Source organism: Solanum pennellii, chromosome 11, assembly GCF_001406875.1.
Source record: "Solanum pennellii chromosome 11, SPENNV200".
NCBI lineage: Eukaryota > Viridiplantae > Streptophyta > Magnoliopsida > Solanales > Solanaceae > Solanum > Solanum pennellii.
In genome coordinates, this window is record NC_028647.1 from 2,846,301 (window position 1) to 2,917,997 (window position 71,697).

The window sequence follows — 71,697 nt, forward strand, 5'->3', positions numbered from 1 at the left end:
AAATTGGAGGATAAGAATTAGTTACATAAATTATTCTCCCTTAGTTATATTCACCAAGCACGGACACTTTCGTCCTATTAGATTATGGGAAAATCAATCCCGAATGTACAGGCTCCATTGTTGGAACTATCGAGATGTACAACAGGTGACCTTCATGCTGACAATTGCATAAGATTGTAACTTGATAGAGACATTACATCATCCAATCTATATTTTCATATAGCATAAGTAGATCTTTAGATTGGTAATAATAGACTCCCGGTAGTTGCAGAAATTATGCAGCATCTATTCCATGATTTGAGACATTTCCATGGACATTAGACTTTCTTGCTATTATATTTAAATTGATGATATCAAAAGCAAGGTCATGAGAACCAGAACCACACTATCTGAAAGCCTGCTGACAGATCATGTATAAAATTTTCATGTGTCAAGTCGCATAACAATTCTATCCGTCATCCATGCAAGAAGCCATCACCACAAAAATTTAGGTCACAAAGAAGAATTATAGTATCTTAAAAGAACTTGAGCAAAAAAGTTACCAGTTCCTAAAAAAATAAAGAGCATGAGCAAAAACCAATCTTCTGTTTCTGTTATCCTTATCCTAACAAAAGTTGAGATAGCTGATAATGAGAAACAACCAAAAATAAAGGTGTCCTAAACCTACCGACTGGTTGGTGGCCCATCGCTCATAGTAATGTGTATATCTTTCTAAAGAATTTTTGGCCATCTCTCTCCTCTTTTCAGATTCATCAAACTGGAAGAAAAACATCAAATAAATATTAGCTAACTTATGATTAAGGAACTGAATTAGCAGATAAATCTTGAAAATAGAGAATACTAATAGAGCAAAGATCTTACCACTCCATCTTGCTTTGCGGACTCGTAACGGTTGCACGCATAAAAGCCACCAGTTCTCTCACCGTGATCCGTCCAAGGGCCAAGGCAGAGCCTGTAAAGATATCTTCTTAGTTCACAAGAATCATAAAGAAACAAGATCTGGGAGACAGCTTCCCTACCTTCTTCAAAAAGGTAGGAGTAAGACTGTGTACCACCAGCCTCCCCAAACCAGACCCCACTTATGGGACTACACTAGATATGTTTTTTAAAAGCACGCAGGAGGGGGGGGGGGCAGAACAAACATTAGAAACAAGCAATTAGTTATGCTATATATCGTAGATAAAACACATCCAACGTCAGTGGGGGAGTCCTGCTGCTTGGTGTGTGCATGGTATGCAAAGCAAAATGTTAAAAATGGAAGCAGACTGACAGAAAAAATCCTCACACTAAAGCATATGCTAGGATGAGCAACTGAAAGAAATTCCATGGAAATAGCTGAAACACTTACCAGCAAAACTCAAATTTACAGGGTGGTGTGCATGTGATATGCATGCACCCCTGATTTTTCTCAATTGGCCGCTTGCATTTCGGACAAGGCTTAGAATTAGCTAATATCCTGCAATGTCACCACGGTCCACGATAATGATGTTTAGTTCCACGTATTGAAAGTTGAAACAGAATGCATATCCAGAAAATGCAGCTATAATATGGACACGGATTTTAGGCTTAGATGAAATACACAAATATAATGGTATAGAAAGTTAACTAGGTAGTCAGGATGCAGGAGGCCAAGCTGACACAAATGCATAGTCGAAAAATGATTGAACTTCAGTATGACACAGAAACAACCAACACAGAAAAAGCAAATTTGGAATCAAAACCTATGCAAAAGAAGAATAGAAACCTTTTCTTATAAGTTCTGAGCAGGAAAATGGCTGCATCATAGCCCTTTCAGGAATTTCAAGTTTTTTATGCTCCAACTTTACCTTTGTGCCTTTTGTTACCACGGTTGCTATTTTTTCCCAACATAAGGAAGACATGACTACAGCAAGTTCTATTTATTTATGAGTCAATTTCACCTCCGTCTCCAAGATGGTTAAAACCCATCTATGGTGCAACAATTTCACAAGAGAAAGTACTAACTAGAATAGCTCAATCCTAGAGTTATTTCATCTCTCTTCCGAGACTCATTTACCAAAGCCAGCTAAACCAAGTAATACAAAAGATAAGGAAAGGACAGGATGATAAAATCTGATACTACATACCAGTTCATGTTTTCAGACTCTGCACTATTCTTCAAAATCCACTTAGACACAGTTCCACAATCAACTGGGCGATGAGTTTCCTCGGTACACTGCAAATATGTAACTCATACAGATTACAGAAATGCAGAAACAGAACAACTATCATTATATAAAGTAGTTGAGTTCAAACATTGCAACTCACATTCCAGCAGAAACTATATGAGCACCCACAAGTAACATCATAGCTTCCACTACCAACAATATAGTCAACTGCATAATCACACCCTGGAGCAGGACACCATTTTGTCTAAAGCATGCCAGAACAACCATTAGGAACTTAATAGACACACAAGGCATATAGTAAAGATTCTTCAAAAAGACATAAAAAAAAGTAAAGTATCACTAGGGGCCCGGTAAGGGGGGAGCAATTACCTTTCTATTGTCCTCCACGAACGACCTGATAAAGTACCGATTATACTTCTTTTTGTCATCATCAGTGGCCAATTTGTTTATCATATCCAGACCGATAGCAGCACTACAAGATGGATCAGGACAGCGCAACATCAAGCATCCAGGACCATCAGTGATGGACGTGCTAATATACCCTGTACCAAACAGAGAGACAATGAGAAGTTCTATGGGATGCCTAAACGGGAATTGAGAAAAACTTAACCATACCACAACCAATTGGTAGATATTGGAACACCCCCTCCACCTTTGTCCTCTTAAATACCAAGTTTTTTTCCACGACAAGATTCAAACACATGACATGCACCTAATCCACACATCACATATTGCGGTCTTAACACTTATTTTTCTATGCTGACAAAATTAACCAGTAAATGCCTCATAGAATTAACAGTAATCTTTTCTCTTTAGCTTCCCATATTCATACATTGCGAAATCAACCTTCGGCACCTATATTTTTCTAAAATCAAGTAACAACCTATTTAAGCGAGAAAGTCCCTGTACGCAAGCGGTAAGAAAACCCAGATAAAAGTATCATCATCCATGTAAGACAGTGAATGAACTGTGGTAACAGAACCAACAACAGCAGAGTAGCCCTTAGGTATGCAAAACATTTTCAACCCCTACAAAGCTCTACTAATGACTCCCCCTCCCCTCCCCCCCCTCACCCCCCCACAAGTACCAAAATAAGAATCAAAGGAACCACATCCCAATAATAATACTCAAAACAGCTTATGGAACCTATAATAAAGTTCAGAAGAACAACCCTGAAATGGTTACAAAAAGTATAATCCTCCCATTAGTATTTTGTTATCTTCTTCTTCCCAACATCTTTTATTTGTCAACGAGCTGGATGAGCTCAGCAAACCTCAAGCATCGCAGCAAGACAAACCAGCAAACCATGTTTAAGACAGTATAGAGTAACTTAAAGATTTTCTCAAGCAATTCTGTCTAACGGAAGAAGGCTAGTTTCATTCATCTGGAGTGCCAGGTTATTCAAGGAGATGGAATGTTAGACACAAATGCCTTTCAAACATCCATTGAAGAAGCGACAACTTTATGAAGAAATTAACCTTGCCAGCATGTGAAACAAAAAGGATGACCACAAGCAGCCGCACTGATTTCCTTACGAGGATAAACATCAAAGCAGATCCCACAAGTAAGCTGCAAGAAAGGAAGTGCACATCTTCAATTCAAGGGAACAGTAGCGACCAGCCCTAAACCTCTAGCTTCAATCCAATCTAAAAGAGGGAAGTACTCTTCATATATGAATTTAAGTTACCTCTTCCCCATCAGGGAGTGGCACATGATTCTCTAACAAACCAACAATCCTGCGGACCTTTCCTTCATCTGCAAACCATTCATCATTCACTTTGCTGACACTCCTGTCAACCCGAAAACACTAGGATATTTAGCATATAATCCCTAAAAGCCTTAAAAGGCTTGTACATATGTGGTAAGTGAGAGCAATGTGCATCAGATTCAAGATCCCAGAAGTCAATGTTAACTGCCAGAATTGCAAGCATATTTTTATTTTTATAAGAGCAAATAAAATCATACTAAATGACTACAACGACATGCATAGACTACAATTCTATTGATACCACAAAATCAACTGAGGACTGAAAGAACTTCTAGTTCAATACCCATTGTGCATCATCTTCTAAGATCTATTATCATAACTACAAAGTAATGCTTATGAAAAGAATTTACCAGTTATAATGGCGAAGCAGGATGCCAGCAGCTACCCTTGGAATAGAGAGCACTGTAGATATCTTTGTAATACTTTCCTCTTGGCATTTGTGAATATCAGCTTCATTCAAGATGCTATAGTTTGACTACAGAAAAGGTAAATCGAAGTAAAAACGTGAGAACTTTCAGTAAGCAAGCATTTAATGAAGAAAATAGTACGATAAAGATCAAAACAACTGGAGAACAATGACTACAACATAGGATTCAATAGTTAATTCACTTCATCAAACATAAGATAATTATGCAAAATTTGGCTGTAACCAATGCACTAATACCTAGTATTCCAGTGTAATTATCACATTACAACTTTTTCCTTCCTTTTTTTTTTTGGAAAAGGTAACAGTTGTATTCATAAACAGCACCAAGATAGTGTTGGAGCTTCTGTAAAAGTGAGCAAAAAGAGCCAAAAATACAGCCCTCGTTGAATCTTAAAGGAACTCAATGAAATTTAATAAAGTTTCTACCTCATTGGTGTATTCCTTTTTCCACCAAAAGGAAATAACAAGATACAATGTAAGTTAATCCTCTAGACAGATTTTTGCTTCTCTTCAAAACATCTTGAATTACTTCCTTTCCAAGTCACCACCAGCTATTTGTTGCTTTGTCCAGCCACGCCTATACCAACAAAGCAAAAGATCCCGTGTATTCCCAGAACCATCTAATACCAGTAGAGTTGTAGCCGTCATAGCGGATAGTGGGTCTGGGTCGGGGTCAGTGATAGAAAAATACGAAAAAGGATGATTAATGGTTTATTTTTGGCTGCCTTATAAGTAACATCCACTACAGAAATGTAGCCCTCTTCTTCAGAGATTATCAATAGTGAGGCAAGCCTCCTTCGCCTCAATCCAAGAGAAACATATCACTTTATGTGAAGTTCTTGACTTCCAGTTATGTTTCCAAGGCCATGGCTTGAGATGTTATAAAGAGACTTCACCGAAAAATCTATTTACTACAGCCTTGCCATTATACAAATGGTGCAACCTTGAGAATTTTCCAAAGCTTTTTTTTTTTTTTTAAATAAAGTAGAGAATTTTCCAAAGCTAATGGAGTTCACACTCTTTTGGGCTTTGGCAATCCTGATCATTCATATTTCTCTTTAAGTTAACTATCGAAGTCCCATTAACTCTAGATTCAGCCACATTTACATTAGAAAACAACGAACATCAAACATATACAAATTTGGGAACTCGTCCTTGAAATGACCATGAAAGATCCATCCATCCATCCAGAAAACAGTTCTGCTTCCACTTCTAATACTTCTAAGTTGCTTGAACTCAGGCCGTAGATTTCTTATGCTTCTCCTCATTTACACCTTTAAGTTTCTAGACAGGTAGAGTACACCAGTATCCTTCGAGCATAGATTTAAATGAGATTACCCTACTCCACAAGCTTGTTCATACTTGTATTGTAGACGCCAACTGTTGCCTTGAAGAGATATCCTAGAGCTTATAAATTGTAAGCACACAGTTGCTCTACATTAATTGCGCTTCAGTTGAATAAGTCATACGCTTCACTGCATGCTTCTGACTTTGGTGAAGCGAGCCCTACTCGTCTTTCTCCACTTCTCGCGTTCTAATACACTGCTACATCAATACCTATTCTTCTACAGTCTTGCATCAAAGAAACACGGGTTTCAATTTGGTTTAGTAAGTGGTACTTCTTACAAGGCACGGCTTGCAAAGAAGTTCCACAACATTACTAAACCATTCCTTGGAGCACCAAAATTTAGCCACAAATGCTTTTTTTTAAGAAAAGGTCAGGATTCAGCTCAAAAATGTTTTTTCCTTCCACAATCCATATTACATTTAGGCTTCAGGCCACACTACACCTCTAATTAGATTTGAACTGGCACAAATATGACGCTTAAAGTTGCCTTATAAATTCCTGGGGCAGACTCATCATTATGTCTTATCAGTCTTAATAATATCCATATTAAAAGCACTCTCTTGTGATATGTCATTATTCCATATTAGATTTATCACATCCATCACATCCCTATTAGGAACATACACTTTGTTACCAAAGCAGGAGATGAGATATCTTAGTTTCTCAATGCAAAAAAATTCAAGAGCTATAATTAGAGAGGACATCTGCACCAGATTGCAAGGGGAATTGATTCCACATCAAGCACGAGACCTTCTAGTAATGGACTCTCAACTATCAATTTTTTATATAATTAATTAAAATGGATTCTCAACATAGATACAGGGTTTAAGAAAACGTTACCGGGTTCCCTGGAACCCCCACCTGATACAATGAATCTTCTGCTTCTATATGCACCCGATTTTCTTCCCGAGTTAGTATTCATAAATCGCTTCTTTTAAAAAAGGCATAACGTGAACCCATAACTCCAACTTAAAAGCAGAAACCCAGGAAAGAAAGCAAGTAGTAAGAGAACCCAAATGGCAATAGTTACGGCTCTCTGTCTTGAATAAACTACTCTCTCATTTCCATTTTACCTAAGCTGTTTGGACTCGGGTGCGGTTATCCGATGTGGACGCAAATCCAAGGATCGGATTCGGCAAAAGCTAGATTTTAAGATTTGGGGGTACGGATCCCGGTATGGATAGGGGTGCTGGGATTCGGCTAAACAATCCAAAATTATAAAATAGAGATATAACGATGTTCTAGATTTTGAAAGACGCCCAACTTCTTCTTTCACGCTCTCTGGTTCTTCCCCTAAAAAGGAAAAAGAAAGTCATTCAAGGCCTTCCACCAACTCTCCTTACAGATCGGTGCTACTATTTACCAAAAGTCAGAACACAAACGCTTGAATCCTTAGTTTCTCTCCATTTGGCTTGAAACAACAAATATTGACCAACAGGAAAAGCTAAAAAAGAGACAAAGGAACTATAATATTTAAGGCATGCCATTTCTCGTGTCCTAAATCTATTTTCTCTTCTATCAAAATCTCAATTTTCCCCAAAATTTGTCCACGAACTCTGGTAAAAGTATCCAATGTGGGTTGACTGAATCTCACATGTATCCCACACCCGCACCCAACTCGTGTCGACACGGGTGCGGCAGCAAAAATGAAGAGTCCGTGCAACTTAACATTTTACTTGTCGTGTTTACACGGCCTTTAAGAAAAACATTAACTAAAGAGATAACTTGACTAAATTATCCTTATTTATTCTTTGATATGGATTTAATAATGATCTCTTTTTTCACCACGTCAATCTTTTTACACATTTAAGTAAACGTAAAGATGAAAACTAATAGTAATAGATTATATCTCAATTCGCAAACACGACTACTGTTTTGAACCAGTAAGTTTTAGTAAGCACGACAACTAAAATGGACACGTGGCCAGACTGACAAAACTGTATTCATAAGGAAACCCCAGTTATTCTTATCCAAAAAAAAAAAGAAGGTTCTATTTTCCCCCCTTTCCTCTTCTACTATATATGGAAGAAAAAGGGGTTAATCCAACCAAATCATTCCTCACTTTCTTTCCGTGGAAATCAACTCTAACTTGAACACTAGATACTCCCCCTATTGTTACAAATCCAAGTTTCAAAAGCCAAAAGAAACTTTTTGGAAACAATAAAAAAATCGTTCTGGACACAGGTAACACAACAGCTTACACAGTTTAATGTCTGAGGAGGGTAGAGTGTTCCCAGACCTTTCCCCTACCTCAAGAGGTAGAGAACCAGTGTCCGGTACACCCACAACTCATCAAAACACAGGTAATCCAATAAACAAATCAATTTTGACAAAAACAATAACCAGCAGCTATAAACAACCATCAAATCAATACCTTTACTAGCAATGAACTATATCCAGTAATCAATCAAAACTCAAAAAACATAAACAGCTCCAAATTCAAAAAAAAGTTCCTAAATTTATTAAACAAAAAAAGCGAAAAAAAACTCAAAAATCTTCAACTGTACCTGAGAGCGATGATGTGCGATGACCGTATCAGAATCATCGGAGTCGTTATCGATGAAATCGTAATCCATGACGTCATCATCATCGGAATCATCATGAACATCGCCGCCGCTGTAGAAATCATCATCGAAGGACTCGCCGTCGTCGGTAGCATCCTGCATCATCAATTCATCCTCCGATGCCATTTCTCCCTTTTTCACACCCCACCCCCCTTCTTCTCTCTATCTATATATATATATATTGTGTATGTATAGGTTGAGGAAATGAAAGAGAATTTTTTTTGTTGAGAGGAAATGGAAAAAGAAAAGGGGAAAGTGGAAAATTGTGTAGTTTCTATAATAGCCTTTTTGTATTGGTAGTAAATTCTTTTCCCTTAGATTGAGGTTACATCAAAAATATATTTATATTTTTTTCCCAATTTTGACTTATGGTATGAGCTAAAAGATTAACAATGTTAATATATTGTTCTCAAATTCATTGAACATAACAAAAATGAGATAATGATATTCTATTATATTATATATATATTTTATTTTATTTTTGTCATGTTAAAATTGGAGTAAACTAGTATAATCGGACTGTGATTACGTAATTTATAGACTTATTTGTTATTGTTGTTTGGTTCTTTTGAACCTTAATCTTTAAGTAAAAAAAAAAGTTAAACGTGAAAGCAGTGTGTATAGCTGGTGTAGGTTTGAAAACTAGTTCAGAATGATATCAAGAAGTGCATGATGGATTGAGAGTAAAATCTTTTTTTGTCGGTAAGAGGAAGAGTCGTCTTCATCATATGGATCGACTCGTTTAGATGTGAGGGTGTGATCGATCACAAAAAGTCAGTAATGAATAATCTGTTTTTCTGTGAGCAGAAGAGAATCGTGTTAAATCCTGTCAAACTTATAAATTCAATATTGCATATCGTATAGTGGAATTTCAATTTTTAAAAATGAATATCATGATTGTATAGTGATTGTGTGAGACAATCAGTGATTGTGTGAGACTTTATCTATGTGAAATGTATTTATGGATGTCCGTTAAAACCTTAGCAGTGGACCTAGTTCGTCCCGAGAGACAAACAAACGCATTTTAAAGTTCAAAAGAGCCCCAGAGAGGATAAATCCTGATTTTGATGATTTTTGTGTGCATATTCTATGAACTTTTGTGATCTGAAATTCTCAAAATAAAATGACCGAATTTTCCATGGATGTTTGTTAAGACTTTAGCAATGGACCCAATTTGTCCCGAGGGAAAACAAACGCATTTTCAAGTTCAAACGATTCCCAAAGCACGTAAACTCAGATTTTATCGATTTTCGTGTGCTATAGTCCATGAATTTTTTGTGATTCGAATTCGCAAAAAAAATAGCCGATATTTTTCATGGACTCTGTTAAAACCTTAGCAATGGACTCATTTCGTCCCGATGGGCAAACATACACATTTTCAAGTTCAAACGAGCCCCAAAGCAGGTAAATTTTAGATTTTATCGATTTACGTGTGCGATATTCAATGAATTTTTTATGATCTGGAATTTCCAAAACAAAATGGCCTAAAACTTTCATGGACGTCCGTTAAGACCTGAGCAATGGACCCTGTTCGTTCCTAAGGGCAAACATGCGCATTTTCAAGTTCAAACGAGCTCCAATGAAGGACGTCTGTTAAGACCTTAGCATGTAATTTTTTGACAAAAACTTTTTGTGGGTGCTTGTGATGATTCCATAAATTATGTGTTATAGTTTGAAATGAGTAATTATAGGTATTAATAAGTTCAAACGAGGTATGGACCGTGAAATAAAAATTTTATATTCGCGAAACTAACAACTAAAGCCAAAATTATGAAGTTTCAAAGTTTCTCTTATTTATAATTACACTAATCTCCGTAAGATGGTGATAATGTTTTATTTGAAACGTTAAGTGATACGAAATTGATGGCATTTGAAAGAAAACTCATTAACCTACCATTTTCATATGTCATGATTCACCTAATTAATTACGTACTAAAAGATATGGTAGTATACATTGTTTCCTTCTAGGGAGGCATACATTGATTACATGTAGTTGTTTGACCAAAATTTTTTGTGGGTGTTTGTGATGATTCCATAAATTACGTGTGTTAGTTCGAATGGGCAATTATAAGTATTAATAAGTTCAAATGAGGTATATACAGTGAATAGAGTTTTTCTATACCTGAAACTAACATCTAAAGCCAAAATTATGAAAGTTAGAAGTTTTTCTTCTTTACAATTACACTAGTCTCGGTAAAATAGTCACAATGCTTTACTTTAAACATTAAATGATACAAAATTGGTGGCGTTTGAAAGAAAACTCATTTGACCTTTAATATTCATATGTCATGGCTCATCTAATTATTTACATACTAGAAGATAGTATACATTGTTTGCCTTCAAGAGAAACATAAATTGATTGTATGTAGTTTTTTGACAAAAATATTTTGAGGGTGTTTGTGATGATCTAATAAATTATGTGTGTTAGTTCGAATGAATAATTATTGGTATTAATAAGTTCAAATTAGCTAGGGACCGTGAAATATTGTTTTTCAATACCCGAAACTAATATCTAAAGCCAAAATTATCAACGTTCAAAGTTTCTCTTATTTAAGACTACACTAGTTTCTGATAAAATGATCATAATGTTTTTACTTTAAACATTAAATGATACATAATCGGTTGAATTTGAAATAAAACTCATTGACCTACAATTTTCATATGTTATAGCTCACTTAATCCTTTAATTATTGATGTATTAGGTCATATCTTTTAGTACGTAATGAATTAAGTGAGTCATAACATACGAAAATTGTATACATAATTCCTAGAATGTCTGCCCATACTAGTTTCTTTGCAAACATGGAGAAACTAGCGTTGGTGGGGGGAGGGGGTAAAAGGATAAATGTGTAAATAATTATTTTTGAACTGTTAATTAAGTTTTCATCTACATATCAAATATTATCGAAGTTTAATCATTTTAAAATACAAAAATTTGAACGTTTATATCTCTAAACTAAAATAAAATTTTTGAATACCTTAAAAATAAAGTATATGACAAAAGTTCAACTTTTGACGTTGTGTCTACATTTAGATTTTATCAATATACTATATTTAGATAGCGTTTATATATATATCTAAAATAAACCGAATAAGCACACGTTCAAAACACTTTAAAAAGAGGATAAAAGTTAAACGATAACGTCAGAATCAGATATCCGCACACTTTTATACGAAGAGAAAAAATGTAGATGGGCCATAAAATACTCCTTTGTGAATTTTAAAGCCCAGCCCACAAAAAATAGAGACCGTACGTTCCAAGCCCATCATTCTCTTTCATTTCTTCATACTTCATCACTGAATCTTACAAATCTCCAAAACAAACTGTGATTCGGAAGCTCTTCTTCATCTACAATTTTCCCTATGCGCTCGACGAATTGCTTGATATTCGGGATCGAACAAGTGTAGGAAGCATACATCATGGCTGCGATCGGAGCAATGCCGGAGATTGGTGGCTTCCGACAGAAAAGCCGAAGGTATTTGCTCTTTTTCATCCTCATTTCAGCTGAATTTTTTGTGAATTATCGGTGTTATACGTGTTCCGCCAAGAGATTTGAGGATTTTAGTGCCATTATTGATCTAGAGAGTTTAATTGAACTCATTGTTTTTGCCTGATCATGTACATGTAGTAGATTATACTCACTCTGAACTACATCCGGTGTGTGTTATTAGTTAGTTAGAGTTTACTGTGTAGCTAGAGCCTGCGATAATGAGAAGAGTTGCTCATGTTTCGTTTCTCTATTGGCTGGAATAGGTCATTTGTAACACTTATTCTGACAGTTCTTACGAGTTCACAATCGATTCTCATTGTTTGGTCGAAGAGAGCTGGGAAGTATGAGTACAGTGTAACCACTGCAAATTTTCTGGTTAGTGAAATGACACAAATTACAAGAGTTATTTTGCTGCTTTTTCAATGTTGTTTTGAGCTTATCGTCATAAGCAATGGCTCGATTGTCACTTTTTGTTGTGGAATTGAATTCAAAGTTCTATGTAATAGGTAGAGGCATTGAAATGCGCGTTATCGCTTGTGGCCTTGCTAAGAATCTGGAGAATGGATGGCGTTACTGATGATAACAGGTTTGTAACAATATTTTTGTTAAATTTCCTCCTCCAGGGTGTATGGAGCTGGAAATACTACTTTTTGACTTTTCTATTTGTATAATGAATCTACTTGAGCACTGCATGTATAAACTCCTGTGCTTGTCTAGGGATCTATTAGCACTACTAGAGAAAAATATAGAGAAATTCTGGTACTTTTTAAAAAGTTTATTTTGTGTAGTGTTTTCGTGAAATGAATTTAAATGGAGAAAATGGTTAGTGAGCTATCATATAGCTGACCCCTACTTGTTCGGGACCGTGGCACAATAGCTTTGTGACAATGTTGGTGTATGGGCCAACTTGCACACTTCTCGACTAATCACAAGCATCAGGTTAACTATGCAAACCATGACTTGAGGTTGATGGAAAGAAATACCTTACCATGACTTAAGATTGACGGAAAGAAATACCTTACCATGACTTAAGGTTGACGGAAAGAAATACCTTGTATGTTTTGTCTCCGCTAAGATTTGAACCCTGGTTTCCAAGGTTTGTACTCACTTTACCGACCACTAGGCTTGGTTGTATGGTAAAAATATATATTTTTATATATTAGCAAATTCAGTTGGATACCCTACCTTGTAAGATCTTAGGGTATTTGCACAAGTCTTATGGTTAACTTTGCCAGAGAATTTAGATCCAAATGCTTGGTTGTTACACATTCCATCTTACTGTTTGATTTTTCCTATGTGTAAGAAATAGCTTCGGTTTTATTAAATCATTTAATATGGACTTCACAATTTTTCTTCACTTTTGATCTGTCTATCAAATAATTACTAGTGAATGACATAATGAGTTACTTTTGGAAGATTTGCTTGGTGGATGACACTGCAAATTGTCAAACATTTATATTGAACTTGTCTCTTCAATAAGAGTTTGCATACTGAGGTTTGTTTTCAGTTATAAGTAGGCTAGTTTTTTTTTGTCTCCTGTCCTATTAATGTAGTGGGTTTTTTAGGTTGAGCACTACGTGGGATGAAGTTAAAGTGTATCCCATTCCTGCTGCACTTTACCTTGTCAAGAATCTACTTCAGGCAGGTTTATATTGCTTTTTGGTTATATCTTTCTTTGTTCCCCGGACTGTTGTTGATTGAATCGCATGGGTCTTTGCAGTATTACATTTTTGCGTATGTAGATGCTCCTGGATATCAGATACTGAAGAACTTGAATATTATCAGCACTGGCATATTGTATCAAATTATTCTCAAAAGGAAGTAAGTCCTTTCACTAACTAAGGATATGAAGTTGAACTTATGGTGCAAGTTTTGATAAACAGACATAAAAACGACAGACAACAGAAAAGCACTAGCATATTTTCTTGTTGCGAATACTCCATTTGGCCCCGTCTGTCTTCTTTTAACTGAAAAAGCTCCAACTTCATTGTACTCTAATGCTGCTTTAGATAGTTATGTGTGTGCCTATATATACATATGAGTTATTTCATATATATACTCCCTCTGTTTCACACTGAATTGGGGGTTTCTTTTTTTAACGTAAGGTTACTTTCATTAATAAAGTACCACGGAGGTACTACAAAATACACTCAAAGCACTACAAAATTGATGCTATAGTTTTATCTCTAATAGGTCCAAAAATCTAAGTAGTATGACAAGCTTCCAATCATGTCTTTGCTACACCAAAGATACAAGTCTTCTAAACATCTATTTATAACAAAAGAAATATGAAGTCTTTGGCCTTCAAAGCATCTCTTATTTCTTTGTAATCAGATGTCTCACATAATGAATAATGGAAAACGAGGAGTGGTTTCCCAGTTCTGCTTCAATCTCTTGTTTGATCTTTGATTCTGCCAGCATTCCAAGAAGCTTCCAGCATTCCAGTAGCAAGGTGTTATATGTGTTACTTTAGTGATCAAAGTGTGGAATGTAGTCCATTCGCTGTAAGGAAGTTGTCCACCTCTTGTTTTGTTTGTGTTCAGATACTTAAAAAAAGAAGATGTTGTTTGGCTGAGATTCTTATACAGTTTAGTTTTATGAAAGAGGGCGAGGAGGGAGAGTGGTTAAGAGGATGGTGATGCATTTTAGGAAGCATTTTTAGCTTTTCAGGCTTTGGGTCCTAAAATATATAGGAGGAAATCGAATGCTGGGAAGCAGCTGAACCTGCATGGTAAGATTAAAAGATACCATGTTGCAGAGGGGAAAAGAGATGAGCTGCAAGAGGGAGGAACCACAGCTAAATCCCAGATACTTGGACAGCCCATTGTGGGGAAAAATAGAAGTTTGACAACACCCCATGTAGGAGAGTAAAAAGTTTTCTATGCTTCCATGTATGGTGTATGTCTCTTTCCTTAAAGATGAGATCAGGGGTGCTATCTATCTCCTTAGTTTCACTTTGATTCGTCAAGGAATGAGCTATTAACACTTAAAACTCAGTAAAGCCTGTGCAAGTTTGCTCCGCCATATATCATGGAGGTTAGTTGATTGGCAGCCCCTGTAATATACAAGGAGCAGGGAGTATATCTATCTTTTCTGGAAACCTTGTACTGCAAGGTTGTCCTGCACTATTTTCTGATTCGGTGGATATGAACGGAAAAGCTTGATCTTTTTATGAAGTTTGAATTTTATTCTAGTGATAGGAGAAATCATGTTCAAGTGCACAAAAATAGAAAATCTTAAATTTTCTATGAAATGCATTGATCATCAAGAATATTGTATGGATGCCAAAAAATGTAAGAAAAGAAAAGAATAAGGTTCCACTAAAGGTAATCTTCAAGGAAAAGCTTTTCTTATCAAAAAGAAATTCTAATTGACAGATATGACTATAGGAAGCTAGTAACTTCAAGATAAATAATATAGTCAGGTTTGCTACGTTTATTTTGTCATCTTTCTGGATAGTATTATAAGAATGTGTTCCTACTTGTATACCTATTTTGATGTTCTATATTTTGTCACACTCAAAGCAACATTCACTTTCAGGTTAACTGAAATTCAGTGGGCTGCTTTCATTCTACTTTGTGCTGGGTGCACCACTGCACAGCTTAATCCTAGGTGAGGTTATAGCAGTTTCCGCATCTCATCTCTAGAACTGCTTATATAGATTAATATGTTGTTATATATTTTTGTGTTTTAGCCTGGATAGTAAAAGATGACAATCATGATTTTACTACTTATATTCTGTTGATTTTATATGAATAGAGAAATGAACAATGGATTTTTCTAATGGAATGATGCTTTCTGTACAGTTCTGATCATGTTCTTCAGGCTCCTTTACAAGGTTGGGTTATGGCTATTGTAAGTTGCAGATATTCGCAGTACTATATAACATTAAGGTTAAAACTATTGCTTCTAATGGTTTTATACCTCTTCGTTTGATTTCAGGTGATGGCCCTTTTAAGTGGTTTTGCAGGAGTTTACACAGAGGTACATCTTTTCAGATATGTTCTGTTAGATAAGTAGTCCAAAGATATGCACTTTAGATGATGACCTCAGAACTGCTTCTCACTGCATTTTGGTATACTAGAGTTGAGCCTGGTGATTTACGTGTTTAATTACCATCTCAGGCTTCATCAGCAACCGAAAAATGCTCGGCATAATGTTTAAGTAAACTAGACTCATATACCATGTGCATAAGTTTTCTTTTATCTTTGCAGGCTATAATTAAGAAGAGACCGTCAAGAAATATTAATGTTCAGAACTTCTGGTTGTATGTCTTTGGAATGATCTTCAATGCTTTTGCAATAATGACTCAAGATTTTGATGCAGTCATGAATGAGTAAGTTGATATCATTCCTTCTTTTCATTTTACAATGTAAATATTTGCATTGTGTACCTTTTGTAACAACTGATTGTTCTCGATCTAGTGGTTTAGTAACCGCTTCTGGAGTAAATATTAAAATAACCGATATTGGATGCCTCTTTTTCTCTAAAATAGAACACGTGTAATATGCTATGACCTCAGATATTTTGAGCTAGCTTAGTAAACTAATTGTACATTGGAATAGATAATCACTCCAATATCTTGTGATTGAAGTTTAGTTGTAGTTTAACTTATGGGAATATTATCTCAGGCATACCTTGGTTTTTCTCAGTACTATTTCCATTTCTAAAGGTTTTCTTTTGGAGCTTTCCTATCTGTCCATTATATTTTATCATGATTTTCAGTTCCAATCATTATTTTATGATGCCTTCATTCACAAATAAATATTAGGTTAAGCACATCACAGTTTCAGTGACCACAGAAAATATCTCTTCTTGAAAGGACATTACCTCGTAAGATTGGACTTCATGTTTTGTTATCTATGTAAAGTTTTACAATTTGACCTTGTCTTTTGCAGTGGGTTCTTCCATGGATATTCACTGATTACAGTTCTCATGATTCTCAACCACGCACTAAGGTTTGATTTCGTCTAAATCTTCATAGTGGTAGTTTATTTATACATTTCAAGATTATGGATACATTGTGCAATAATACAAGATCAGTGGGGAGTACTGCTTTTTTTGTGCTAGCTATTTTGTATTGGCTGTGTTCATTGACATAAACAACACTCTAGGGAAAAGACAGTTCCACTAGGTGCAAGCTGCCAGGCTGCATTTTTTCCTAAATTGTTTTTGTTGTATTTGCTCAACGTGCTGTTTTTTAAAATTTGTTATACAGTGTACAGTCACCCCTCATTGTGTTCATTTGCAAACCTAATTAACTATTCAACATGATTTGTCTATACACTAGAACTGGTTTAGATAGAGTAACTCTGGGTGTAAGTTTCATTTCTGCTGCATTATTTCTATTTTTCCTTTTGCCTGTTGTTTTTCTGTTTAGCATTCATTCATCCGTTTTAAATTAGATTGATTGCATCATCACTCATCACTGGCCTTTCAATTGTTACTGACCAAAACTTGTCTCTGCAGTGGTATTGCAGTATCAATGGTGATGAAGTATGCTGACAATATTGTTAAGGTAGGGTTGACTCTGGTTGTGCATCTGCTTTAGTTTGTTTTAATTAGGTTCATTAGTCTAGTGCCAATTATCCTATGTCTGAGATCACCGTAGAATATCTATGTTGTGAGCACAATGCCTGACATGCTTTATCTTTTCCTTGGCTATGTTGTTTTTCTAATTGAAGAGTAAAGCAATGAAGGTAAACTGGACTAGAGATTCCACCCAAGAAATGATGTATACTAAGCTGCTAACTTATTGCTCGAAATGTAATTATATTCCAAAATATTTGAGCTATCTGCTGAAAATTAGTACAATGGATAGGCGACTATTTTGGAGTGCTAAAACATTGATGGATCAGGCATGAAATTTAGCTACCATATAAAGAGCCTCTTAGATCCCTCTTATGAAGCTCTAGAATGCACTCATATCCACGTCCTTAGAGTATAGTAATGATTGTGGCGTAGTTGTCAATGAGATTTCCTCTTCCTTTTCTTTTGCTTTATGTTCGAGTGCTTTTGAGGAGATATAGTCCGGTAAAGAAGGGCCGGGAATTTTGTCTCTCGCTCACACAATCTGCCAATGAACTGAGTGCTGACAGGATACCATTTTAATATAGCTTGTATTTGTTTGCAGGTCTATTCAACTTCAGTCGCAATGCTACTGACTGCAGTTGTTTCTGTATTTCTGTTTGGATTTCACCTTTCCCTTGCCTTTTTCCTTGGTTCCACGTAAGTGCGAAAATTTGTTTTACCACTATGTTTTTTTCATCTTTGTTGAAAATTCCACAAATTCGACAAGGCATATAACTGAATATGAACATTATACTTCTTTGCAGCGTTGTTTCTGTAGCGATATATTTACACTCGACCAGCAAAGCCCGAAGATAACAACCACCTTCACCTTCTGAGCTCTCTTGTTGATACCCAATAGGCATCCTACTCCAAGCTCATTTCGATTTTCCGTCGTGCCTAAAGTGTTAACAGATAACTATTTATTCTACACACAGCTTAAAAGTTGGCCTTGGAGTGGAGTTGGCATTTGAATTTCGGACTGAAGAATACTTGTGATGATCTCCTCATTTCTGTCAATTCTGAATTCAAATAGCAGTGTTAATCGCCCCAGCAAAAGGTATTAGGTATGTGAATTAGATCATATATTATGTTATTATGTATATTATTACAAGCGGGAAGATTCAAATTCAAAGTAAAAAGTTGTGTTACCATTTAGCTCCTCTATTAAATGTAATTCAATGTAGTACATTGATATTGCTTTTAATCGTAATCATAAATTTCATAATGAAAGAATTTGATTAGTTATGATATGGAAAGTCATTCATCACTTTAATGTAGAAATCATATAGCTTTTAATCGTAATCATAAATATCATAATGGAAGAAGTTGAAAAGTTATGATATAAGAAGTCATTCATCACTTAATGTAGAAATCAATTTTAGAATTAAATTTTGAATTTGAAGGGTTATTTTTTAATGCTATTTAAGAATCAACTTATAAAGATGAGAAGATCACAATCGGAAATCGTGCGATTCAACATGAGAAGATAAGAGAGTTAGAAGTTGCAAGTGAGGATAACCGAATGTTTAAAATTGGTAATCAAGGAGAAAAAAATAGCTACGGAAAAAAAGAGAGTAAATTTTATACATATGTAGTATTAAACAATGAACAATTTCATGTTGATATGTTATCTCTAACAATAACAAAGTTTTCTTTTCAGAGCATTTCATTCTTGCTTTCTTTCTCCATTATAGAATTTTTTTTTCCATGAAGCATTTAAAATTGTGTGGGTGTTGGATTTAAAGTATAGATATCAATTTAAGGTATATGTAGAAATTTTTTAATTCTGCATTTAAATGAGAAACATTAATCATTTTTGTTATTCATTTTTGCACATACTAATATATCATATGTTTGGACCTAATAACTTAAAAATGTAATTCGTTATTTTAGTTACCAAACAAAATTTTGCAAGTTCATCAAATGTCTAATCAATTGACATACAATAAAGAAATTTAATTACATTGATTGTTCATCTATTTTAAATTATATAGTATCTTTTTTATAGCTTGCGATAGTAATTAAAATGTGATTTTTACAGTAATTCATACATTTCACAAGAATCACGTGCAAAACAATGTGTAGTCTTACTAAAAGTGGAAAGCTCCAAAGATGAAAAATTGAATCATCATTTTAGCCCTAGACTAAATTAAACATCTAATCAATTAAAAAGTATTATTTTTTAAATTTTAAGTTATTTATTAGAAAGGGAATGTAGAAGAACAAGAGCCGATTAGGATTTCTAGAATTTTAAATAAGTACATGTATTAAGGTTTTCCCATTTTTTCTAATTAATTAAATAATATTATTTTAATTATTTTTTGACTTGTAAGTTATTTACTAAAAAGGTAATGTGGAAGAACAAGAGTCAATTAAAATTTCTGAAATTTTAAATAAGTACATGAATCAAGGATTTCTCTCTTTTAATCTTAAATTAAAAAATAGTATGAAGAGTTGTAGCTAAATCAATATATACCACTACCAAATATAAATTTGTCATATTTGTTGCACTTTAATTCTTTAGTTCTTTTCTTCTAATTAAGGTTCCTTAGTTATAAATTTGAGTTATTTAATTGCATTCTACTTAATGGGAAGGATAATTTCATCTTTTACAAATTAATGTTAAAATATTTTATCTTCCTGAAATATATAACTATTAATTTAATTTCAATATTTTTATTCTATTCTTAAAACGAGAGAAACATTTTAAAGAAATTAATCATAAGGTAGTGTGCCTCTATGTTTGTTTTTGCTACTTTATTTTATCTTTTAAAACAAATATAAAATTTATACATCGAAATTATAATAAGGGGGTGACTAAATACAAGAGTTTCTTTTTATGAGTTAACTATACACTATAAACATTTATCATTTTACTTTCATATTTTTGTTGTAACTCAAACACAATTTAAAAGAAATTATGTGACTTTTAATAATTCATATTCATCGTTATGGGGTACAATTTTAAAATACAAATTTGAATTTCAATTTACCTCTACACTAAATTATAATATTATAATTATTTAATAAATCATTAAATAATAAAACATGTATCATATTACAAGTGGAAAGACCTTAAATGAAAAGTTACATTATAATCAATCATATATCATACTTTTACATTTTTTCACCATTTTTATAAATATTTATTGCCTTAATGACTTAATAAAATGCCTATACCATAAATGTCTAAATAAATTTCACTAGCAATATCTCTAAGAGAAAAGACCAAATAACCACGTAATACCACATAATACTAATTCTGTAATTCAATTGGTTTGCATTTAAACAAAATGAGGAGTTTTTTTTTCTTTTGCATTATCTTTTCAGGTAGACAAACGTGTAAATTATTATAAGTAGACAAATAAATCTCAAATCTAATATAAAATTTGTACAAAATGTTCTATAAAAAAAATACTTTAAAAAAATATTGTATTCTTTTACATCATATAGAAACATGTATGCATGTTTAATAACCATTATATAAATAGTATCAAAACCACTTTAAGTTATATTTTAACTTTATAAATATTAAATCCATTTTGAATGTAAGGGTAAGGAGATTAAAATATAATATTAATATTCATTATGTTTAGAAACTTGTTTTTTTAGATATACTTTAATATCTATTTTTATCATCTAACATATCAATTGAAGTTGTATATAAAATTTTGACATCAAACTAATAGAAATATACATGTAATGCACGTAACCAAAACTAATGATACTATACGGTGCAACAAGTCTTCGAGGCAGCAAAATACTTCACTTAGTATCATAATATATTTGACGCGGTGCATGATTTCATGAACATTTTTTTGCTCTTACAAATGTAATTACTAGTAGTATTATTGTAATAGCAATTTGAGCAATATGTGCTTCTGTGATGTACGTTGATTTTTAACACTTGCATTAGTATCAATTATGAAGTTTTGCATTTTCTTGTCGAAGATTTATCAGAAACACTCCTTATTTTTAAGGTTAGGATAAGATACGTTTACATATTATTATTATTATTATTATTATTGAAATATACATTGAGTACGTTATTATTATTATTGAAGCTAGTTGTTATCATGCCATTTGCGACTATTAGATCAGTAATTCAGAATAAAGCACAATGTGATAGGATTACTAATTTCAACAAGTCAAAAGAGAAACTAATCATTTATTCAATGTGCAAGTATACTTTTCATCTGTACAATGTATACGACAGAAAAAGAAAATTAAAAAAATTCACACTTCTATTCAGAATTCTTCACTCACCCTCCACCATTTTTACGAGACTATTTCCACAGCTCGAATATATGATTTGATCACATGCAATTTCTGTAAGAGACTATTTTCATAGCTCGACTCAATGATCTATCTGCTCACTCAATATTTCTGCAAGAGATGCTTCCGCAACTCAAATATATGATTTGGTCACATTCCATTTCCGTGAAACACTATTTTCATAGCTTGACCCCATGATCTGATCACATGTCATTTCTGCAAAAAATTGTTTTCATAGCTTGAATTCATGATCGTGTCACATGATACCAACTTTATTCATAGCTTGAATTCATGATCGTATCACATGATACCAACTTTACGAGTAGGACCAAAAAAGTAAAAGAAATCCCAGACCCCCCCACCCCCACCCCCCATCCAAGCAATTAAAAAGCAAAGAAAAGAAGAAAAGCATACTAATGAAAAACTGTATGCTCTGTTTATACAAGTTTTAGCAATGAAGATCATCTTTAACAAAACCAGACAATCTCCACCCCCTTTCTTCACAAAAATCTATACACACCTTAAAAAATCTTAGAAAAAGTCAAAAGTCAAAAAAACACGCGAAATCTTGAATTCATAAACTTAAAATACTGAATCCGTCTCTGTTCTTCTCACGGAGACGTTGAAGATCCAAAACTATTCCCTCTACAATACCTTAACTCCAATGAAATCTGTCTTTCAAGTCTTAGCTGATTATAAAAATTAGCAATAAACATTTCAGCCCTTTTATCAATATCATCCTCTGATGATGGATAACTCATAGTTCTTTGAAGTCCTTTAGATGAACCATTTTTAGCCAAATCTTGATCATCATTTTCATCATTACATATTACATTTAATCCAGTTGGTTGTTTTTGCAAAATCTTCTCATTGAAACTCAATTGATGATATGGCTTTTTCCCAATCAAATATGATGCTAATTTCCATTTGTTGATATCAAAATTCAGTAAAAAAGTAATCTTTTTTACTGCCCTTTTTAGTTTTCCTAATAAAGACCAATTCTCTATCCCCATCTTTTTTCAAACTCGAAAAATAAAGCACTGAATTGACGAACTATATGAAATGTTGAAAAAAGAAAGAAGGGTAATCGTTCTTGAAGAAAATGAAGTTTTTTTTAAGTCGCGATAGATCTAAGTAGACGCAAAAAAAAGAATATGATTATAGTGAATATATAATCAAGAAAAAAGAAAGATATTTCTATTTTTTGAAGAAGAATTGGAGAAAATGGATAATTGGTTTTTTGAGATTGTGTTGGTTGTTTGAGAGTTTTTTTTTCTTTGGGTGGGTGGGGGTTCTTAGGTTATATATAGTTAGAATATGTTAGACTAAGTCATATTATTGAGGCACTATTTTTAATTTTGTCCTTGTTAGTCATCATTAAAAAAAGAATTAAATTAATCAATTATTTTTTAAAAAAAATTATAAATTTTTTTTTGACTAAAACACCCTTGAGTTGAGTGGTAAAGATGGTGACAAGAGAGACTGAAATTCGCAAACTATGACATGCAAGTCATGACAGATCGATACGACTTTATACTGTATTCAACATATTTGATATCATGCTCAATTACTCGATCTTAAATCTTATCGAACCAATATAATTCCCAAGCGCGCTACAACATAAGCAAGCATGTGACTCGCAAGTCATGACTATTATATATGACGTTTTGTTATATACAACAACTAATTTAATTACGCGCCTTGTTAGATTGATTACAAATCATATCAAATCATCACAAGTTCTTCTATCGGGTCTTTTATTGAAAGGATAAATATGCCATTTATCTTTACTCGAAAACCTAAATTCATTAATTTTAAATTCTCAATCCGTTTACGTAACAAAAAATGCATGGGGTGGCTATGGAGAAAGTTGTTAGGGTTAAGGAAAATAGATAAATACGTGGAGAAAAAGACAACCGCGTTAAGAAACTAAGAAGCAAAATCTTTAAGCAAAAAGACTTTTTTTGGTCAATTTTTTTTTTTTGGAATAATTTTTCTTTCTTGGAAATTTTGTATTATTTTTTGTTTACTGTCATGTTATTATTAAGGTATAATTGGTTAGTTCGAGGATAGTTCTTAATTTAAATATTAAAAAAATATTTTAAAATATGTTTTTCTTTTAAAAACGTCTTACGCGATATAATTCAAATTAATTAAGTGTCAGATATATCGGTTACATTGTCAAATATTCCTTATAGGGATTAATTAATGAAACTTTGATTAGTTTATGATAAGGATTAAGGATAGAGCCATAGGCAAATGTTTAATGATTTACCCAACTAATCATTTCTTTGTCTGGTTGGTTAAGACCAAGTCTATTATTTGTTATTTCTTTTTTAAAAAATATTGTTGAAAACAAGAATGTGCTACATTTTTAATTGAGTTTACTTTATATATATCTTTAGAGGAAAAATAAATTAAAATTTATTATTCTGTCGTTAAAGAATATTTATCGATAAATCTTCTTAAAATTGATATTTATATTACTTTTTTAAAAAGACATGATACTTGTGTCTATGATATCAACACTAACCACAAATCCAATAAGATTTTGTTCGTATTTATATCAATTCGATAAATATATAATATGTATTTTTACAAATATGATTATCATTAAATTATGGTTAGGTAATTTAACACTTAATCTAGTGTAAATTAATATTAGATGTAGATAAATTTATGAGCTTATTGTTAATTTGTTTGTTTCATTTTCTTATCAATTAATTAAACTAAATTATTAATGTCATTGATGACAACGTAACTTATATTGTTAATAAAATATAGAACTCTTCATTTTTTACAACAATTTAATAACTAATTAATGATACAAAGTTTAATTATATTGCTACCCATTTGGGGAGAAATGAGAATGTATATTTAATTAATTGCCGGCTAACTAGAGTAGTAGGTATAATTATTAAACTAAAATAAAGGAAAAATTCAAGAAGAAAATAAAAAGACTTTATATTATACTAAATTTATTTTTATATTGAACTAGTTATTTTATTAAAATATGTTAGGCTTTTAATTTTTCTTAGCTATCTTGAGTTCTACAATAATATGATTCTTTTTAGTAGTTTCTTTAATTCATTTGACCTATCAATAATAGTATTATGATAATTTCTATTCCAAAATTATATGATGCTCTTTTTTGTTATATATTTTAAAATTATTTGATATATTCTATGTTTCTGAGAAAATTAGTATAATTTTATACCTTGGAAATTTGTTAAATCATTCAAAGTTTGAATTATTATATTTATTCTCTCTATCAAACTAACTGTTTGCGAACAAGTTTTAAAGTGACAGAAAATAAATTAAAATTACAAATAAAATATGAAGAAACATGATTTTATTGATTAAGATAGATTGCGGGTATCATTCTGTTGATCCCTTGATTCTACTCTCCTAGGATATATCCATGATTTGAGTGATTTATTCATGATTTGAGGGCCGTTAGTGGCGTATTTCTCGAACTAGGATGATTTAGATTTGACCTCTCTATATGAATAATCCATCAATGTATGGAGTATTCGAGATATTGATCTCTTTATGAAAATTTTGAGAGAATTTAGTACCCTTTATATAGGCATAAACTAGGGTTTAGGGTTGAGTAGTCTCCAAAAGTCTCAACTCGAATTGAAGCATCTTGTAGAATCCCAAAAAATTAGCATGACGGAGTGTAGATTTGATGAAAATATGAATAATCCATCAATTTGTGGAGTATTCGAGATCTTGATCTCTTTATGAAATTTTCGAGATGCTTTTAAGGGAATTTAATGCCCTTTATATAGGCATAAACTAGGGTTTATGATTGAGTGGAGGGTCCCAACTCGAATTGAACGCATCTTGTAGAATCCCATAAAATTTTAATATCTACACTAAAGTTTGACGATATTTTATGTGTTTATTTATTGTTCGATTATACACCTGTGCAAGTTGAAATAAATATCTTAAAACTCCCTTTCCAAATTAAATATTTTTATTTAAATAGCACATGTAATGTTCTTCGTTTGTCCCACACAAGTGCCTCGTTATGAAATAAATCTTTTTTTATTCTTCGAATCTCCGATGAGTTACGGATAAATTTTAAAAATATCAAATCTATAATGATTTTATTATTTTTTATTAGATGTTTATAATATATTTTTTAAGTCAAAGAGTTCAATTTTTGACTAGTATTTGGTCAATTTTAGAGGCAATAATAAGCAAATTTACTCAAAAAAGAAATTATTATTTTAGAATTTGGATTATGATTCAAATTGTGAGTATTCAAAGCTATTAATAAAAGGTGCACAATTGAAATGCATGTAGAATAATGGGTCAATTTTTTAATACTTGGAAGCCAAGTCTCCATTTTTGCCATTTTGTATTATCATTAATAATATATTAAAGTAAAATTGTTTAATTAATACAAATACAAATTTTTTACTAAAGCTATAGATTCTGCCAAATCCATTAGCTCCCACCTTTAATAAAAAAAAGTTTCCGTATTTAATGTTTATATCAGATTATATTAATTTATTATATAAATAAATGTTAAATCGAGAAGAGAATATATATTGATTATACTATAATTGTATCCTTATTTCCACTTTAAAGAAGTATTTTTGCATGAATCATATTAATTTCTCAATTGGTTGACTTTCGATTTTATAGAATGTTTATATCAGATTATATTAATTTATTATATAAATAAATGTTAAATCGAGAAGAAAATATATATTGATTATACTATGATTGTATCCTTATTTCCACTTCAAAGAAGTATTTTTGCATGAATCATATTAATTTCTCAATTGGTTGACTTTCGATTTTATAGAATGTTTATATCAGATTATATTAATTTATTATATAAATAAATGTTAAATCGAGAAGAGAATATATATTGATTATACTATGATTGTATCCTTATTTCCACTTTAAAGAAGTATTTTTGCATGAATTATATTAATTTCTCAGTCGGTTAATTTTCGATTTTGTAGAGCAAAACAGAAGAGCTTCGTAACGATAAAAAACATAGATTAAGTTGATGTAACTACGAATATGAATAAATTTAATCTCCAAAATCAAGTTTTTGAGGCAAATTATTAGTAATATAATCAATTTCACTACACTTAATTTTTATCTACAATTTTCCTCTTTTTGTGTCTTTACTCTATTAATAATTCTTTTATTCTAAAGTGAAAATCATAATAAAGATATTTCCATCGAAAAGCAAATAACCAAAAAAAGTAAACGTTTTTTTTTTGTCTAAAGTGAAAGTCATATTTATTTCCTACTAAAAGCAATAAACAAAAAAAACGATTTTTTTTATGAAGTGCAAGTCATAATAAAGATATATTTCCTATAACAAGCAATATCCAGAAAAAAAATAAAATGAAAACGGTTTTCTTTTATATTAAATAACGACTATAATAATAAGTAATAATATATTTAGTATAATTTTATAAGCGTAATTTAAAAAAATATAAAGTGTATGTAAATCTTACATCTATCTCATAGAAATAGAAAGCAATTTACTCTTTTATATCAGGAGAAACTAAACATACTTCGTATTTTGGAGATATTTTTTTTTGAATAATCGAATCGAATTGAAACAAAATATTGGAACCAAAGAAAGGAATAAATAAGTTTATTTATAGATTGCCATGTAATTGATGATGCATTACGAAAGTTTTATTAATTATTAGTTAGGCATAATATATATATTGGACCTTAAATTTAGCTTCAAATTTTAACTTTTTGACCTACAAATTTCATAATGCACAAACAGACCTTTTAATTAAATAAATACATGAGTCCTACATTGCACAATACACGTAAAACGCCATGTAGGACAAAAAATGACATGTAGAACATGTATTTTTATTTGTTCAATTTTATACAAATTTAAGTGACTACTCGTGTACACCCAAAGTTGAAGGGCGTAAATGTAATTCGAAGCCAAGTTAAAGGGCATATTTATGTATTATGCCGTTTAATTAGTTTGAAAGAAGTAGAAGCATCTTTCTCCTTTCATGGAAAGTCTTAAGGTACTTAATAATAATTTGATGCTTCAAAGAAAGAGCAAAAGAGAAGTCAATAACATACAAATGAAGCTTTTAAAAACAAACAATTGTACCAATTTTAAAAAAATTCTAAAGTTACGTACAAGTGAAGTTCATGTTAATCTTCGATCGTTTTTACTTGAACAACTGAAAATTCAATCATTTTTGTAAGAACTTATGTGCATGAACACAATTATTTTCGAACTCATACACATGAAAAAAATATTTAAATGGCAATATCAAAATCGGGTATCCATGCACTTTACTCAATGATGCCTCTAGTCGAGGTGCGTACAAATTGGCTCAAACCAACGTAGTGAGGATAAAAATTTCAACATACCCCTTTAGCATTTGGAACCATAATATCCTTCAATACTTTTATTCACATAAAGCTTCATATAGTAAAAGGGAGCTATAAAACAAAACAAGCAACTTGTTTAATATGGTGTTGATATGCTCTATTACCATTATTCATGAACTTGAGTTCACAAGACCAGATTTACAGAGAATGATGTGCATGCAGAACATACTCTGCACGCGATAATAACGTCAAGGGTAATGAGCTAAATTCTATACAAAAGCGGATGATTACGCGTCATCCAGAACTCAACTTTAACGTCTGTGGTTCCTGAGCTCTCATCACATACTATAAAAAAGGGCTATAGTAAATTCTCATTGAAGAGAATTGTGTACCTATATCTGGAGGGTGAAAAGAATCTTCTCAGCATACTGAGGTATTAAATATCGAGAGAATGACCCAAAACCCAAACTATCTATACCGACCAGCCAACGATGTTTCTCCAGAAACCAATCCTGCAAATGTAGTATGAGTATATTAGAGCCAACTCTAGCTCATATATACTGAAACGGTAAGGATCAATGTCACATTTCACGTAAGCCATGCATAATAGCAGAAAAAATTGCAATAGTTTATGGTCAAACAGAACTGATGCTTACAATGGCATGGCCTAGGAACCTATGCAACATAATCAGAATTGAAAAAAGAGTAAAAGGTAGGCAACTAGGATGTACCAAGACGGGTCTGTATTCACACACATTAATAAGTTTTAAGTATCGATACAGGCAAATTTTTATCATGGGTTAGCAAAGCAAGATGAGTAAGGATCTGTAGAATTAGATATACTCAACCACGTCTAAAAGGTGTCACTTTCAGATGCCTACATTTACTGAAAAAAGATAATCTTGCTTTTATGGGCTTCAACCAAATATACAAGAATGGGATGCTACACTAATATTTGACAAGGAATGTAGAGTAGGTTGTTCCAGATAGTTTCAATTTAAACCTGATATTTCTAAAAAAATCTAATGCATCATCAATTTTAACAAGGATCAAATAGCAGACCTAAAAGTTCAACCAGGGCCATCTTACAATATTAGTCAATAACACTGGTTTTAACACTTTGCTTCTCTAAAACCATCTATCAAGTATGCTGAAGCATATCAACTAATTAGTGAAAGTCCACTATGTATCAACCTATCTGACAAACTGAGACTACAAAGGTAATCACTTTATTGCAGACATCATTTAACAGAGCAAAAGAATGCATACCTATAATAACTAACGGGGAAGAAGGGGTTCTCTGTCATCAGGTCCAACGCGATGGCTAGCCTGTAAACGTCATAAAAGATATGAGAAATACATGCATGCATAATCTTTTGAATTTTTTTTTGCAAGTTGATCAGAGTCTTACATCTTCACTTGCCCCAGCCGCCATATTTATGAAGGATCCATCCTTTGACCTGTAGAAATCAAGCACTTAAAGTTTCTTAAAAAGAAAAAACACTAGATTGATGATATCAAATGTGTTGTAAGAAAGGCAACACAATAACTAAAGATTTCACACAACATGCATCAAACTATCAAAGTGATAACCGAGATTAGCTACAACAACTGCATAATTAATAGACCATATATAGAAAAATAATAGTTTAAAGGAAACTAAAGGGAGGAAAAGGTGGGCCCTCCATTGGACCAGAAGAAGCAATTGTTTCATCTTGACCCTGCCTGATTTCATGTCCATTTATAGTAAAATATTAAACCCTCTCTGCTCTTGAAAACGAGGAACCTGATGAAATTCCTATTTTGTTTTCATAATTCAGAGAATAACATTAGGAATGTCTCCATACTCTGGAAGTTCATCATGATGTTCTGATGGATCCTACTTTGTTCTAGTCCAGTATCCCTCCATACTCTGGAAGTTTAGACAGTCCTTTGACACCAGCGACTCCTAAGAACGTTAAGTACTTGATCCAAAACAATCTAAAGGGCGGATCTAGAGATAAGCATCTGAAAGCCTGTCGAGAAAAGACGTCGCAGGGTAACCACAATCTCGTGTATATCAGTTTTGCTTTCATAAGGCTTAAAACTTGAAAGAAGAATGCACCTGTAGTTTTTCGGATAATCCATTTCCAGGTTGGCGTTTTGAGGCTCATCCCTGACCTTTGCAAGAGGTGAAAAGAACTGAAAAATTGAAGCTTGACGTGAGTCCAAGTTAAAAAACTAAGCATGCCACTCAAAATAGATAACAACATCAAAATATAACCTGATGCATCGAGATAAACACAATGGAGATTCCTAAGATGAAGTTCATAGTAAGGGTATGTCCAAACAATACAGCAGATGCTATTCCAGTGAAGATAGTGGCCACAGTTGATGAATACTTCTTCAGAATTGTATCTGCAAATGTAAAAACGAAGCAATGATTAGTTAATGCATTTAAGTAATACATTTACTAGACAATACAAACCACCGTAGAAAAATGAAATCTGCATGTTGCTCACTGCCGGAAATTGGAAGTACCTTGTAAGAGCTAGGAATCAAAAATTCAATAGCACATGCAAAACAATTAAAAATTGAAGCGACCCATTTTGGCTGGCAAAATTGGATAATTCAGGGAGAGAAAAGCTCAAGTCCCACATACAAAAGAAATATACAACACAAAAAAATTATGGAGTATAAATCGGATGGTTAGACAAGATGTATACACAGATGCATCTTGTCGAGTGCAAATAGCAAGAGGTTCAATGTTAATAATTCAATCAACTCTTCAAAAATACATTCTATTACCTTCATTGATAAAAGTCAAAAATCTACTTTGGGAAGCCAAATAAGTGAGAGAATCCTCACCTGCATACTTGAAGAAAAACGAAGACAGGATTCCCTGGGCTGCATTATTGCATATTAAAAACATTGTTGCTCGTGAGTGTCCCCGTAGGATATCAAAATTGTCAGGTCCTGAAGAGAATTTGATACAGAATTAGCCAAGAGTACAGGAATTAAATAAATTCTGTGCATAAACCAACAACTGGAAGTAGACACGTAAATCAATCCAAGAGTAAAGGAATTGAATGAGTTCGCCTAAAATGCTTATGAAACCTAATGGATTGATGCATCATAAGCATTTTAGGCAAACGCAAAAGGCTTGGGAAGTATAAGCAAGTGGGGATCCTGTTATGGATGGTACTCAATCTAAGGTTGATACATCCAGGTCCATTTTGTTAACTTCTAAAATTATGACGAGTAATATGTCCTTATTTTGATGCTTTCCTTATACTCCCACTGTTTCAATTTGTTTGTCTTACTTTTCTTTTTAGTCCGTTTAAAATTGCATGTCTCTTTCCTTTTTTGGCAATTTTTTTATTACAACTTTCCACATGACAGGCTTTAAACCACAAGATTCAGAAGTCTTCTTCATTCTTAAACTCTGTGTAAGTTGTAACTGATTCATGAAGGAGGTGAAAGCTACAAAGGAGGGAAGATAAAGATAACCTAAAGATAGAATTTGAAAGAAGTTAATAATTGATCAGTTTTTTCAGATATTATGATTAATCACATGTTTATTAATGTCAAGAGAGCTTCATTCTTAGGAAACACAAAAAGGATAAGATTTCCCATTCATACCTTTGTAAATGACAGTTCCAAGTATGCCTAGGAAGTTGAAGATTGCACCATATCCGTACAAAAACAAATTCTGCAAAGAGCAGTTTAGTTGTTTGAATGGATCATTAATAAAGTCATAGACACCCATTAAACAAACCACACCAAGAGGTTACAAGCATTTCACTACTTGGAAGATCGTGATTATCATACTATTAGCTTTGTATAATTACACCAAACAAAAGTATTGCTCAGAAAAAAAAACTGATTATTAGCAAATCAATTAACAATTCTATGTGATGGTTCGAACTAAGACGATGAAGAAATATTGGAAATGAAAGAAGAAACTACGGAAGAGAAGATATCTATTGTTTTGGCTGGGATCCAATTGAATGAAATCAAACTCACTGCAGCAGCTTAAAGCACTTTAGGAGTAATCAACAGCAAAAGTTCACCTGAAGATAAATGCTGGTCTCGAATTGGCTTTTCAAAGCATATTCATTGTAGACAGATGCCAGTGAAGGAACAGTGACCTGAATTATTACATTGCATCAGTTTCTATCCACATTAAATAAGGCAACTAGGTGTAAAGTCAATAAAGTATTGCATAAAGTTTATTCCAGTACAAGTGGCACTGTATTGTAAACCACCTATACTCTCTTGGACACTAAAAAAGGAGGAAAAAAAAGAAAAAGAAAGGGAATAGTGTGAATTAGTGTACAGATCCCACAAGGTAAAATAATTCCTGAAGGCAGTACACTCAGAGCTGGAATATCTGATGGATCAAGCAAAGAATGTGAGTAGTCATTAAGAATTATCTTCATATAATACTTACGAAAATCAAGGTATACAAATATGCCCCTGTTGTCACTGTAAGATCCAAAGCTGATGCACCTTCTGGTAGAGAGCGCAGCTGATTCACACTGATGCCAATAAGCAATAGCGCAAGAGCCTCCCACTGTGACCATTTAGTTTTGATAGTCATATATAGTTAGCATTATTTCAGGGTCCAAAATGCATAAACACAGATCGTACACATCTAAAAATCAATTAAAAATTACAGTTGACTATAGTTCATAAACAAACCTCTGTCAGCTTTACCAACCTGAATTATGGAAAAACGGCGTTTCATAACTATCTTTAACAACATTGCAATTACCAAAACCTGCAAGTTTTAAGAATTTAAAAAAAAAAAAAAGAATCACCAACACAAAATTTGAGAAGATAAATCAATCAGCGGCAAAAGAGGAAAGATCTGGTACAAGTATGACACAAATTAATTGAATCCTCACATCAGGCATCACAAGAGTAATCACATCATCCTTGAGTACGAACTGCAATTACAAGACTAACCAGCTCACCACCAAATCCCAACTACAAATACTTTATGTGAGCCTATCGGCTCGATCTTCGGAGGGCAGGGTTACCCATGGAAACCTGTTCTTGTGAGTTGTACAGGCAGCCTGGTGGATCAATTAAGGTGCACGCTAGTTGGCCAGGCACAACAAATCTAATAAAGGGGAAAAAGGACTACCTATCTCAACCATCTGAAGAAAATTAAGCTCATAGTTGTTATTTTCCATTCAATCTTGAGTGCACATAAATGGAAATTTTAACACCTAATAGTAAAACCTGACTGTGAACACTCAACTAAAGCTAACACTGAAGCAGAAACAAAAGATAGCAAGCAGAGTTTGTAATTAATCTAGCATGTAAGATCCGCTAAATTATCAGCTATTTGCAATTTTATCAGGGAGATATAACTTATCAAACCAAAATTACTGTAGGATTTTCACAAGTAAATTGCAAAGTCTGAAAGTGTCAGCAATAACTATAAGCAAATGATACCTTCAAGTTACTCAGCATCTTTACAGTAGCAGGGTTAAAATATAACTGCACAAAGTAACAGAAAGTGTCATTAGGAAGTGTGAGAGGATAGTTGAACTCCAATAACATGCACCAACAATGCAAAACATTAGGGCTAGACAAGAAAGTGAGTCCTTATGAGTTAAATGATTCCACTTGAGAAGACATAAAATTTTGAAGAAAGTAATCACAACAGATAAAGATTATACAAAATCAAGAAGCTTAAATAATTCCACTTGAGATGACAATCAAGTCTCCTCATGCCAAAGTTCTCAACTTTCAGGGAAGATGCTCAATTTACTTTCTGATCTAAAGCAACAAAAAGAGGCTATAAAAGAAAATCTTCTAGTAATGTATTTTTTGAGTTATATGTACATACATATCTATCTTGGAAAGCACGTGGTATTTCTTAATAATACAAGAATAGTACATTGCTGGGAGAGAAAAAAAAAGTAGATAACAGCCATATTAATCAATATGCTTCAATCCCAAGCTAGCTGAGGTAGGGTATATGAATCTATTTGAAACCCACCATCTAAGATAAGGGCAGTAAGTCATGAGAATTTGATAGGCATCTCAGAAATAACCTATTAATATCCAAATGAGGAACGACAGAAAAAATTTACCTGCATGATAAACTTAAGGTAGTTATTAATAGCATAAAGCAGAGCAGGAACAGCTAGAAGCACATTGTTCCGAGCAGCCTGCAATTAATAAAGGAAAAACAGTTTGTAACAAAAGTTGCCATGAACATTCTTCACTGTAATTCTTAATATCCCACTTGTGTCCTACGTGGTAGAGGAATGTCAGAGAAAGTACTTCTGAATGGTTAGACTCATTAATTTCAAATTTCAGATTGGAGTATTAATTAAATAACAAAGCCCATTCACATATTGGTTATAAAAAATTAACTTGGTCAATAGAAACCTATTACTTTCCCTCTGAGGCCAGACAGGTTCCCACCTTTTACCGGCTGAAGGACCAAGCAGCTGAAGCAACTCCACCCCCAATTTATTGAGGCCCCATTAAACATTTATTAAGTACTATTAGAAGTCAGTGGTCATCATCATTATGGTCATTGTTTCTTCATTCGCTGTATACTGGAAAACATAGGAGAAATATAGAAAAGAATGCTAACATTCTATGTAGATTTAACAAGGATGACTTAACTACCTATAAGGAAGTGGAGAGAAATATAGGGATAACAAAGAAAATCCTTCACTATCAAAGTTTAGATTTTGCATGTCAAAAAGGTAGAAACATAAACTTCAAATGGAAATAAATAAAAGATTTTTATTTAACTTGAAACTCTTATTAAAGTATGGCTTTAAGCCGGCTGAGATGGGTTCACCTACTTAACTCTCCATGTTCATGTTAAATATCTTCACTAATTCTCATTGAGGTAAGCAACAATATTAATATATGGAAAAGTCAACATAATACCCAGTGTAATCTCTGGGTACTGGGGAGAGTAGTGTATAAGCAAACCTTACCCCTTCCTTAAATGGAAGAGATGTTGTTTCCAGTAGACCCTCAACTCAAAACAGATGACAAAGACAACAACAACACACACGAAGAAAAACGAGAGAATACAAAAAGAATGTAAGTTTATGAATTAATGTAGATTGTGTGGAGAGAGAAATAGGAGAGCTTTAGAAGGAGTAGAGTCGAGTTTCTACCGTTGAAGAGTAGTCTTTGTTCCCTTATTTTCTTTTGGTGCACACAGAAAGTTCCTTGTTGTATAGACGGTTGGGTGAAGTCTAAAGAGAATCATATATTTTGTAGATTCTCTACCTTTTGGTATACCCTTGTATACAGCCAGTCTAGCCATGTTTATGAATGAAAATTCTTTTACTTTGATTAAAAAAAGTGTAGGTATATTCTTTTGTATACATGAAAAAGAAAAGTCTCAGTGGGAACATTTTTATATTGTTTTAACACAACTGAACATGAAACTTGTATATCTATTTAAAACAAATAAAATCACTTCTGTGAATTAACAAGTCTTACCTGGAACAGTGTGGAGAAAGAAAGAAGAGACTTCTCTCCAGCCTTCTGGTTTCGAGCCTTCAAATAATAATACAAGAGATTGAAACATTTTAAAACAAGTGAATAGTTATACCAAGGTATCAAGATAGTAAGAACAAATTATGATGCATATGACCAATACCTGGTAGAGAATTTGTTATATCGAAAAAGAAGAGAAGAAGCTCATAGGAAATTGAAGGTGTAGAAGGTTATAGAATAAGTTAAGTCAGTAAAGAGAGACAAAGACATACCTCTAAGCATAGCATTATTACTGCAAATGCAACTTTTGCCAACTCAGTCAAAAAATTAACACTGATGGGACTGAACTCGAATTTGCCATCAACTTTTGACATATATACAAGTATAGGCTGCAAGAAAAGAAATAAATGAAAAATGTATTCTATTTAATATACAAATATAGCATAATATAGAAACTTACATAAGAAAACCCGAAATATTCCAGTGGTACTCTGTGCAAAATAACTACTTTCTGATAACCAAGTTCTAAGAAATAATTACTCTCATTTTTCTTAAAATAAATACAAATACGTAATATTCAATATTCAACACAAGAATAAAAAAAATCAAAAGTTTAAGGTCGTACCAACAACCAACCTTCACTAAGAGAGATATTTAGACTATCAGGTTCTTTTATTGGCATCAATCTCTGTATGTGTGTTGCCATGGAAAGTATTTCAAAGATGATTTTGCAAAATCATGAGAAAATTGATGACATTCCAAAATGAAACTTAGACATACCCATCAATTTACTCTTTTGAGCCATTTTACCTTCTACATTCCAAGATGACCCAGTTTTAGTAATATCAATAGTTTTGCATAATTTAGCAGATTTTAATACAAAACACAATTACCTCGATTAAGTAAGAAACCAGTAGACGTAAACATATTCAAAACTACAACTCTTATCATCAAAAGGAAAAATATCATAGGATAGGCCAAAATATATTTCACTACTAATGATCAACCGCCATCATTATTCATCATTGTCATTAGCTATCAATATCATTTCACTACTAATGATCAACCGCCACCAACAACAACCACGATTAATCACTACTGTCAACCACTATACCACCAGATACTACCCATAACCACTATTATCAGTCAACACTATTCCAAATCGACATACACAATCACCATCACTAGTCATTAACATCGCCAAATATCATTCTAAACTAAGAGCCTTAGGGTTTTGATTCAACAACAAAGGCAGAACACAAGATGTGTAGTAGGTGTGAGTTACTGAGTTCGAACCAAGTTTAGTATGTAAGGGAGAAGGGTAGAGGGACTGGTCTAAAGCTAAAACAACAGCTTTCCCGGTCATAAGAAAAATGATTCTACGCTAAGATGCACATGTGATCAATCACATGCCACCTCCCTAGTCCCCCCATTCGCATTTTACAATGATTAAAAAAAAGTGATTCTGCTAGCAATTGCCTCTCCTACTTTATTTCACCAACACTCCACATTTCATAAGACTTTTATCAACTTTCAGCATTTTATTGATGCAGATGATTAAGTTCGACAGGTTGCAGTTCCTGATACTCAGACTTCTACATTATTTTTTGCAAATGAATTTGTATCTATTCACCTTCCAGGCACTAATGCATACATCTTCTTTACTTTGTGGCTTTACAAATCACCAAAAGAACTCTTTTTTTCCAGCTCAATAGGATTCGTTTCAGACTAGTTAAAAATCTTCGTGCATATTCTATCCAACAAATTCAGAATAAAAAAAGATTGTTCTTGAGCTGGTTATCTCTACATTAATAGTTAAAGAGCAAGTAGTAACACCATTACAAACAACAAAATTCAAAATGCAAGTTTCACATAAGCTACAGCAGCAAAAATTCAATAACTGTAAACCCACCAAAATGCTGTCACTGACGACCAAAAAAATAATATAAAACAGCGAATTTTCAACTATACATCAGTGTGATGACGATCATAAACTTTTGTACCTGTTCATCATCCAGCTACTAATGCAAACAAACATTTTTTCTAGCTCAAAAAGGATTTGCTTCATACTAGTTAACCGTCTACATTCACAATAAATTTTTTGTTCTTCCGCTAATTATTTCTAGCTTAACAGTCAAAAGAGCAAGTAGTAAAACTATCATCCAAACCACAAAATTCACAATGCAAGTTTCACATACCTGTAAACCGACCAAAACGCAGTCACCGACAACCAAAAACACGTTGAAAGCTCGAGTCTTCACCGATACAACAGTCCGATGACGATCATAAGCCTTTGACACCGTTCTTTTGGTAGGGGAAGCTACCAATTTCGAGTGACAAACGCTGCATTCCGATACTTCATTCATTTTTACTCAAGTCTCTCACCGGAACTCAAATTTACTCCGTCGATGCCTAAATTTTTCCGACGAACGATCGATTTAGCGAAGAAAATAGCTTTTTGGAACTTTGATTTGTGTTTGTTGGATCTGAATTTTCATTCATTATTTATAGAAGAAAGTCTTTAGTATTTTTTCCTTATAAAGTATATTCTTGAAAGAATAAGTGAAATGACCAATTTACCCATAGGTTAGATATAGATGGAATAGGGATTGAGGAGGGTATTTTTGTCTTTTGAGGAGGAATTTATTTGTTCTAATCCATTTTTAGCTCTCGTTGATCAAAGATTTTGAAGTCGAAACTTGAAAATTTGGATCATAATTGGTTATACACTTTTATTTGGAAAAATAATTAAAGTTATTATTGGTTATGCATTTTATTTGGAAAAAAGATTAAATATAATATCATTTTGAAGTTGAAATTGAAATTTTGATTTATAATTGGATATATGCATTTTATTTGGAAAATACTTAAAAAGTTATGTGATCATTTTCTGAAAAGAAAATATTTAAAGATTAAACTTTATGCTTAAATAGATATTTGAAGATAAATTTTTAAAATTTATTTAAAATATATAATCAGACACTAGCTTAAATTTGATCTTGTTTGAATATGTTTATTTTCTTTTATAGTAATGCTTAATAAAAGATATTTCATTGTAAGTTTTCAAAATCATATTAGATTTATATGAAGATAAATTTTCAAGATCTGATTCAAAGTGTATGATCAATTTATATGTTCTAATCCATTTTTTAGCTCCCGTTTGGTCAAAAATTTTAAAGCTGAAACTCAAAAATTTGGATCATAATTGGATATGCATTTTATTTGGACAAATAATTAAAGATATATGATTATGAAGTTGAAGTTGAAATTGAAAATTTGGATTATAATTGGATATGCATTTTATCTGGAAAAATAATTAAAGTTATGTGATTTTGAAATTGAAACTTGAAAACTTGAATTGTAATTGAATATGGATTTTATTTGGAAAAATAATTATAGTTATATCACCATTTTCTAAGGAGAAAATATTTAAAGATTAAATTTTTAAAATCTAATTAAAATTTATGCTTAATTAGATATTCGAAGATAAATTTTTAAAATTTTATTCAAAATATATGATCAGACACTAGCTTAAATTTGATCTTATTTGAATATGTTTATTTCCTTTTATAGTTGTGCTTAATAAAAGATTTTCTATTATAAGTTTTCATAATTTGATTAAATTGATCAAACAATTATATAAATATATCAAGATAAATCTTCAAGATGTGATCCAAAGTGTATGGTCAAACATTAGCTTAAATTTTATTTTTAATAATAACAATAATAACATATTTGATATAATTCACGTCTGGAGAAAGTAATGTATCCCTATGACATAAGTAGGACTTTTTGTCGTGAATTTTATTCTAGTCGGGCATTAACGTGAATACGAGATATGAACAGGGAAAAAAACATTTACGACGAGTATTATTTTGTTCAGAATCTAAAGAGAGTGTGTAACATAATTATAAATTTGCAAATTATCTTAAAATATCAAGAGAACTTTTTCGATTTGAATCTTGAGAATGAAAAACGTAAAAATAACTTTATTAATAGGCCTTACGCGACTTGAATAAGATAAGTTACGATGTTTAAGCAGACACCAAAATTGTTCTGCTTCGTTTGTAAGTTTTTTTTTTTAGAATCTTGTTATCACTACTAAAAATACAACAACAACATAGTCTTACAGAGTAAAGTTTGGAAAACATAGAATATATGCAAACCTTACCTGACCTCAGAGATTAGCGAGACAAAAATTAATAATTTTTACAATAGTATTGACATTCCATCTTCACTAAATTGAAGCATATGAATCATGACATTCCAATTTTTGCATCATTATGCACCATACAAGAAAAAATAATCAAAAGATGCCTCAATACATCATGATTTTAAAGCTTAGACTCCATTTTTTTTCCCAAGAACCATTATTTATATCTAGAAAGTTAAAATGGTACACTTTACATTGCATTATGCAGTTTCTCATATGCCTAATTTCAACTCCCATCTTCTTTTTGCTACAAGAGAAACTGGGATGCATAAATGAAGTGCATTTGTAAACACATCAAACACAAAGAATGGGATCGCCACGCGTAATCAGTGGAGTTGCTCAAACTGCAGCCGCTTTAATGGAGAGGAAATCAGAAATCTTGTTGGTGTAGAAATCCGGTTGTGTAGAGTTGCTGGGATCTTGAAGCATCGATAAAGATGTCACGCCTAGAATATGAACAAAAGGTAGTGTTGGATGACAAATTTTGAAGCATATGCCTTATAAGGAGAACAAATTTTCCTTTCTGAGATACCTGAGAGAACCAGAAGAGTTTTGCAGCCACCATTTTGTCCAAACACTATATCTGTATCCAATCTGTCACCGACCATGCATATCTGCGACTTCTGTATCTTAAACCTGTTGTGATAACATTAAAGAAGATGAAGAAAGAGAAGTTATTCAACTCGTCCAGTTATATTCACATCTTCACTGTTACAGATTGAGAAAATGCATAATGAAAACTAGTTTCTATAAAGAACTTTGTAACGTTGAACGACAGTTTTTTTCGTATGAATATGAACCTGAAAATGATAGAAGGATTTAGTTCATGTTTGATCTAGAAAATTGCTTGATACATCACAATGCCAGTACTACTCCTTCAGTATACATAAGTTGAAGAAAAAGTCCGTAAACACTCTTTCTATCTCTTTTATGAGAGACAGTACAAATACTACCTACATAAGCATGATGCAAACATTTAGGTCACCCTTTCAAGGCTAAAGCCTATTACTTAACATGCAACTAGAGAGCACAAAATCAAACTTGATCTAGAAGTAAGGTAGTATGATTGTGATAAGTCTCATGATGAAGCATTCATCATAGGATGACAAAGTTTCATCAGCAACTAAACAAGTATACATCTGAAATAACTAAGAACCACAGCGATAATATAACGCTAGTGAAGAGCAGGGGTGGAGCTACATGGACGAGGGGATTCAATTGAATCCCTGTCAGAAAAATTCTTTGCAGAAAACCTTTTTTTTTTTTTTGCATATATATTTAGTGTTGAATCATCTTGTTATAAGTGAAGATATTAGCATATTGCAAAGGCGGTTCAAAAATTGTTTTAGGTCAGAAGTTCAAACTCTGGGTATGACATTCTTGTATATTTTGAATCCCATCATGGAATTCCTGGCTCCGCCACTGCTGAAGAGTCAATGGTAATAAGTTACAAGTTTCAATTACCTTTATTGGCAATGTGTAAATCCTGCATTTATAGCTATTTAATATTTATAGCTAAAAGTTCATTTACGGGAATCACGAGCTTTTGGAGCAGCATTAACTTTTATGACTAGAAAAGCTTACTGAATTACACATCAAAAAGTGATGGACTCTGGCAGAGAGCCATTCGGCCAAAAAAATGGAGCAAAGGGAAGGGAGCAGAAGACAATGACAAAGAGTGTAAGTAAAGAAGATGAGGTAGGACAAGACATAATATTGTAGAAAATTAGTGCCATACTTATCAGCCAAGTAGTCCATCATGAAGGTTGAGGGCTTTCCTACAACAAGTGGTTCACGCTTTGTAGAGCCTAGGATCGCACCAACCATTGAACCTCCACCTGAAGCAACAGAACAGAAAGATGCAGCTTAGTTTAAATATGGAAAAAAATATTTCATGGTTATAGCTGTTCAGAATGATCAAAGAAGAAGACACTTGAAATTTAGAAAAAAGATTAGCTAGAGTAGCACCTTAACATGGCAATAAGTTGATGACTAAGTAAATGCTAAATGAAAAATCTTGTCATCTTTCTAACTATATAACCTCGAGTTTACACGACTAACAAGGTTGATCCAAATTACTTCAGTAATCAACTATTCAAACTAGTTAACAGCTTAACATTTCTTTCAGATGAAAAAGCAAATGACATGGCTCGAAAGGCTCTATAGATAATGACTTGGACGAAAGTGTAAAAAGGTAAAAGGAAAAGAATTGAAGTGTACGTCACAATTGCAATAACATGTGATAAATTCGGATTGCAAGAAAAAGCTCTTACTGTAAATGATAGTGCGAGTGACACATGACGACTACAGAAATAATCATTTTGGTGCCAAGTAGATTTAAGTCCAACAGAGAATGGGTTCAACAACTAACTTCTTTTAATGAACGATTTAACTCACAGAACAAACATGTGAACCTAGCTTTTAAAGCATGAGAGGGGAATAACCTGCCCATTCCTGAGCATCTGTAAGATGGGTAACAGCATCACGATTTGTAGCAATGAAGAGACATCCTGGATTTTCACGTATGCACAGGGTAGCATACCTTCATTAAAGAAAGCAAGTTAGAGATATGATATCAACAGGTCAGATAAGATTTATACAGACAGGTGAATGTGCGACATAGGAAGCCTGTACATTTATAATACCCTTCACTTCTCCCTGAGTCTTGTCTTGAATACAGGGTTTATATGTGCAGACAGTAATTCTAGTCTGAATCAGGTCCTCCAGCAAGGGGAGTATTTTATCATGGGATAGCCAAAATGGATTAGATGATCAGAACTTTGAGCAAAGATAAAAGTACTATATGAGTGGTTAAGTAAATAGAATATTAGAATCCAAACAAATCCGAAACAAAGTAATCTCATTGTTAGATATTATTCGGCAGAGAAAACGATACAGAAAGATAAAAAGGATAACTCACTGAATCTTGTGGTAGTTGAAATAGCGGTCAAATCCAACAACAACAGCTCCGACCTGAAAGGTATAGACACAACTCAGCACAATATATTCAAAAAATAGTAGAGCTTAGTCTGATTTAAACGTAGAACACACATGAGAACAAAATAAGTTTAGAAGCATGAAATGAAGCATACATCTTTATCCTGCTCCATCATATATCCAGGCTTTAGCTCTATTTTCTTGTCACCATCTTCCTGTTAAAAAGAATAACACAGTATTCAGTTCGAATGTGAATCTAGTACCAAAGAAGGCACTGAGCAAATGCTCTGTAGCTCTCTCTCTCTCTCTCTCTGAAATCTAACTATAAAAAGAGAAGAAAAGAACTTTTTTAAAACTATGTTATCAAAGTAAACATTGTTAGTGGCATCATTTTCTAACTTCCAAAGCATAGTTGAAAGAAAGTTGCCAAGGCATGGTTCAAATTGCAGCACTCTGGCTCCAACGTTACGTAATTTAGTCTGCAGTGTAAGAAAATAAGAATTTTGGTTGAAAGATTCAAATGACATTCATTGTTTCTATTCATTTTGCAAGTCTTGTTTATCTCAATCTTCTGGCCAAGTAAAAGACTTGACAAAAGAAAAAACATAACAAAGACAGAAAATGAATGACATGGTATAATCCTAATAACTAGAAGACTTAATTTCTACTAGGTAAGAAAAATGGCAAAGGCGACAAGGTGAGAACACAACATATCACTAGTTCCACAGGTTAGTTAACTAGAATGAAGAGATAAACATTCATTCATAAACTATTAGACCAAAATTTTAATAATTTATAGATTTATTTGTGGTGAAAAACTATCAGAGGCCAAAAGTTATTAACTGCAATACATATCAAAGCTTATTCATAAAGTAGAAAGGACTGTATATTATTTATTTCTGCATACCGGTCCTCCAAGATATTGAATACCAGCTAACTCAAGCTCCTTCAAGATGCCATCCTCACCAACAACGTACACCTTAAAAATGCATAAAACATTTTAGGCTTTTTGAAGTGAATCAATGCTACTGATTTTATTTTATTTTTGGGTCTGTGGACAAGTGACTGACACAGTCAAAAGATAAACCACAAATTCATGTCACTGCAGCTGAAAGCATTAGACGCAATGTTATATGAGATCCACTACTTATCAGACAGTAGTTTTTCCTATTCTTAATTCAATAACTCAAAACAGGAGACCATTAGTATCTGGGAGAATGAAAATGCATAATGATTCTGAAATCCTTTAACCATCTAAAAGATCCATGCTGGTAGAAAAATGTCTAATTTTTTTTATTGAAGTTGAATTTACTCCCTCCATTTTAATTTGTTTGTCTAACTTTCCTTTTTTAGTCCATATAAAAAAGAATGTCTTTCTTTTTTTTGGAAACTCTATAATTTCAACTTTCAACATGGCATGATTAAAACCACAAGATTAGAAGGCATTAATAGTCGCTCGACAATAGGAAATATGCTGTGAATTTATTATGGCTTACCTTTTTATCTTTTGGGAAGTCAATAGACTTCAAATACGCAGCTGCAGCAAAGGATGAAGCAAAAATTTCCTCCTGGAAAGTGACTTGCTATAAGAACTATTGATCCACTTAGTTATAAATATGAACTAGAAGATCCATTAACTTACCTCGTTGACACTAAGACCGAGTGTTTCAAATTTCTTCCCGTACTGCTTTCTAGACTTTGTTGAGTTGTTGGTAACAAAAACTAATCTTTTTCCCTGGAGAATGAAGTTACCGAAACGTTACATGGAGCAACCAGTTCAGTTATAAATGATTTTGTTGCCACACTTTTCTTATGAATAAAGTAACTTTGAATGCTACAAGCAATCTTGTAATCAAATTTTAAGTACGCAAAGCATTCCATCATTAGAAACACTAACCTTTTCCCTGAGCAAATCCAAAGTTTCAGGGACTCCGTCTATCAGTTTATCTCCTTTCCATATGACTCCTGTAATAGTGAAGGAAAAAAGGACCTTATTTTAAGTAACTTACCCAACTTTTTTGTTAGGAACATATTATCAACATTTCTTTGGGGATAATTACGACAAAAGATGATACGGGAAAGGAAAAGAAACTTAGGCTATCACCTGCTAAAGATGCTAACGGTCAGACCTCTCTACAATAATCACCATACTTCACAACATTTCACTATAACGACAAGTTTTCATTGTTACTTATATTTCATGTTATGTTACATTCAGCATTTTTCTATGGCAACCAAAAACATTCATACAAACAGACATTGTTATAAAGAGGTCCGAATTCGATCAGGAAAAATCTTAATTCACATTCTTCCTAAAATTACTTCATCTAGGTCATGCCACTATTGCATAAAAAACTCTGAAAGTATCATACTCTAGGGGTATTCATTTTTTATTCTCACTATGTATAGAATAAATTCAATGCACTCTAAATCAGATGTCATATTCTGGCCAGACACAATACTTAAAATGAGAGTTGAGATTGTTTCCTTTATAAGAAATTCTGGATTTAAGTTCCTCACTTTGATTTATTTCCTTCATGATTACTACATATTTAATATCTCTCCACTTTATGAATGGCATTTAACTTTGTTGTATGTGTGAACAAAGTTCCACATTGGTAGTTGAAAAGATTGAAAAGCTACATTGAAGGTGCAACAAAATGACATATCACACCGTTTTTAAGAGTATTCATGCAGTTTGACTGATTCTTTGCGATACTTTCCACCCGCAACATGTAGAAGGTAACTCTATTAACTAAGATTAGGACAGATAGAAAGAAATCACCTAGTGTTTTTTGTCTCTGTTGAGTGCTATTTGTTAAAAATGATTTTCGAAAAAGTACTTCTGAAGACTAGCAATCTATGTTTGGCTAATCAATCTAACAAATATTTTATCGTAGCAATAATTTGTGCTTTGTCAAGGTTGTAAGAGCGTTTTCGGGAAAAAAACTACTTTTTAGCTTCTAAAAATCAACTTCCACTATCACTCGAAATCATTTATTTTTCCTTATAAGCTTGGCCAAACACCTCGATTCTTTAAACTAAGCATTTTTGTTCTTTAAAAAAAAAATCGACTTCCCAAAAGTTTGATCAAACATGTTATTATCCCAATAAACCCACTAATCCCAAGTTGTCTATATCATGTGAAACAAGACAACAAACCTATATTGTTCAAATTCTCTAAAAATACATTACTTTTAGAACATATACTCACACATCGACATTTTCGAAGAGTCCAAACAACACAGCAATAAACACACACCCCAAAATGAAACACCTTTAACTACATCTTCCAATAAACATACAAAAAATTCCACTAAAACACTGAAAAGAGCACATAAAACAACACAGAAAAGATTAGCATAGCCCCGCACAAGAAATGACCCAGTAACACCCAAAACCAGCATAATTAATCAAATACACAAACACCCAAATCAAAATTAAATTTAAAAAAATCCAAAATCATACCATCGCAGTCAAAGATGAAAGTTTCAACAGAATCAATGAGTTCTGCAGGATTTGTAAGTGGCTGTGCTGAAGCTTTGGTAACAAAACTTGATTTTGATGACTCCATTCTTGAATTTTTACAGTTCCATTTAATGGGTTTTGAAGAATTTTTCAATGGATTTGAAATGTAAGAGAATTTATTCGAAATTTTTGTGGAATTTGTAAAGGAAAGAGTTGAAGAAGAAGAAATGGTTGCTGTTACTCTGATGCTTAGCATATTTTTTTTATTTTTATTTTTTCTGTTCCAATAACTGATTTGAGTTTGTTACTAAAATGAATACAAAAATAAAAATAAAAATAAAAAAATTGGTAAATTATTAGTAAATAATAATATTATATGAAAAAAATGAGTGGATGAAGATAGATATATATTAAGATGGAAAATGCAAGGCTGGGAATTAACTTTGTTCTTCTTCTTTGCTATCTTGTTAATTCATTTTCTTTTTTCGATATTTCTATTAGAATTCGATCAATTTAAATTCATTATCGCGAGGATTTATAATGGGAAGTAAGTACTTTTTACTAATGATTTTTTTTTTTCGTGTTCAGAATTTACAGTCTCATCTATTGCAGCACGTCCTTTTAGAACTTATTGTTATTTATTTTCTTTTAATTTCTTAATAGATTTTTGTTTTTAGTGTTAGAGTCTGACTCATTTGAGATTCGCACAGCAAGCATTTATTAGGGTTAAAAATGAATTGTTGTTTCTTTTTTTACCGTTTGTTTAAAAGAGTATTTCTTTTGTTCTACTATCTTGAGGTAAGACTAAAGTATGCCCCTTTCAGACCCCCTACATTTGATATTACAATAAAGTTGTTTTTGAATATAAAAATGAACGATTTTAAACTTTCAACTCATGTTTGTCTCGCGGGCAAACTTTTAAGGTCAAAAGGTGAAACTTGTAGATCTTAAAGTTTGTTGTGAAGCAAACACGATCGGAAGTTCAAGATTACTTTTTTTTTTAATGTTATTTTTGTAAATGTATATATATTGTACGTGAATAAGATATGTATTATATATTCGGTCAAATATCTTTAGTTTAAGTGACTGGATGACGGCTCTTTCGGTTGGGAGAAACTTTCGCAAATAGCCACTATATTCCACTTAATTATGGCTTCATAGCTATAGTTTTGCATATTGACGGGTTGTAACCACATATTAAGTTGTCTCGTTTGTATAATTTGTGGATAATTGATATAATTTAATTAAATTTGTATAAGCTTGAAATAACGAATCTACACAATTACAAACATCAAAAGTATAAACAGTTATACAAATTTCGAATTATACGAAAGTTATACAAATTCCAAATTATATGGGAAACTTACATAAATATACTAAAATAAAAAAATATTTACCATTTATAGCAAAAATATCTTTTTTTTCACTTGATCGTTTTTAATTCATTTATAATACAAGTTTAATACATATTACAAAGAAAAATTTATTATACATATATAATACAAGTTTTAATGATGGATAATACATTTATCACACATTTTAAAACACTTATAATACAACGTGTCAGATTTTTACCAAACAAACATAATATATTTCAAAAAAACAATTATAATTCATACATATTGCATACATAATTCACCTTTAGTTCATATTGCAGATTTAACATATTATTGTTATAAATCCTAATAAATAAAAAGTATTGCTAAAATCAGTAATTATTTATTAAAATGTATTAATTTGTGTAATTTTTCCTTATATAAACGTGTGAATTATACAAAACTAAAAAATTGAGCCACGTAATTAAGACAAAAGTAGGTCGTAAATTGTAATTAAGATAAATTATAGCTATATTAACTAATTAATTAGTATATATTTGCTTATACACGTAATTTTCCTTATCGATTAATTCGTCCCTTTTTTAACAAGCAATAACAAGCAATTGGGCTTTTTCCATTTGAGTTTATTGGGCTTTTCCCATTTGGATTGGACCAATAGACCAAGTCAGAGGCCCACACTTTTTGATGAATAATTTCAGAAGCCCATATTCCACTGATAGCCTATTACTATAGTTACCAATCAGGTCAAAGATGTCTCGGGTTCAAATCTGGAATACTAACTCGTTTCTAGTATGGTGCGTTTGACCCCCTCCGGCTCATCATTTTTACGTTAATAGTTACCTACTAGTACACAAAACACTTGATGTGCTTAATTCGATTCTACATCACATAAACATCGTTCTTCGTAGCGTTTTCCCTTCAGCTCCCTCTTCTGTCGTACATGTGCTCACCAGAAATCTGCATTATTGTTTTCTTTCAACTTCTTGATAATGAAACATACCTGCTCCGAGTTTGAAATCTCTTTTACTTTGAAATACTAGTCTATCGCGATTACCAATCTAATAACCACGTCATAGAAAGGTCTCGACTTCCATAAATGAAAAAGTCAATAACTTCTACGTTAATCATCACAATTACTCCACTTCCCTTCCTTACTTCCAGAATTTAACACGATAATATTTCGTCAATCAAATGTTCCATCAACTAATTAACACTACATTAAGGCATATATTATATTAATTATTAGTCCTAATTCCACAATCAAACCATGTTATATTATTTTAATATTTATATTTCGATTAATTTGTATACACTTTCCAATCATATATTTTTTTCTGCATTAAGGCAAACACAACTTATTATATTCCACTAAAAAATTATTGTAGTTAATATGGAAAAAATAATAATTAATGACCCATACTTTCTTTATACTAGAACTATTTTATTTATTTTTGTGATTTATAACCCTAAGTATCAATTGTCTCCATCAAAGGAGCTGTTATATGTTGAAGAATGATGCATCAAATTAATTACACCCCATGTTGTTGGCAAATGTCTAGTCATCATGGTCGTGATGGGATGAATACAATCTTTTCGTTCTTAATTATATGTATTGATGAGTTCCAAATTTAGGTTATAAAACGACTTTAAGAATGTAATAAATCTGACATTTTTTTATTCTTTATAATAATAGAACTTTCAAAAAATTATAAGAATCTAGTGATATTTATGAGTATCGAAAAAATCATAATAATAAACGCGTTCTCTATAGAGATAGCAACACACACTTGTCACATATACGTAAAGTTCGATGCAGTGGCGGAGCCACATATATTTTGAGGATTGTCGATCAAATACTTTTTGATCAAAAAATTACATAGCTTAGCTTGGTAAAATATGTTTTTTATGTATAAATATTACATACTGACATTCGTTGACTCCTACTTGAGTTTACTTATTTATATTTTGACATTCCTTAGTCAAAATTTTGAATTCAACACAGATTTTTGTCTTCACATATGTACACATACATCTAAGTTCCAATAAAGGTATGTTAAGGAATACTTTTATATATTAAAATAATGGACCTTGAACAAGTACGATTCTAATTAACTAATGGCCAACAAAATATATCGAACATCGAATAAAAAAATATATTCTAATCTAGAACTTAATAAGTTTGTTGAAATAGGGTCCCAAATAACCCTATACTCTTTCTTATTACTTCTTGGCCCTTCATTTTATTATGAATAATTTATGGCAAAAGTTTCTTCCTTATCCAACCCCCAACTCCCTAGTAGGTAGATTAGTATATTTCAATGTTAAATTAAACCTTAAGCCCACATTTCACAATGATTGGGTAAAAATTTATTCGCATCGAGTATATAGTTCATATTTTAAAGTATTTTTGTCGTATCGGTGAATAGGAGGTGTATGAATATGTCTATAAAAATTAAGTGTAAGAGATTGATTGTAGCATGAATTAGAAGAGGTATGATATAATCAGACATAACAAGTTAAATTATTCATAAAGACACGACTCTATATAGTAAAGTTTAAAGGTCGAAAATCGAAGAAATAGAAGGTCAGTCGATAATTAAGCCTTGTCGTACTATATGACGTAGCCAATAAAAGTAGGAGACTAGTCCTCCTTTTTAATAGTCGGATCGTCTCTTATTAAATATATACATTGTATTTATTTTGTATTTTATTATTCAGCGTTAATATATTGTCTTTATAAATTATAATTCTACTTTAAAAATATTTTTTATAAGTTGAGTATCTCACAAAAATAAAAGAAAAAATTTACATATATCTTATTTTCCTAAAATAAAAATCAGATTCTATTTATAAGACTTTGCACAAAATAAATTTTGGTATTTAAAGCAACTACTTTGTGACACATGAAATTGTGCTATAGAACATTACTTTTCTAGTAAGTGGCCGTCACAATTAATGATTGAAAAATCAGCACCATATATAAAATAACATTAATTAGAATATTTAATAATATTTAATAATATAGTTGAACTTTGTCCCTCAACTTATTAGCTCTAATTAAATTCAAAGAAATGAACCAAATTACGAGTAATAAGTATTTTTTTATTTTTAATTAAAGGTGTTCGATTCAAATTTCCTGAAATACAAAATAATTTTTATTAGAAAGCTCTTTACTCTTTCGTGTGAGATTTTTCGATATGAATTTAAATTTTTTTGATATTTAATTTAAATACCGAACACCAAATAAAAATTTTTTTAAAAAAAATCAATAAATGTAAGTTCTTTATCTTCAATATACAACCATGTGCCTTTGGAAAAGAAGTCACATCCTAAAGGCCCCCTTTCTATTATATTTTGTCTTTTGTAATTCATTGTTTTCCTTTTAATTAAGCTTCTCAAATAAAAATAAAAATAAAATGCTTGTACAAAAGATTTGGAAATGTTTAGTTAAACTTTTAAGGGAAAAAGGTCTGATATACCCCTCAACTTTGTCATTTGGAGCTGATATACCCCTCGTTATAAAAGTGGCTCATATATGCCTTTACCGTTACACAAACGGCTCACATATATCCCTGCCGTTACAAAATGGCTCATATATACCCTTCATTTAACGGAAGTTAAAAAATTAGTTTTAAATTTATATTTATTACTAGTAAAATTTTTAAAAAAAATTATTTAGGGGTATATATGATTCTTCTATCAAAGTTTAAGGTATATTTTAATTTTTTTCATACATAAATTATTTTTTGACTTTTTTTATTATAATTATTTGAGTTTCTTATTCTTATTTTGTTTTTTTCTTTCATTCCTTACTTTAAAGGAAAAAAAATTAAACTATTTTTTTGTGTGTATTGTAATTTAATTTCGTATTCGAAGAAAAAATTTGGTCATCTACAATAAGTTTTACAAGAATATTAGTGAAACATAAATAAATTTGATTATCAAAATAATAATTACAAATTAGTCATTGAAACAAAAAAAGGTAAAAAAATAATAAGTTTGTCGAGGATTAAATTTACTCATATGGGATTATATTTTTTAGAAAAATAATAAAAATTTAGATTAAAATATTTTTTTTCCGTTTCCGTTAGAGGAAAAGGGTATATGTGAGCCATTTGTTTACAAGTAGGGGTATATATGAGTCACTTTCATAACAAGGGGTATATCAGCTCTAAATGACAAAGTTGAGAGGTATATCAGACCCTTTTTCCAACTTTTAATTAAAAATTTATTTGTTTTTGACTTTTGAATCCTTGTAAAAATTATGTAGCCGATGAATGAAATTTCTTCATTCTTTTAATTAAAAATTTTGAGTTTAAGTCGTACAAATAAAAATATGACATGAATCGAGCTAAGTAAGATTTAAATATCATCAAAGTATAAATTTTCTCTTTATTTCTATCTATTGATTTAGGGGATCAACTTTTTTCAAACAAATAAATAATATAATAAATGAAAATTAATTAGGGAAAATATTGATGTTTCAAAATTAGGAAGGGCAACCTTAATTTAGATGAGAAGTTGGTTGAAATATTAATTAGCTTGAAGAATAATGCTAATTAAAAACCGTTAAATTCAATAATCCAATAACACAAATCAATAATATTTCTTCAATTAAATTTATCAGTCGATTCAATTTTTAGGCAAAATTTTAAAACATTTACACAAGCATATTACTTATTAGATAATTATAGATAAATGTTTCCAAGTAAAAATATAATAAAAACGGTGACTATCGTACTATAATGAGCTAAAAAGGACGACTTTTACAAAACGTCTTTTTAATATTGATATATATAACTTAAATCTTGTTTTAATATGCGGAATTTTAATTATATTTTAATCACTCATTAAAACTATAGTATTTTTTCAACTAACTTTTCAAGCTGTTAAATGTACAATCATTTTCATAAACTGTTAACTCAACCTATTATTAAATGTTAAAGTTGATGTAATTAATTGTTGTAAAGTAGAAAGATGATCATAATGGAGTTATCATGATTTTTTTTTATAGTAAGTAAAATCAAATTAATAATTGATAAGTTAGAAGAATTTTAATTTTTCATTTTATTTTTCTAAAATAGTATTAATGATTTTTAATAATAATTATAGAAAGTTGAAGACCTCACTTATAGAATAAATAATTTAGATTCATAGTATATTAATATGGTTGATAAAGTAGGTGGAGACATTTCGTGGTACATAAAAAATCTATTTTAAAATTGATACCTAGTATAAACTAATAATTAATATGATCTTTTTTTTCTTTTCTTTTTTTGGAGAAAATTTAAAATTTCATAAATTTGACGGAGTTGTATTTCACATATAGTCATTTAATTAATAATTTTTATTTCAGAAAGTTTTTTTTTATTGAAGAAAATATGGAATCTAGAAGAAGAATGGTTGTTTAGGATAATAATAATTATTAGTTGAATGATCATCTGAAAAATTAACTAAAATATAAAATTATGATTGTTTCGTTTTTACCTAGAACATCTAATTTAAATTTTACAAAATGATAATTGTTCATTATGTGCTCATGTGATGACTTAAATTGGTGAAAAATTCACTACAATTTAATTAAATTTCTTCATAATTGTATTTTCACAAGTTGATGTATAATTATATGTCTTTATCAAATATGTATACAATGTATATGTAGTGCATATTTTATATCAGATATACATATTATATAATACATATACACAATATATATATATCATATAAAACCAAAATGTACAAGTATATTTATTTTAGCCATGCTACTAAACTAGATGAATAAAAATACATTTATGTAACTTCCCTTTTAATTGAATTCATAATATTTTGAAGATATTTTTAACCATTTTCCGCGATTAAAACAATAGAGGCAATTGTCAATAGTATGACATCCTTGAGAAGAAATTGAAGGCCACTTGTATTGATAATGAAAGCCACATAAATGTAGTAATATATTAGATTTAAACCACTACACCTCTTACAATTGTCACATATCTAACTTTATTTATCTCTATGGATCTCTTTTTCTTATTTATTTTTACCTAAAAAACATGTGCAACCCATGTAACTAAAAAATCTCTCCATTCAATCCCTTCTCGAAATTCACTGATTCAACTAATTTAGATTCATATTAATAACTTTATCAAAAAGTACATGGTGCTTCCTATCACGAATATATACAAATTCAGAATTTCAAGTTTATGAATTCTTGTAACAATTTCAAGTTAAAAAAAAAACATTACTGAGTTTTCCAATTTGTATATTATGATTTGAATACTATTCTAATAAAGTATCAGAATCGAAGTTCTCCATTTCTAGAGTTTGAACCGAAACACTCTTATTAATTTATAATTATGATGAAGCTAAGGGATACAAACTATATGACCACATGCACACATAGGTGGTCCCTTTCACCTTAGTTTATTTTAATATAAATATACAACTCATAGCTACCCAAACAAACCACACCATACCAAACAAAACACAAACTTGTATCACTATATTCAATATTTCAATATGGGAACCCTATACCAACCTCTTGAATCAACAATGCAAGACCTAAAAGTCACAATCCATAACACTAGCTTAGTCTTCCCATCACAAGAAACTCCAAAAAAACCTATGTTCTTACCAAATATTGATCAAGTCCTCAATTTTGATGTCCAAACACTACATTTTTTCAATGCAAATCCTGAATTTCCACCAGAAATTGTGACGGAACGACTCCGAATCGCGTTATCTAGGGTTCTTGTTCCTTATGATTTTTTGGCTGGGAGACTTAGGATGAATCAAGAATCAAAAAGATTGGAATTTGATTGTAATAGTGATGCTGGAGCTGTATTTATGGTTGCTTCAAGTGAATTAACATTAAATGAGATTGGTGATTTAGTTTACCCTAATCCTGGTTTTAGACAATTAATTGTTCATGAGAACATTGATATTTTGGAAAAAGATGATAAACCACTTTGCATTCTCCAGGTATATATTTGATCTATCTCTCGTGTTTATATTATCTGTCTTTTAAGATTTTTATACGCTTTTTTAAAAAAATATTAAATAGTTGGGACTCCGGATAAATTAGGTTTTGAACGATAGATTCATCTGAATCATGTATTATATTTTTGACATGAAACACACACACGTGGCACATGCACACACGTATACACATTAATAGGAAAAAGTATTACAAATTCTAGATCTGCCTCTGATAATAAAAGTATTTGTCTAAATTATATATTTTATATCTTCTTTAAAGGTTTCCCTAGCTAGTTGGTGTAAGGAATGTAGATTATTTTTTTTTTGGGCGGGGGGGGGAGGAGGGTAATAAATTCTATCAGAATTTTAGACATAATATATTCGATGAAATTCATATAGCCAACTGACTGAGCTATTAAGAGTTTTCGTAATGTCAATGTTTTCTATCTAGAAAAATAAATGATGATCTTTCACATCTTTTATCTAATAATAAATAATAATAGGACCAATATTTTCCAATAACAACTACACTATGTGAAAAATTGTCTTTTTTTTTAGATTCAACATTTGATACTCATGTTTGAAGGCTAACTAAATTTGATTCATATTGAGAAATCCTATTTCTAGAGGTAACTTTATCTTTACCAAAGACGATTAGCTTATTTTAGTGCTTAAACCTGAGAAATTTAATGTTTTTAAAAAAAAATACTTATCACTCAACGATAGCGTTTGATTGGTAATTGCTAGTCTTTAGATTTAAGTTCAAACACTAGTTAGAAAGTAAAAGTATACAAAATTGTCATCACTTATTAATACTATACTATATACTATATACTATATACTAGTATATACTATTTAGCCATTTTAACTTTTTTCATAGGACAAATAGAGGGTTCATATGTACCTTTCAAATAATTATTCCTTCACCTACTACCTAGCTGTGCTTTATAAAAGTTAATAAACACAAATATTAATGACAGACATTCATAAATCTAAAATTTATATATTTTCAGTGAGTTCAAAATGAATTTATATATATATATATATATATATATATATATACTTAAATAGATTGAGTCGAGAATAATGTATTTGATTGAACTCACCCTAATTTACCTTTCTTTTCAAAGAAACTTTTTATTATTTTTATATTTTATATTGTTGTAAGTTTTTTGTATGTAACTTTTTTTTGTTTTATACATTATTGATTTATTCTTTTGTGGACAGTTACTTATAGTTATCTTTTAGGGGATTTGATAATGTAAAGTTATAACCATTTAATTGTTTACTTTTTGGTTAGGTTACATCATTTAAGTGTGGTGGTTTTGCAATGGGCTTTTCAACAAACCACATAACCTTTGATGGAATAAGCTTCAAGACTTTCTTACAAAACTTAGCTTCTCAAGCATTTGATGATGACAACAATAACCCTAAGCCCTTAGCCATTGTCCCATGCAATGATCGTACCCTCCTAGCCGCTCGTAGGCCTCCACGTGTCACGTTCCCACACGTCGAATTACTCAAATTGGATGTCCCCATTGGTGTAGAACTAAATGCTAAAGTATTTGAAACCCTACAAGAAGAACTTGACTTCAAAATATTTAAGTTCAATCCAAGTGACATTAATTCCTTGAAGGAAAAGGCAAAAGACGAAAATACCCCTAACGCGAAAATCACGAGTTTTAATGTGGTAACTTCTTACGTATGGAGGTGTAAGGCGTTATCGTATGATGATGAGAACAATTCAGAGCGAGTTTCAACTGTTTTATTCGCGGTTGATATTAGACCTAGGTTAAATCCACCATTGCCACAATCTTACGCTGGCAACGCTGTGCTGACGTCCTACGCGTCAGCCACGTGTCACGAGCTTGAAGAAGGGCCTTTTAGTAAAATTGTTGATTTAGTGTCACAAGGGGGTAAAAGAATGAATGATGAATATGCAAGAAGTGCAATTGATTGGGGTGAGATTAATAAAGGATTTCCAAATGGGGAATTTTTGCTTTCATCATGGTGGAAATTAGGGTTTTCACAAGTTGAATACCCTTGGGGTAAACCAAAATATAGTTGTCCTGTGGTTTGTCATAGAAAAGAAATTATATTATTATTCCCAAATATTGATGATGGTAAAAGCAACAACAATGATGGGGTTAATATATTTGTGGCTCTTCCTCCCAAGCAAATGAACAAATTTGAGTCTTATTTTAACAAGTTTTTGTTGGATTGAGCTTTTGTGTTGTTTTTTTTTAATCTTAATGTTGTAAACTTGATGATGTGAGTGTTGAATTTTAATTATATTGTATGGTGATGTTAAAAGTGTAATAAATTATTATATTTTGTATATTGTTTTTGATTGAATTAATGAGCTTTTGTGTAATAACGATTTTATATATATGGAGTGAAGTGATTATTCTTTTTAAAAAAAATTCTATCTTATTACCCTCTTTTGTTTAAGGCTATTATCGATTGATAAGGCTTTGATCCAATATTGAATTCGTTTTAAAATATATATGTATACCTCTTTTTTGGTGTGTGTGTGTGTTATTAACAAGTATTTTATATATGTTGTTAAAAAAAATGGTGAAGTGAGTGTTAAATTTTAATTATCTCGTATAATGATAGCTAAATGTGTAATTTATATATCTTTTTGGATCGATAAGCTTTATGAATATTAATGTAATAAAAATTTAAGTGACCGTATATGGAATAAAGTGATTATTCTTTTATTTCTCTCTTTTTCGCCTTTGATTATTATCGATTGATAAGACTTGATCAGACAAATTAAAACTATCAAAATACTAATTAATAACACTATGTAACATAATTATTGATTTATAAAGGTTCAATACAAGATATATAGAAGAAAAATTATTCTTTAATGACACTCCAAACATATATATAGTCATCACCAATTCTTTTAAGAATAGTTGATATTACATTATATGATGACTACTAAAGACTTTATAGTTATTTTTTCGATACATGTATATCACTCCGGGCTTCTAGAAAATATCGATAGACGTATATCGAATAATCCTCTAAAAGTGACGGGTTTTTTTAAAGCAATTCGACACTAACAAGTAACAACAACATTTTAAAAAGATTTCTAATAATATTATATTCTACGACCACCAGTACCATTTTCTCTTTGACAATTGAAATAAACCGCAGCTACTGGTAATCCAAAATTATAGAGCCTTGCAAATTCCCTCGTATCGAAATTTTGGCGATTTTCGGGAGCATAGATGATTTCTCGACGCAATTGACGAAATAAAACTAGAACAAGTCGATGTATACCCATTGTAGGTCTTGGACACTCATAAGATACAACTTCATTTCCTATATCACACAAAAATAAATAATCAAATATATAAATGATACGAAAAAATTCACCTTACAGTATAAAAATTCTTTTCTGAACAAACTAAAATTCTTATGAGTAAACGTTAAACCATGATATATTAAAATTTTGTATCAATCGACGATATATATATATATATATGTATATGAAAAACTTACCAAAGGTTACTCCTGTGCTTGCTGGAATATTAGTGACCAACCTAAAAAGAAAAATTTGTAATAAGAGTATTAATATTCAAGTTAGACCCAGTATGGTAATTATGAATTCGATATAATTAACTCGATAATTTTAATTCAGATTATGTATTTTTATACTGCTTTAAATTTCATTTAACGGTACAACACCGATTCGGAATAATAAAAGGAGATAGGGCTCATAATAACTAAAAATTATGGCTCTGCCTCTAATAATGTTAATATGCATGCAATATGTGAATACGTCATTTGTCCTAAATTTTAATCACTAATGGAATTATTTGTAGAAAAAAAATGTGTTAATATTTTTTTTAATCTAGTGTCTTGTTCGTAATTGACGTAGTTGACGGTAGACCCTTTTGGTACGGGTAGTTTACAAGTGTCTTATTCGTAATTTATTCTAATGTCTTATTCGTAATTTATTCTTTTTGATTTTCCATTCAGTATTATATCTATTTATGAATTTGACTAATTCGAATGTTAATATGCATGCAATATGTGAATATGTCATTTGTCCTAAATTTTAATCACTAATGGAATTATTTGTAGAAAAAAAATGTGTTAATATTTTTTTTAATCTAGTGTCTTGTTCGTAATTGACATAGTTGATGGTAGACCCTTTTGGTACGGGTAGTTCACAAGTGTCTTGTTCGTAATTTATTCTAATGTCTTGTTCGTAATTTATTCTTTTTGATTTTCCATTCAGCACTATATCTGTTTATGAGTTTTACTAATTCGAATTCACTTTCAAAATTCTATTTTAAAGAATAAAACATTTCATACCCTAACTTTGATTTCATTCCTAAAGCTCGAATCTCAAATCTTTTGTAATTTCGGATTTACTACCCCACCACATATTTAGAGATACTTAATAATTAACCATGATATGTTAGTACTCTTGTATTATCAACTTTAATTTACTCATTTAGCTACTAATTTAACATGTTAATATTATAATTTTTAAAATTAAAAAAAAAAAAAAAAACTAACCAGTGCAAATAGTCTTTGTGACAAGGATTACTTGGAGTTGGAGCATCAGGATCCACCATAACCTTCATAAATCAGAGCAAAAAATAAAATTTAAAATGAATTTTCTATTATAAAAATTGGAAAAATAACTTCGATTACTAATAAATGTACGAAGTTATTTTCTGAATAAATTTAAGTTATATACTATGATAGTATAACGAAAAATTTATACCATCATGTAATTCAACATGTATCATGCTACGTATTTACAATGCAATTTAATAGAATTAATAACAATTACTTACTAAGTAATTTTATTATATAAAGAATATTCACATCACTAATACACATAAATTATGTTTTTAAACATTGTTACCTATTCTAATGCTCAACTATTTTCATCAAAAATCTGAAATATTATAATTTTTTTATAACTCTTTCTGAAATATTGTTTTCGATAGACCCACAACTCAAGTAAAACATATATAAAAAATGAGTAAGAAAAGCGGGAGAGTTATTAATAACAATAATGATAAAGGAATAAATCCAGACAACCTTATCTAGATTCATATCCTTAGTAAATTTACGTGTGTCATGTCATATTATCACCTTTATTCAACATTTCTTCGACCAACCTCTCCCTCTCCTCATACTCATCAACTAAAATATAAAAATGAAAAACGACACGTGTACAAAACAAAAATAATGGAACTTGTGTATATAAGTGTATATATATGGTATACCAGAGTATAAAAAGTCTGAAAATCATCTCCTCCAACTTCAACCCTAGGTTGGTTGACAACCATAGAAGGCCTCAAATCACAACCATTTCTAATCTCCTTATTGTTATAAACAACTCTTAGGTTAATAGACTTTGTGAATGGATCCAAAACATCCCCTATCACTCTAGCAAGTCTCAATGTATCTCTTTCTCTTTGCATGATGAAATACTATATATGCAATGAGTCAATGATCATATTGAGTTAGAATTAAGGGGTATTTATACAAGCTAGTTTTTGGGGTATATCCACTTGTGTTTTGTTCTTGTGTCACTCCATGTTTTTGGCATTCTTTTTGTTCTCTCTCTCTTTTTGCTCCAACTTGATGATATAGCTCTTTGCATATATGCCATTTTAAAGCACACAAACAAGAATCTTATCAATTCCACAAAAGTTTGATTTTGGGGTAAAGTCAAAGTGTCATGTCACTCATGCATATGATTTCACTATAACTTAAAAAAAAAAAATTTACTCCCTTTTTGTTTCAATTTATCTGACATTTTTTATTTTTTCAAGAGTCAAACATTTTAAGTTAGACCAAGAATTTACGCATGAAAATTTTTATATATTTTTTGAAATGAAATTTATATATTTATTTATACGCTACAAAGAAGAAGAAAAAAATTATGTAAAAAGTACTATAAGTCACAATAATTATTTTAAAGATATATGAAAAATCTACGGTCATTTGTTTGAATCTCAAAAGTCGAAAAGTGCTACATAAATTGAGACGAAGGGAGTAACTTTTAGCACCAATAATTATCCATATTAATTAGGAGTACTGCGAAAGCTTTTACCGTCATTAGTTAATTGTGATTGGATTCAATATCGCTATAAACTTTAGGAACATTTTCAAATAGTGTTAATTGTCTCTAAAAAATATCTAGTGACAATTATAATATTATCATTAATTAATTGTCTCTAAAGATCAGAACAATCACTTTATTTCGTTGCATTACTTTTTATTATTTAACCAGCGAACTTATAATATAATTATCTTTAAGGACGTAAAATATAAATTATGAAATATTATAATATAAAAATATTTAAAAAATCCTCTAAGAAAATTATTTGACTTAGAATAAAAATTGCTCAAATCATACTAAGAAACAACAATTCATTGTCTCAATCAAAGTGGATAATATAAGAGTCCTACCCAAATAAGTCACAAAAAAAATGAAAATGACCAAAATAAGTTGCTATTTTAGAAAGTAACTAAAATAGACTTAGTGGAAAAAAAAACTCCACTTTATTCGATATTCTAAACATTTTTGTTATTCTCATAACGTATATATTTTAGTATATAATGGAATTATTTATTACACTTTATAAAGTGTAAGTTTTTCTTACACTTTATAAAGTGGAAAAAAATCTTGCACTTCATAAAGTCGAAGAAAAAATTATATTTTACAAAGAGAAATATATATTTAACACAGGTTTCGACCGATAAAGGAGAATGTTGTTGACAAGTCTTAGGCTCCTTTCTAACATAAATTTCAAGTATTATTAACTTGATTTGATTTATGTAGTCATTTGAACCCTCAAAAAGTCGGTCAACAATTTGTCGTTCTAAATAATCCACTCTCCAAAATTTATTTGTCCTTGTTATAAAAATGAGTAGGGTATTTTTAACTATAATCAATTTATAGTCAGTACTATTTATGCATTTTTTTTTTTATAAATTGATGAAAGAAATTTATGATATCGGATATTAATTGAATATTTAGCATTGTGTTTGGGATAACAATTATAATAAACAAAATTTTCTTCATGTATAATTTCGTCATCCCAATAATCAAAAACTCTAACTTTTGGGGTAGAAGACATTTTTTTGTGATTGAAATGACGAAAAATAGAAGATTAAAATGTTGAAAGTGCTATGTTTGAATGTCCTTAAAAAGAGTTTGGAGGAGAACTCAAAATAAAAAAATAAAAACACATATGTAATAATTTTTTCTTTTTTTATGATATGTCAAAATCAATATAATTGTATGACAAACACTGCAAGAGCTTCATAAAGCTTCTGAACGTGAACATATTTCTATTTGTAAAACATAATTTTTTTTCTTTCACTTTATAAAGTGTAAGAAAAAGTTCCACTTTGTAAAGTGTAAGAAAAGTTTTACTTACAAAGTGTAAGAAAAACTTATACTTTATAAAGTGTAACAAATAGTTCCGTTATATATTTAAATATAAACATTATGAGACTAACGAAAAACGTTTAGAATATCTAATAAAGTGGAGTTTTTTCTTCTACTAAGTCTATTTTAATTACTTTCCAAAATAGTAATTTATTTTGGTAACTTTTATCTTTTTGTGACTTATTTAGATTCTGAACTCATAATATAAATCTTATTGATGAGTTACGATGGGTCAACTGAAACCTATTCTTTGAATTACGTGATCATATATTATTTTATTTTATTCTCGTGCAAATTTAATGTAAAGAGACCCATTTAATTTCATAATAAAGTTTTTTTCTTCATTAACTATTGATTTTTTACTCAAAATACTTATAAATTTGTACAGATATTAGTGACCTTCAAAGTAATAAAACTATGACTAAAGAAACTAAAGAGCATAGTTAAAATGACTCCCATAATTTCGAGAGAAATTGTGTACTAAATAAATTAATGTAGAATGATTTTTTTTTCTTTTATAAAAATCCTTGCTAAAGCAGTCACATCGACGAAGAACTATTTGTTTCAACCTCAATTTTCTTTTAAAAAAATAATTTTATAAAAATGTTTTTAATAAAGCAAACACATCAACGAAGAGTTACTTGTTTCACCCTCAACTCTCTCTTATATATTAAGAGAATAAATATGTGTGTGCGTGCATATATATATATACATATTATATATATATATATAGAAATGGTTGACTTGCAAGAATTATTAAGAATTTATTATTCTGTAAGTGATAAAGACATTTAAAAAGAATAAAAAAAGCAAGAAATTGTCTGATTCATTATTATATATTAATTAATTAAATATTTTTTATTACTTGTATATTTCTCTTAAATTAAAGATTATCGAATATAAATTAACATAGTTAATATTAGAGTAACTACAAAATTGAAAGTCATTTTCCACTTTATGTAAAGATAGCGAAGAGGATAAAAAAGAATACTCTACTTTTGTATATTTCCTTTCTAAATTATCCTATGAATTTTTATTTCAATTTAATTTATATGTACAGATCAGTATTTTAAAAGGCGGAGGCATGAGGCATGAGGTATGAGGCGAAACGTTTTATGTAATACGGGGTGAGACGTAAATCTTGAGATACGGGGCGTAACTCTTATGGATCTACAAATCGTAATCTCATATATATTCAATTTTATAATTTTATTACTAAGAAAATAAGCAAAAGTAAAATTTTTAATTATTTTACAAATAAATTTTATTAAATAGCCTATAATATAAATATAGAAAAATATTATAATTTTTATTAAGAAAGGTATTAATGACTAATAATGAAAAAAAGTATTACAATTACTGTTTGAGAAATAGTATTACCAATAAATTTTTTTTAAAAATGATTTAAAACAGAAAAGGTTAAAATTAAAAAAAATGCTCAGGGCTTACGTTTTTACTCTTGGAACTTATGCCCTATGGATCTACGTCTTCATTTTATGCACCAAAATATTTTTGATACGCCCACGCCAAAAAAAATATTTTTAAAAATACTGATGCATGTAGTGTAAAAGAAATTATATATATTTTAACATATTTTAAAAGTTAGTTTATATTACTTTTCAAGTTACTACTTCATTCTTTATGAAAAATTGTTTTCTTATAATTATATTTTGATGACGTGATTGTATAAAGAAAAAATATGCGCTGATATTAAAGGTGTGTTTGGTACGAAGGAAAATGTTTTCTACGAAAAATGTTTTTTCTGAAAAATAAGTAGATTTTTTATCTATTTTTTCATGTTTGGTTGGTGAGTAGAAAATATTTTGCGGAAAAGATTTTTAGTGTTTGATTTATGAATGAAAAATGTTTTTGAGAAACATCTTTTATTTTTACTAAAGTAGAAAATAATTTTTTTAATTGAAAATATTTTTTTAAAAATAAATATAAATATTTTCTTGGGGTTTGGGGGCTAGGACTGGGGGCAGGGGAAGGGGTCGTTGGTAGGGGTGAAAAGATAAAAAATTGAAGTTGAAAATATTTTTTAAAAACAAACTTAAATTAATTTTTTTTGGGAGGGGTGTGTGTGTGGAGGGGGGTCGAGAGTAGGGGTGAAAAAACTTAAATTTTTTTTTGAGAGGGTTGGTGGGTGGGTTGAGAGCAGGGGTGAAAAATGAAATTTTAAAGTTGAAAATATTATATAAAAACAAACTTAAAATTTATTTAGGTGTTGGGGATGAAAAAAATGAAATTTTGAAGTTGAAAATAATTTTAAAACAAATTTAAATTTTTTTAAAGGGGGTAGGGGGCTGATCGGCGGTGGGGGCAAGTGTAGGGGGATAAAAAAATAAAAAAAAAAATTTAGAACTATCTTTTAAAAATAACTTTTATCAAAAATAAAGTGATTTTTTCAAAAAAAAATATGATGATATGAAGTTGCTGAGGCTTTGAAAAATATTTTTCTTAAGTTTTGAAAGGAAAATAAATTTGAAAAATATTTTCCAAAACATTTAATTCAACAAACATAAGAAAATTGAAAAATATTTTCCTTTCATACTTAAAAGTTAAATCTTTTTTTTTTCTAGTCAATAAATAATGCGTGAGATATATTTAGGCGTCAAATGTTCGAACATGGTATAATTCGAAGGGGGGAATATTTGGTCCCATTTTTTATTTAGAACATTATTCGTTTGGTCATAAAATCTATTTATTTGAATTTTTTAAATTTTATTTAAAAATTATTTTTTTGGTCATGAAAAGTATAAATCCAACTTAAGTTTGTTCTTCAAGTAAAAAATAATCTATAATTCATTTTTTATTTTTAAATTATTTTTAAATATATTCAAGCATGAATATTATTTCAAATATTCATTGAGAAAATATTATGAATCCATGGCCAGATAAAAAGGCCTCTAAATTTGTTTTCAAACTTGGAATAATAAATCTTGGTCCCACGGAGAATTTCAGTATCTCAGTAGATTAACCTGGTTAATGAAGGTCTATCGTGTCTCATTCCTATTTTTTTTTAAAAATAAATAAATAAAATAAATGAACTTGGTCCCTATTTTTTTTAACTTTTTTTTTTGTATTTTCACCCCTCCCTTTTACGAATCCTATTTTTATTGGGAAATGATTTGATTCTTTACTCAGCTTGGATCGTCTTTGAAAATTCTTCGAAAGGAGTCAAACGAATCATCTAACAGTGATCCCTCCTTGAGAGCGTTCATCTTTTTTTCTCTATGGTAATTCGAATTCATAATTTTAGGGTTGAAGATAAAGGATATTTATCATCTAAGTAATTCCCTCTTGCCATCTTCATCACATATAATACACAAGTCGACTAATTTTTTTCTCTCTTTTGGAAATTAATACCTCATTTGTTATTAATTGTTTTACCTTTTTTTTAAAAAAAAATAATCCAAAAAAGTAATTTTCTTATTTAGTAACTCTTTATATCCCATATCTACATTGATATACTTATGATTAAAAGATTCAACAAGCATTTTTGGTATACCAAATATATTTTTAGTCAATATTACAAAATTAGAATATTTTTAATTGCAGAATAAATCAAAATAAACAAATTAAAACAGAGCGAATAGATATTTTTCATATTTGAGACAAGTAACTTTGTGGCTTTCACATTTTGTTATGAGTCCAACCCAAATGAACAATTTTACTTTTAATTTTCTATCATTTTTTTTTTCTAATCTATCTAATATTTTAATTGAAGTCATTGTTTCATGATTCCACAATAAATATATTTTTTCTAAAATATTGGTAAATACATGAAAGTCTATTCTTGGACTCAAATGTGGGATAAAAAAAGGTGAGACTTTCATTAAGAATATTCTATTGAAAAGTATGATAGAGATCGCAAACAGAATATTTTATGTTTGACGATGAATAGCAACATTATGTCTCAATTATGTTTGAAGTAGATATACGTACAAGAAAAATTAAAGGAAAAACTACTTAATTAGACAAACATTCCTATAATATTTACTAATTCTTCCTATAGTTTGAAATAATTACATATTGTTTCACTAATTAATAATTTCATACCAGATTGCAGGCCAAATACACTAAGATACATGTATCTTTTACCATATACGCTAAAATAAGGAGAGGTGAGAGAAGGAGGGAGGTGTACGAGATAGTCTATGTACACAGACAGATGCAAATTACACTAGATATGTGTATCTGGGGTACAAGATTTAAGGAGAGAGGCTAACGAGAGAGTCGGATAAACGTGGATCCACTTGGATACAATGTATCCACAAAACTACATCTAATTTTGTCCCCACATATCCAAACCCCAAAATTAAGTAAGATTTCTAATATTGAAAACTAGCGTGAATCTAAGTAATTAGTGGTTAAATATTGGATTTGTATGGTTAACCCAAAAATTTAAATGCAAGCATAAATTACATGTGACATCCACAATGGATATTTGTGCACTTTTACCTAACTAAATTTGATTTAAAACAAGCCCAATCAAAGTGACAGCCCAAAAGGTTACCAATTTGGACCCAATGTTTGAAACACCATGGTGAAAACCCAAAGTGGTTAAAAAAGACAAAGATCAATAGCCCATTTAGAAATGAAACAAAAGAAAATTTCATAAAGGGCTATAGTATCAGTTTATATTATGGTGGACGGTGACGACGTTATTGATATTTACATAACATCGCGATATTTTTCTGTTTATTTTGTATATGAGTTGTCGCGCATGTGTATCTATGATACAATTTTTTGGGAGGGCATTTAATTATGTGTGTGAAGGCCCAAGACTACATTAATTAGTTGCCTTCCTTTCTAAAACATATGATCCAGCCCAACAAAGTTAAACCAAATTATCAGCTCATTTTTTCAAGCCCATTATACAAGAGTAATTTAAGGGAACATTATGTTGTATAGCAACTTAAGCCAATTAATTATTAATTTTTGCAATATTTTTTAGATTATTACAAAATAGCTAAATTTTCATTTTATAGAAGATTTTTTTAATGCATTTTTTGTTTTTACATACATTAAAAAATTGATATAGATATATAGAGTGTGCCGAAGAAGTATTGGGCAAGTGATAAGATAGGATATGACCCTGTTTTATGTTATCGAGGGGTGAGAACGTGATTCCAGATATGAGGGTGGAGGACACGTATTTGGTGTAGAAGGTTAATAGTTAGTGTATTATTTTTTTTCTATGGCAACAATTTCAATAATCATGATCTTCCAAACAAACTGAAGTAGGGATATTCACGGGGCATGAAACAGGGTTTTATTATTATTTATTGTAAGAAGTTCTTCCAGTTAAAATACGATACGATTTGGAGGACATAAGTTTCTTGATCAAGCCATAAAGATTTTCAATGGAATTTTTTTGTCTAAGGGAATATCAACATAGACAAAACTTCTTGAGCATCTTAGAACAGAGGCGGATATAGTGTTTTAGTTACGGATTCATCTTGGTAAATCAAATGGGAAGACCGAAATTGTAAGAATACATTGAGACTTACTATTCCATTACAGCCTTTGATGATATTGAGAGTCTGTTTGGGATTATTGTTAAAATCTGTTTATTTTTAGAAGCATTTTTTGAAAATGACTTTCCATAAAAGTGCTTTTGAAAAAAACAATTTGTGTTCGACTAATTCATTTGAAAATTGTTTTTGATAAGCAAATTGTGTTTGATTAAATCTTTTTTAAAATTGTTTTTAAGTGTCTAAATTACAAAAAAAAGATAAGTATCAATGTACTTTTAATATGAAAATTATTTTTTATATATAAATTATTTTAAATATCTACTATAAAAAATTTAATCAAACATTATTTTTTATTGAATTAAAATGCACATATATTCAATTTTTCAATTAATATTATACATAGAAATAAAATAAATAAATATTGATATGATAATTTAGATATAAATAAAAATGTCAAATATGAAGTAATGATAATAAACGTTAAATAATAACAAAATATTACTATATAAAAGTAAAATTCTTAAATGAAAGTTTTACCAAATTATGAGATATGCTTTTTCAAAAAAATTCTTCTATTGATTTGCCGAACACTATATTTTTCACTTTTGATCTTTCAATAACAATGTCAAACAAGCTCTAAGAATCAAATATCACAATAGTTATCGACTTAGTAATGAAAAAATGCAATTCTCTCATGAAAAAACTTTTTTTTTTTTGCCTTCGAATTATAAAAGAGCTAAGTTTCTTCTTGATACTTATAATTATTTTTTTTTGTCATTACATAGTGGGATGGACCCTTCTGTATCATGTTACAAAAGTAAATTTTAGAACAAAATCTCTATAGGACAAACAAAAAATACAATATTTTGTGACTTGTGAGAGTGGTTTAAACACCATTGAGATATAGGTTCGATTCTATTGAAAAGTTTGAATTTTATTTTTCAATGGTCCTATGAAATATGCATAGCACAAAGAACATCAAGATTTGGAAGTAAAGATGGTCAAGAATATATCTACTTTTACGAGTTTGAACGAATCCAATAATCTATATTAAATTCGTATAAATGTCAAATTATGAACTCATACATTAAAATGAGTTATGAATGCGATAATAAATTCATACTTAATTTAATTTAAAATTCTAGGTCCAACTTTGAAGGGTCTAAGATTCCATTAAATTAAATATTGGATTCTACAATTTTTTTATTGGGAGAAAAAGGGTTCATTCTAAACTTAGAGAAGAGTTTTTACTAAGGAAATTTTCACATATAGCCACTTAAAAATAGTTTAATTATTCTTCATAGCTATAGTTTGATAATTACAATTTATAGCTAAATGTTATATGGAGGATAGAGGCGAGCGAGACTGGGAGAGAGAGATGAGAGGCGAGAAAGGGGAAAAAGAGTGGGAGAAAGGTGAATTATTTATGTATATCTGTTAGATAATTGTATATTATACATATGTATTTGTATATATGGCAAGAGAGATTGGGAGAGGGAAGAGAGAGACGAGCGAGAGAGGGCAAAGAGTGGGAAAGAGGTGAATTGTATATGTATATAATTGTATATTATACATATGCAAGCGAGACCGGGAGAGGGAGGAAAGAGGCGAGCGAGATTGGGAGAGGGAGGAGAGAGGCGAGAGAGCACAGAGTGGGAGGGAGGTGAATTGTATATGTATATAGGTCAAATAAATGTATACTATGTGTATGTGTTTGTATATTCTGGCGAATTATACATAAATAAACGTGACTAATTATACAAACTCGAAGTCAGCCCACGTAATTAATGTATAATGTTAGTCACTAGTGGTAATTATAGCAAACTATAGCTATGATGAGAAATTAAATAATACTATAAGTTTGTTTAACCACACAGTTTTCCCTTTTTATTAAGGCTCCTCTTTTTTATCAATCATTCATGAGCTAGAAACATCAATTTGTACGTTATATCGTTTTGTTGAGAACAAATTATCTTGAAATTAGTTATCTCGAAACTTAGTGGTGCCGAAAAGTGGCCAATGACCTATCTTTATATTATAATTTGTTTGAAACTTTAGAATAATAACTACTTCTCGATTGCAACAACAAAAGATAATAGACATAACTAAATTGTATCGACGAGTATCATCATCATATATTTATACTAGAAGATCATAATACATCACAATTAGAATTTATTCTATATTTGCAATATAAGAAGTTGATCGACGTCTGTTTGCCACGACTGAGATTATATTGCTCCTGTTATATAATATAATATTCCTCTTCTCTCTGATCCGACAATTGAGATTGCTTTCCTGCTATATAATTATTCGCAACGACGACCACCGGTGCCATTTTCCCTTTGGCAATTGAAGTAAACAGCAGCAACAGGTAATCCAAGATTGTAGAGTTCAGCAAATTGTCTTGTATTGAAATTTTGACGCCAATTTGGTGCATAAACAGTTTCTCTTCCCAATTGACGAAATAAAGAGAAAACAATTCTATGTATTCCCATTGAAGGCCTTGGACTCTCATAACATATAGCTTCATTCCCTACAATAATACAAAATTTTAGAATTTTTTTACATTTTTATACTCTTCAATTTCTAACGTGCATAAATAGATACATAAACTTATAAAAGCATAATACATAAATAAACCATTTAACTTTGTTTCGAATCACATTTATGCCCTTCAACTTTTGATGTGCACAAGCAGACACTTAAACTTGTATAAAGTTGAACAAATAGACACACATGTCCTACATGTCATTTTTTGTCCAACGTGGTGTCCTACGTGTATTTTGCCATGTAGGACTCATGTGTTTATTTATTTAAAAGTTGGATAGTTAAAGTGTCTGTTTGTGCAGAAAGTTGGAGGTCAAAGTTATAATTTGAAGCCAAGTTTAGGGTCCAATATATGTATTATACCAACTTATAAATGTGTGTTCTACATGACATATTATGTGTCCTACAAGGTATAATTATACAAATAAGTTCAAGTGTATCTCACTTAAAGTACGAGATCTCTAAAATGCAATGTATACTTGATCAACTTTATACAAATTTAAGTGTGAATACATCCAAAGTTAGAAGGCACGTAAAGTACGAGATCTCTGCAAAGTACCATATAGAATGTGTGTCTACTTGTTCAACTTTATACAAATTTAAGTGTGAGCACATCCAAAATTAATAGACGTAGGTGTCAGCTGAATCCAAATTAAAACAACATGTTTACGTGTCATACTATTTTCAAAGCATATCATGCTTACACTAGTACTAATCACCTTACATATACCTATACATTATACATAAATAGAATAATATACATTATACATAAATACAATAATATAATATATATACATATATATATATACATATATGTATATATACATACATATATATACATATATATAAAAAAAAATTGAAATGTCTCAAAATTTGGTAACCAACAAAAAATTAAAATCATTAAAAATATGAGAAGTATATTGTTCCCTATCAAAAGAAATTCTATATATATATATATATATAAATAAAAAAAAATTGAAATGTCTCAAAATTTGGTAACCAACAAAAAATTAAAATCATTAAAAATATGAGAAGTATATTGTTCCCTATCAAAAGAAATTTCAATAGAATATATTCTTCTTTATAGTACGTAGAATCTATAATTATTGTATTGTACCCAAAAATAAGTGCAATCTAATAAAGTTGTACCCCAAGAAAGTAATATAATATTTGTAAAAAGTAGAATTTCTTAAAAGTTTCGTCAATGAATTTTTTATTTTATTTTTTATTTTGTTGATTTTTAGAAGAATTTTGTAAATTTCGTAGAATAAAAGGTGGGGGAGGTATTAATTTTAAGTTTTTTCATTACTCTAAAGAATGAAAAAGAAAATAAGAAACTAAAATAATGATAATTAAAGAAGTCAAAAAATGATTTTTGTATGAAAAAAAATTAAAATATACCTTGAACTTTGTTAAAAGGATCGTATATATACCCCTACATAATTTTAAAAAAATTAAAGTCAAAAAAATAAAGTTAATACTATTTGTTTCACTTCCGCGTTAGATGAAGGGCACATAGAGCTCCTTTTGTAACGGTAAAGGTATACGTGAGTAATTTGTATAACGATAACGATATATATGAATCACTTTCATAATGACAATTCTATTAACTCTAAATGACAAAATTAAAAGATATATCAGACTCTTTTTTTTTTACATTATAAAACATAAACTACTATTTACTACTACACAAAGAAGGCTATATTCACATTGTTGGCAACATACATTATATATTTATATATATGCTTGGTTTAATAAATATATATACAAGCATTGACAATTTTTTATACAAGTTGAGATTTAGTGTAGTAGGATTGTGAAAATTCGTTTAGATTGTGAGCTCTATCCTTAAACAATAGGGTTTATACATTTTTATTTTAT

The 71,697-nt window shown here is 30.7% G+C and overlaps 8 protein-coding genes across 10 annotated transcripts in view; 2 read left to right on the forward strand and 6 right to left on the reverse strand.

Moving 5' to 3' along the window:
• The window catches only part of LOC107004635 (probable E3 ubiquitin-protein ligase ARI8), a 10,814-nt gene extending 2,421 nt beyond the window's left edge, over window positions 1-8,393 (reverse strand). The window contains exons 1-10 of the mRNA XM_015202916.1: window positions 8,198-8,393; window positions 4,266-4,390; window positions 3,835-3,937; window positions 3,626-3,716; window positions 2,517-2,689; window positions 2,287-2,391; window positions 2,106-2,194; window positions 1,349-1,456; window positions 862-952; window positions 668-757 (exon numbers count right to left, since the gene is read on the reverse strand). Coding sequence (XP_015058402.1) covers window positions 668-757; window positions 862-952; window positions 1,349-1,456; window positions 2,106-2,194; window positions 2,287-2,391; window positions 2,517-2,689; window positions 3,626-3,716; window positions 3,835-3,937; window positions 4,266-4,390; window positions 8,198-8,380 — 1,158 coding nt within the window. The 5' untranslated portion in view covers window positions 8,381-8,393. The remainder of the gene's footprint in view (window positions 1-667; window positions 758-861; window positions 953-1,348; window positions 1,457-2,105; window positions 2,195-2,286; window positions 2,392-2,516; window positions 2,690-3,625; window positions 3,717-3,834; window positions 3,938-4,265; window positions 4,391-8,197) is intronic.
• A 3,151-nt stretch (window positions 8,394-11,544) lies between these two features.
• On the forward strand, window positions 11,545-18,561 carry LOC107004636 (CMP-sialic acid transporter 2). Of its 2 annotated transcripts, XM_027912833.1 has the most exons (14): window positions 11,675-11,730; window positions 12,009-12,120; window positions 12,252-12,331; window positions 13,311-13,386; window positions 13,466-13,566; window positions 15,286-15,357; window positions 15,552-15,600; window positions 15,688-15,729; window positions 15,960-16,081; window positions 16,644-16,703; window positions 17,215-17,263; window positions 17,879-17,973; window positions 18,081-18,161; window positions 18,252-18,546. In XM_027912833.1, exons 1-13 carry the CDS (start codon window positions 11,675-11,677, stop codon window positions 18,130-18,132), a joined length of 966 nt encoding a protein of 321 aa, XP_027768634.1. In that variant the 3' UTR covers window positions 18,133-18,161; window positions 18,252-18,546. The 2 variants fall into 2 exon arrangements, with proteins under 2 accessions (XP_015058403.1, XP_027768634.1); XM_015202917.2 differs by having other exon boundaries at window positions 11,545-11,730; window positions 18,081-18,561.
• Window positions 18,562-21,988: 3,427 nt separating this feature from the next.
• On the reverse strand, window positions 21,989-22,851 carry LOC107004240. The gene has a single exon (XM_015202473.2). It carries the CDS (start codon window positions 22,602-22,604, stop codon window positions 22,203-22,205), a length of 402 nt encoding a protein of 133 aa, XP_015057959.1. The 5' UTR covers window positions 22,605-22,851; the 3' UTR covers window positions 21,989-22,202.
• Window positions 22,852-28,006: 5,155 nt separating this feature from the next.
• Window positions 28,007-37,903, reverse strand: LOC107003259 (CMP-sialic acid transporter 3-like). Of its 2 annotated transcripts, none has more exons than XM_015201564.2 (15): window positions 37,611-37,903; window positions 35,685-35,801; window positions 35,416-35,472; window positions 34,032-34,109; window positions 33,388-33,432; window positions 32,645-32,704; window positions 32,375-32,497; window positions 31,995-32,072; window positions 31,564-31,633; window positions 30,790-30,897; window positions 30,206-30,339; window positions 30,047-30,123; window positions 29,354-29,402; window positions 29,212-29,271; window positions 28,007-28,454 (listed from the first exon to the last, which is right to left on the reverse strand). In XM_015201564.2, exons 1-14 carry the CDS (start codon window positions 37,776-37,778, stop codon window positions 29,221-29,223), a joined length of 1,215 nt encoding a protein of 404 aa, XP_015057050.1. In that variant the 5' UTR covers window positions 37,779-37,903; the 3' UTR covers window positions 28,007-28,454; window positions 29,212-29,220. The 2 variants fall into 2 exon arrangements, with proteins under 2 accessions (XP_015057050.1, XP_027768468.1); XM_027912667.1 differs by having other exon boundaries at window positions 28,057-28,502; window positions 37,611-37,778.
• A 1,860-nt stretch (window positions 37,904-39,763) lies between these two features.
• Window positions 39,764-46,408, reverse strand: LOC107004628 (phosphoglycolate phosphatase 1B, chloroplastic-like). The gene is made up of 11 exons (XM_015202909.2): window positions 46,031-46,408; window positions 44,460-44,527; window positions 44,205-44,297; window positions 44,059-44,130; window positions 43,470-43,541; window positions 42,718-42,777; window positions 42,546-42,598; window positions 42,070-42,167; window positions 41,364-41,463; window positions 40,158-40,261; window positions 39,764-40,071 (listed from the first exon to the last, which is right to left on the reverse strand). The coding sequence occupies exons 1-11, from the start codon at window positions 46,284-46,286 to the stop codon at window positions 39,965-39,967; spliced, it is 1,083 nt and encodes a 360-aa protein (XP_015058395.1). The 5' UTR covers window positions 46,287-46,408; the 3' UTR covers window positions 39,764-39,964.
• A 7,399-nt stretch (window positions 46,409-53,807) lies between these two features.
• LOC107004898 (fatty alcohol:caffeoyl-CoA acyltransferase) lies at window positions 53,808-56,729 on the forward strand. The gene is made up of 2 exons (XM_015203302.2): window positions 53,808-54,345; window positions 55,643-56,729. Exons 1-2 carry the CDS (start codon window positions 53,884-53,886, stop codon window positions 56,564-56,566), a joined length of 1,386 nt encoding a protein of 461 aa, XP_015058788.1. The 5' UTR covers window positions 53,808-53,883; the 3' UTR covers window positions 56,567-56,729.
• A 465-nt stretch (window positions 56,730-57,194) lies between these two features.
• Window positions 57,195-59,966, reverse strand: LOC107003427 (protein FLOWERING LOCUS T-like). The gene is made up of 4 exons (XM_015201752.2): window positions 59,607-59,966; window positions 58,885-58,946; window positions 57,859-57,899; window positions 57,195-57,678 (listed from the first exon to the last, which is right to left on the reverse strand). The coding sequence occupies exons 1-4, from the start codon at window positions 59,802-59,804 to the stop codon at window positions 57,455-57,457; spliced, it is 525 nt and encodes a 174-aa protein (XP_015057238.1). The 5' UTR covers window positions 59,805-59,966; the 3' UTR covers window positions 57,195-57,454.
• A 9,402-nt stretch (window positions 59,967-69,368) lies between these two features.
• Window positions 69,369-71,697, reverse strand: part of LOC107004214 (protein FLOWERING LOCUS T-like) — a 3,471-nt gene continuing 1,142 nt past the window's right edge. Inside the window, exon 4 of the mRNA XM_015202455.2 lies at window positions 69,369-69,802. Within this exon, the coding sequence (XP_015057941.1) occupies window positions 69,576-69,802 (227 nt within the window). The 3' untranslated portion in view covers window positions 69,369-69,575. The remainder of the gene's footprint in view (window positions 69,803-71,697) is intronic.

What these genes read in the sequence shown, in the direction of transcription:
- LOC107004636 (XM_015202917.2), top strand. Translation starts at nt 11,675, where the DNA reads ATGGCTGCGATCGGAGCAATGCCGGAGATTGGTGGCTTCCGACAGAAA. An exon ending in TAACCACTGCAAATTTTCTG is followed by an intron (nt 12,121 to 12,251) that starts GTTAGTGAAATG and finishes TCTATGTAATAG; the next exon opens with GTAGAGGCATTGAAATGCGC. An exon ending in ATTCTCAACCACGCACTAAG is followed by an intron (nt 16,704 to 17,214) that starts GTTTGATTTCGT and finishes TTGTCTCTGCAG; the next exon opens with TGGTATTGCAGTATCAATGG.
- LOC107004240 (XM_015202473.2), bottom strand. Translation starts at nt 22,604, where the DNA reads ATGGGGATAGAGAATTGGTCTTTATTAGGAAAACTAAAAAGGGCAGTA.
- LOC107003259 (XM_015201564.2), bottom strand. Translation starts at nt 37,778, where the DNA reads ATGAATGAAGTATCGGAATGCAGCGTTTGTCACTCGAAATTGGTAGCT. An exon ending in ACCTTAAGTTTATCATGCAG is followed by an intron (nt 33,433 to 34,031) that starts GTAAATTTTTTC and finishes TACTTTGTGCAG; the next exon opens with TTATATTTTAACCCTGCTAC. An exon ending in TGGAACTGTCATTTACAAAG is followed by an intron (nt 30,898 to 31,563) that starts GTATGAATGGGA and finishes AATTCTCTTCAG; the next exon opens with GACCTGACAATTTTGATATC.
- LOC107004628 (XM_015202909.2), bottom strand. Translation starts at nt 46,286, where the DNA reads ATGCTAAGCATCAGAGTAACAGCAACCATTTCTTCTTCTTCAACTCTT. An exon ending in TGGATTTGCTCAGGGAAAAG is followed by an intron (nt 44,298 to 44,459) that starts GTTAGTGTTTCT and finishes TTCATTCTCCAG; the next exon opens with GGAAAAAGATTAGTTTTTGT. An exon ending in TCGGTCTTAGTGTCAACGAG is followed by an intron (nt 44,131 to 44,204) that starts GTAAGTTAATGG and finishes GTCACTTTCCAG; the next exon opens with GAGGAAATTTTTGCTTCATC.
- LOC107004898 (XM_015203302.2), top strand. Translation starts at nt 53,884, where the DNA reads ATGGGAACCCTATACCAACCTCTTGAATCAACAATGCAAGACCTAAAA. An exon ending in AACCACTTTGCATTCTCCAG is followed by an intron (nt 54,346 to 55,642) that starts GTATATATTTGA and finishes CTTTTTGGTTAG; the next exon opens with GTTACATCATTTAAGTGTGG.
- LOC107003427 (XM_015201752.2), bottom strand. Translation starts at nt 59,804, where the DNA reads ATGCAAAGAGAAAGAGATACATTGAGACTTGCTAGAGTGATAGGGGAT. An exon ending in TTCAGACTTTTTATACTCTG is followed by an intron (nt 58,947 to 59,606) that starts GTATACCATATA and finishes TGATTTATGAAG; the next exon opens with GTTATGGTGGATCCTGATGC. An exon ending in CACAAAGACTATTTGCACTG is followed by an intron (nt 57,900 to 58,884) that starts GTTAGTTTTTTT and finishes TTTTCTTTTTAG; the next exon opens with GTTGGTCACTAATATTCCAG.